This window comes from Triticum urartu, chromosome 2A (assembly GCF_056163025.1).
Source record: "Triticum urartu cultivar PI428250 chromosome 2A, HENAU_Tu73, whole genome shotgun sequence".
In the NCBI taxonomy this organism is placed as follows: Eukaryota; Viridiplantae; Streptophyta; class Magnoliopsida; order Poales; family Poaceae; genus Triticum; species Triticum urartu.
This window is the reverse complement of record NC_141874.1, coordinates 18,969,704-19,041,792: the sequence shown is the minus strand read 5'-3', so window position 1 is coordinate 19,041,792 and position 72,089 is coordinate 18,969,704. Positions and strand designations below refer to the sequence as shown.

At 46.4% G+C, this 72,089-nt stretch overlaps 3 protein-coding genes across 4 annotated transcripts; all 3 read right to left on the bottom strand.

Moving 5' to 3' along the window:
• Positions 1 to 24,352: 24,352 nt before the first annotated feature.
• On the bottom strand, positions 24,353 to 26,858 carry LOC125540678 (uncharacterized). 2 transcript variants are annotated; one of them, XM_048704267.2, is made up of 3 exons: positions 26,433 to 26,858; positions 24,925 to 25,187; positions 24,655 to 24,791 (listed from the first exon to the last, which is right to left on the bottom strand). In XM_048704267.2, exons 1-3 carry the CDS (start codon positions 26,789 to 26,791, stop codon positions 24,757 to 24,759), a joined length of 657 nt encoding a protein of 218 aa, XP_048560224.2. In that variant the 5' UTR covers positions 26,792 to 26,858; the 3' UTR covers positions 24,655 to 24,756. The 2 variants fall into 2 exon arrangements, with proteins under 2 accessions (XP_048560223.2, XP_048560224.2); XM_048704266.2 differs by having other exon boundaries at positions 24,353 to 25,187.
• A 2,755-nt stretch (positions 26,859 to 29,613) lies between these two features.
• On the bottom strand, positions 29,614 to 34,753 carry LOC125535151 (uncharacterized). Its single transcript, XM_048698198.2, has 2 exons — positions 33,988 to 34,753; positions 29,614 to 30,944 (listed from the first exon to the last, which is right to left on the bottom strand). The coding sequence occupies exons 1-2, from the start codon at positions 34,680 to 34,682 to the stop codon at positions 29,876 to 29,878; spliced, it is 1,764 nt and encodes a 587-aa protein (XP_048554155.2). The 5' UTR covers positions 34,683 to 34,753; the 3' UTR covers positions 29,614 to 29,875.
• A 24,575-nt stretch (positions 34,754 to 59,328) lies between these two features.
• LOC147982986 (uncharacterized) lies at positions 59,329 to 61,342 on the bottom strand. Its single transcript, XM_087539406.1, has 2 exons — positions 61,109 to 61,342; positions 59,329 to 60,256 (listed from the first exon to the last, which is right to left on the bottom strand). The coding sequence occupies exons 1-2, from the start codon at positions 61,168 to 61,170 to the stop codon at positions 59,587 to 59,589; spliced, it is 732 nt and encodes a 243-aa protein (XP_087395532.1). The 5' UTR covers positions 61,171 to 61,342; the 3' UTR covers positions 59,329 to 59,586.
• Between the last annotated feature and the right edge of the window lie 10,747 nt (positions 61,343 to 72,089).

Below are 72,089 nucleotides of genomic sequence, written 5' to 3'. Positions count from 1 at the left end.
TCGTATCAGGTGATATTTCCGATCTATGTGTCTGGTCTTGTGGTGATCCCTCGGCTCCTTGGCTTGTGCGATGGCACCAGAATTATCACAATAAAGGTTCAACGGTTTTACCGAGGCTGGGAATATACCAAGATCATCCATAAAGTTCCGGATCCAAACACCTTCCTTTTCATTTTCTATGGTAGAATCGGCCACCGTATCTTGCTTGGAGCTCATCCAGCTCACTGCTCCTCCGTTCATGACATACACGAATCTGGACTGTGATCAACAATCATCTATGTCGGTTTGGAAACTAGCATCGGCGTAACCCCTTACGACAAGCTTTTCCTCACCTCCATAAACTAGGAACATCTCTTTAGTCATTTTCAGGTACTTCAAAATAGTCTTTACCGCTGCCCAGTGACTCTCACCTGGGTTGGCCTGGTATCAACTTGTTAGGCTTATTGCAAAAGCAACATCAGGCCGTGTAAATATCATGGCATACATGATGGATCCAATTGCCGAGGCATACGGAATCCGACTCATCCTGCTTCGCTCATCAGATGTTGAAGGACTCTGAGTCTCGCTTAGCCTTATACCATGTGAGACAGGCAAGAACCCTTTCTTGGCCTCACTCATGTTGAACCGCTTCAACACTTTATCTATGTACGTGCTTTGGCTCAAGCCGAGCAGCCTCCTCGATCTATCTCTATAAATCTTGATGCCTAAAATGTAAACTGCCTCACCAATGTCCTTCATTAAAAACTTGCCATTCAATGATTCCTTGACCGAGTTTAGCATCGAAACATCATTTCCGATCAGTAGTATGTCATCCACATACAAGATCAAAAACACAATCGAGCTCCCACTTAACTGCTTGTATAAACAAGTGTCCTCATCGCTTTTGATGAAACCGAGACCAGTGACGACCTCATCAAAACGAATGTTCCAACTCCGAGATGCTTGCCTCAACCCATAAATGGATCTCTTGAGCTTGCATACTTTACTAGTGCTAGTCGGATCGACAAAACCCTCGGGTTGTATCATATACACATCCTCGGTTAAATTTCCGTGAAGGAAAGCCGTTTTGATATCCATATGCCATATCTCGTAATCGAAATATGCAGCTATAGCTAGTACGATCCTTATCGACTTCAGCTTCGCTACCGGCGAGTAAGTCTCGTCGTAGTCAATTCCTTGAACTTGTCCATAACCTTTAGCGACAAGCCGAGCTTTGTGGATCTGAACATTTCCATCCACATCGGTTTTCTTCTTAAAGACCCATTTGCAGCCAATGGCCTTTACGCCAGGCGGCGGATCAACCAAGTACCAGACTTGATTTTCATCCATGGACTTTAACTCGGATCTCATGGCCTTTAACCATGCCTCGGAATTCGGGCTCACCATCACTTCCGCATACGTGGTCGGCTCATCACTTTCTAGCAACAATACATCACGCACTCTGCACAATCTTTCTGACCTCCGTAGTTCTGGTGCCGCTTCCACTACGGGTTCACTGACTGACTCCGGTATGATCTCATCACCTGCCGAGCCGTCCCCGAGTGGTACTCGAATTTCTTCGAGTCGGACCGTTCTCCCACTGGCCTCTCGACTGAGAAACTCTTTCTCAAGGAAAACCCTGTTCTGAGCAACAAACACTTTGTTTTCTTCCCGGTTGTAGAAGCTATATCCCAAGGTTTCCCTCGGATATCCCATGAATATGCATTTGTCCAACTTGGGTGTAAGCTTGTGTGACATAAGTCGCTTGACAAATGCTTCACAACCCCAAATCTTTAGAAAAGACAAACTGGGAGTCTTCCCGGTCCACATCTCATGTGGTGTCTTATCTACAGATTTTGATGGTACCCTGTTAAGTGTGAAAGCTGTAGTTTCTAGAGCGTATACCCAGAATGACAAGGCACTAGTGCAGAACCGGGCAATAGCACCGGTTCGTAAGGCCCTTTAGTGCCGGTTCGGTAACCGGCACTAAATCCCCCCCCCCTTAGTACCGGTTCAGCACGAACCGGTGCTAAAGGGCAACCACGTGGCACGAGCCAGCTCCGGGGGCGCGTAGGATATTAGTACGGTTGGTAACACCAACCGGTACTAAATGTTTGGGTGTGTTTTGGTTTTATTTTTTATTTTTACTTTAATTTTGTGTTTTCAATTTAATTTAGTGATTGTTTTACATTATAATGAGTTGTTAAATCATTAGGTGAAAGTACCGCAGATTAGTTTGACTGGATGCATGTGGATCCTAGCTAAGTCATCAAGTATATGCCATATCCATATTATATATACTTGATCACCTAATTAAGTGATCGAGGTAATATGGATATGGCATATACTTGATCACTTAGCTAGAATCCATCCAGTTGAAACTAATCTGCAGTTTCTTTCATAAATGATATAATAACTCGTCGTCATCATCATATTAATATAAAAACTCTTGCATCATATATATCATCACCAACAACAGTTTTCATAGCTAGCTAAAAATCATCATATAATAGTCGTCTCATTACCACTACTTCAGCATCATATAGTCATTACCGCTATCTAATCACCACCAACACTAGCTTAAAGAAGAAACATTCACTTGTACCAGAAGCCAAGATATCATCGAGTTCAACATGGTAATGATACTATAAGCGTTCATAACACCACAAAAGCAAATCACTCTTTGAGATTAAGTTCAGGACGAAGAACACGGACATGAGAGGACAAGTACTAAGAGCATGAACTAGCTAATCACTCCTGCTTCTCTCTCTTAGGTAAAATAGCATATAACATGTATAACTTTCCTGATTCGTCATATTGGAGCATGCAGATGAACCTGTCTCCTAATCGTGGGTTGCGCTTCTGATTGCTGCCCCCTAGTACTTCTTTGCGATCGTTCACAATTTTGCTCCAGTCTTTTACTATTAAGCATTCCTCGCTACTAGAAATCCCGAATGCACTAAGGTGCATTGTAGGATATCTTGGCCGTAAGCTAACAATATTCATGGTACCTTTAGTCTCGATCCAATCAGGCACAACATTCATCAGGAGTCCCTGTTGAAGAACATCATATAGTAACATACTTAGCAACGAAGTTTAGCTTAAAAAATAATGTATGCAAAAGATGCACTGAGGAGAAATAGTAGAAATCTTACCATCTTTCCTAAATATATGTGACCGTAGTTCAGTACGAACACTATTGGTCGCACGTTTTGAGTACTAACATTTCTAAGTGCAGGAAAAAAATTTGTATTGACAGCATCAAGATCCTAAAGACATGAAACATAATGACTTGTCTCCTCGCAGTTTAGTTTAGCCCCGGTACAGTGGACGGTCCTGTCTACCAAGCGCCGGACATGTTTGCTTGATTGGAAATAAGATGTCAATATAAATTACTTGTCAACTCTTTTTGAATAAACAATATCGAAGACATAAATATGGTTGAGAAACTTACATAATGGTAGAACTAGAGGCGTCTGCACATCGACCCAGATGTCTCTATTACCTTCAATATCATCTTCCGGACGAATATCAAAGGTGATAACCATATCAGGCTCAAATGCATAAGCCTTGCATAGTGCTTGCCAAGTTTTGCATTCAAAATAGGTGTATGTGTCTGCATTGTATAATTTGACGTTGAAGGTATAACCATGTTCGGTCTTCAAGTAAACTTTTTTTACCTCCATAGTTTTGTTAGGACTGCAACATATCTTATCGAAGACAAAAATTCTTGCATGGCAGGGGATACGCTAGTAGAATAGTGAAAAAAATTAAAATTAAAAGTTGAAGCAAATGAAGCATAAGTCATGCTTAATTATGAAAAAAAAGACTTGTCGTTCTGACTTACTGTATCCACTTCGAAGTTCTCATCCAGCTTGATGCTGAAGCGCCTATCATCAACTAGAAAATTTCTGCCGCACAGGCCGCGCTGGTCTTCGCAGTATTCGCACATAATGAAATCGTGTTCGTCCTCAGACGACATTCCTATGTTCATAGGTGAAACATTAAACACTTATTAGTTCTATTAATTCAACTAATTCAACTAGTTATGTTAATTCAACTAGTTCAACTAATTAATTCAACTAAGCACTTACGAAAAATATACCTAAATAAAGTAGCTCAACTAATTCAACTAACTAGTTCAACTAATTAATTCAACTAATTCAACTAAACTAGTTCTATTAATTTTCTTACTAAAAATAAGGTAGCTAGTTCTCTATAGTAAAATGTTAATTAGATAATCAAATCTCATATAACTAAAAATAAGGTAGCTAGTTCTATATAGTAAAATGTTCATATATAGGTGAAACATTAAACACTTACTAGTTCTATTAATTCAACTAAATAAACTAGTTCTATTAATTTTCTTACTAAAAAATATAAAATAGCTATATATAGTAATATTTTAATTAGATCATCAAACCTCATATATACCTAAATTTTCTTACTAAAAATAAACTAGTACTAATTCAGCTAGCTAGTTCAACTAAGCATTTACTAAAAATAAACTATTTATATTAATTCAACTAGTTCAAATAATCTCATATACCTAATTAATTAATAGCTAGCTAATTCATCTAACAATTGACATTAATATTTAACTTCTCTATCTAATTCATCTAACATTAACATTCTAACATTCTTATCTAGGTAATTCATCTAATTCGATCATCTAATTAACAATTTGACATGCATTAATCTAAAAAACAGAAACATAAAATAAGTAAAAAAAATGTGTGTGTGTGTGTGTGCACGCGCGCGTGCGTGTACGTGCTTGTGTGTGTGCGTGTGTGTGTACGATCGAGGGCGGTGGCATACAGGCGGCGGGGACGATACGGCAGCGACGGGGACGACGGAGAGCGGTGGGGGCGGCGAGGGCGATGGCGAGCGGCGGGGGCGGCGCGAGACGGCGGCGAGCGGCAGGGGCGGCGACGACGATGTACGGCACGCGGCGGGGACGGCGACGACGGGCAACGAGGGCGGCGCGCGATGGGCGACGGCGGCGGCGGCGACGATATCGGGCGATGAAGCAGTTGGATAGAAGACGGGCGGCGCGCGGATGAAAACTGGACTTTTCGTAAGTGCCATATATATAGGAGCGGCCTTTAGTACCGGTTGGAGCCACCAACCGGTACTAAAGGCCAATTTTCGCTAGGCCAAGGGGGGGGAAGCAGACCCCTTTAGTACCGATTCGTGCCACGAACCGGTACTAAAGGCCCACTCATTAGTACCGGTTGGAGCCACCAACCGGTACTAAAGGTGCTGCGCTGCCACCTGCGGTGCACAATATTTAGTCCCACCTCGCCGAGTGAAGGGCAGCCGCACTGGTTTATAAACCCAGCCACAGCTGCTCCTTCGAACTCCTCTATATATCAGGCTTCTGGGCCTAACTATGGTGCGCTACCCTGTGAGCCTGCCGGACCTTCTGGGCCTGAATTTGCACACCCTAGGTCTGGCAGGCCCACTAGGCAGCGCCCCAACAATTTTTTTTATAGTTTTTCTTTTCTGCATTATTTATTTTCTTCTATTTATTTTTGAGTAATTTTTATATAGTTTTTTTCTTTTCTGCATTATTTATTTTCTTTTATTTATTTTTGAGTAATTTTTTTATATAGTTTTTTTCTTTTCTGCTTTATTTATTTTCTTCTATTTATTTCTGAGTAATGTTTTTCTGTTTTTAGTTTCTTTGTGACCCTCTCTACTCTTTTGCACATGCTATGCGGGTGAAATGATGATACCACGGCAAGTTTCAACATTTTCATAGTTCATTTTGTAGTGATTTTCAATTTCACGGTCATTTAGTTCTCTAAACAAATCGGTAAATGACTGAAAAACAGCAAATGATGTCAGAATGTGTTGGAAATTGATGACGCCGCTTTGAATGTTGCGTACTGAGCGCAAAAGAAGTCGGGATTTCAAATAAGTATAAACAACATTGAAGTGCCCGTGTAACAGATGAGTTCCCGTCCGAAACCCTGATACTCCGAAAGACATTGTCCAGTTTGTACACGAACTGCGTCCAGTTTTTGCCGTGATCCTCTCTACTCTTTTGCACATGATATGCGGGTGAAATGATGATACCATGCCAAGTTTCAACATTTTCAGAGTTCATTTTGTAGTGATTTTCAATTTCACGGTCATTTAGCTCTCTAAACAATTCGGTACATGACTGAAAAACAGCAAATGATGTCAGAACGTGTTGAAAATTGACGACGTCGCTTTGAATGCTGCATACTGAACGGAAAAGAAGTCCGGAGTTCAAATAAGTTTAAAAAACATTGAAGTGCCCGTGTAACAGATGAGTTCTCGTCCGAAACCCTGATACTTCGAAAGAGATTGTCCAGTTTGTACACGAAGTGCGTCCAGTTTTTGCCGTAACCCTCTCTACTCTTTTGCACATGCTATGCGGGTGAAATGATGATACCATGCCAAATTTCAACATTTTCACAGTCCATTTTGTAGTGATTTTTAATTTCACGGTCATTTAGCTCTCTAAACAATTCGGTAAATGACTGAAAAACAGCAAATGATGTCAGAACATGTTGGAAATTGATGACGTCACTTTGAATGCTGCATACTGAACACAAGAAGTCCGGAGTTCAAATAAGTATAAAAAACATTAAAGTGCCCGTCTAACAGATGAGTTCTCGTCCGAAATCCTGATACTCCGAAAGAGATTGTCCAGTTTGTACACGAAGTGCGTCCAGTTTTTGCCATGACCCTCTCTACTCTTTCGCACATGCTATGCGGGTGAAATGATGATACCATGAAAAGTTTCAACATTTTCAGAGTTCATTTTGTAGTGATTTTCAATTTCAGGGTCATTTAGCTCTCTAAACAATTCGGTAAATGACTGAAAAACAGCAAATGATGTCAGAACGTGTTGGAAATTGACGACGTCGCTTTGAATGTTGCATACTGAACGCAAAAGAAGTCCGAAGTTCAAATAAGTTTAAAAAACATTGAAGTGCCCGTGTAACAGATGAGTTATCGTCCGAAACCCTGATACTTCGAAAGAGATTGTTGTAGGATCTAGAAGTAGATGTGTCTAGACTCTTGTAGGCGTTGGGACCAAAAAGATCCATGTGAAGTAGCTCGAGTGGCCTCCTTGTGGTCATGATGTTCTTCACGGGATGTCTTCCTCCAACCTGTTTACCTGCTTGACAAGCACTGCAAAGTCTATCCTTATCAAATATGACATCGTTAACTCCAAGGATATGATTTCCTTTAATAAGCTTGTCAAGGTTTCTCATGCCAACGTGACCTAGTCGTCTATGCCACAACCAACCTTTTGAGGATTTAGCAACAAAGCAAGTTTTAGGTTGTGCCTTTTTAGAGAAATCGACAATGTAAAGATCACCTCTACGCATACCCGTAAAGACCATTTTATGATTGTCTCGACGAAATACTTGGCAATCTACCTCAGTAAATAGGACATTCAAACCTAAATCAGCAAGTATAGATACTGAAAGTAAGTTGTAGCCAAGAGATTCAACGAGCATGACATTTTGAATGGAACTATCATGTGAGATGGCCACCTTACCAAGGCCAACCACTTTACCCTTTGAATTATCACCAAAGGTGACATATTTTCGAGGGCCGTTGTTTTCAGCAAGCTCACGAAACATCTCTTCATCTCCGGTCATATGATCAGTACATCCACTATCAAGAACCCATTCCTTTCCTCCTGATTCATATCCCCGAAGATTTGCCATAAGACCAAAATGTCTCATTGCATCATTGAGATCGAAGTCACTATCATCATCATCATAATATTCATCTTCATCATGATCTTGTGGCTCATCATTTCCTAGAGAGGTCAATTCATTAGATAAATGATCAAAGTGGTTACTTTTATGAATTCTTATAGCTTTGAATATGATATCATTAATGATTCCAATATCTCCTTTAGCATGCTTAAGATTGGCAAGTTCAAGAAGACATTTACCAAAACTAGGATCACTAGAGTTCATCTTACTCAAGGCAATAGATTTATGGAGAATTTCATCCAAAGTTTTCAAGGAATGATTGGGAAACCTTTCCTCAAGAAATTTCCATATAGTATAGGCGCAATTTTGAGTAGGCAAACTAGCAATCAAATTTTTGGGTAATCCTCTAATGATGAGCTCAATAGTTCTAAGATTGCGAATCATGTCAATATCTTCATCTAGGGTAGGATGCAAGGGATCAATATGGGGTGCACAAGGGCTAGCAATATACTTGTTCAAATGATATTTATTGAAGATTACAAGCATCTCATTTTTCCACTCATAAAAATACTTTCCATCAAGAATAGGCACTCTATGTCTAAGACTCCCTAGAGTAGACACATCCATCTTCCTCCAATGGTGATTAAACCAAGGCAATGGAGACCAAAGCTCTGATACCACTTGTAGGATCTAGAAGTAGATGTGTCTAGAGGGGGGGGTTAGACACTTAGTGCTAAAGTTGCAATTTTTAAGCTTTTTCGGTTTAAGTGGAGTTTAGGCACAATTTCAACACACACAATACATATCAAGCAAGCATGCAAAGAGTATATGAGCAGCGGAATGTAAAGCATGCAACTTGCAAGAATGTAAATTGAAGGGTTTGGAAAGATCAAACGCAATTGGAGACACGGATGTTTTTCCCGTGGTTCGGATAGGTGGTGCTATCCTACATCCACGTTGATGGAGACTTCAACCCACGAAGGGTAACGGTTGCGCGAGTCCACACAGGGCTCCACCCAAGGGCAATGGTTGCGCGAGTCCACACAGGGCTCCACCCACGAAGGGTCCACGAAGAAGCAACCACCCACAAAGGGTCCACGAAGAAGCAACCTTGTCTATCCCACCATGGCCATCGCCCACGAAGGACTTGCCTCACTAGCGGTAGATCTTCACGAAGTAGGCGATCTCCTTGCCCTTACAAACTCCTTGGTTCAACTCCACAATCTTGTCGGAGGCTCCCAAGTGACACCTAGCCAATCTAGGAGACACCACTCTCCAAGAAGTAACAAATGGTGTGTAGGTAATGAACTCCTTGCTCTTGTGCTTCAAATGATAGTCTCCCCAACACTCAACTCTCTCTCATAGGATTTGGATTTGGTGGAAAGAGGGTTTTTGTGGAAAGCAACTTGGGAAGGCTAGAGATCAAGATTCATATGGTAGGAATGGAATGTCTTGATCTCAACACATGAGTAGGTGGTTCTCTCTCAGAACATATGAGTTGGAATGGTGTGTGTGTTCTGATGGCTCTCTCATCGAATGAGAAGGAGGTGGAGGGGTATATATAGCCTCCACACAAAATCCAACCGTTACACAGTTTTCCAATCTCGGTGGGACCGAATAAATAAACTCGGTCGGACCGAAAATGTAAACCTAGTGACCGTTAGGAATTTCGGTGGGACTGACATGCAACTCGGTAGGACCGATTCGGTTAGGGTTTGGGCATAACGTAATCTCGGTGAGACCGATTACACAAACTCGGTGAGACCGAATTTGGTAATTAGCTAACCAGAGAGTTGGTCAGGCAAACTCGGTGGGACCGATTTGCTCTTTCGGTGAGACCGAGTGGAACTCGGTGAGACCGAAAAGTTACAAAGGGGAAACACTGAGTTTACATTGCAATCTCGGTGGGACCGATTCGCTCTTTCGGTGAGACCGAAAATTTACGAAAGGGAAACAGAGAGTTTGCAACCCCATCTCGGTGAGACCGAGATCCTTATCGGTAGGACCGAATTGCTAGGGTTTGGCAGTGGCTAATGACAAGTGAAACTCGGTGGCGCCGGATAGGAAGAATCGGTAGGACCGAGTTTGGCTTAGGGTTTAGGTCATATGTGGATATGGGAAAGTAGTTGAGGGTTTTGGAGCATATCACTAAGCACATGAAGCAAGAGGCTCATTAAGTAACACCTCATCCCTCCTTAATAGTATTGGCTTTTCCTATGGACTCAATGTGATCTTGGATCACTAAAATGTAAAAGTGAAGAGTCTTGAGCTTGAAGCTTTAGCCAATCCCTTGTCCTTAGCATCTTTAAGGAGTTCCCACAACCTTTAGTCCATGCCACTCCATAGTTGAACTTATCTGAAACATGCTAGATAGAAGTGTTAGTCCAACAAGAGATATGTTGTCATAAATTATCAAAACCACCTAGGGAGCACTTGTGCTTTCAATCTCCCCCTTTTTGGTGATTGATGGCAACATACATCAAAGCTTTAGATAAAGATATAAAGAACAACAAGTAAAGCTTTGGAAGAACATGTAGCAAGCATAGGCTCCCCCTACATGTATGCACTCATGTAAATATGAAATATAGAGGCATGTGAGAGCATAATCATGACAGAGTAGGCAATGTGTTACATGTATCTTGGCCATATGCATCAGAGCAAAAGATTATCAAGGAAAATACCTTCATGCTCATGAGTCCTTCTTGCAAACAGTATGTACATAAGCAAGAACTCCTCATACTCATGATTTTGATGCATATACTTACCTTGTGGTCTCGAGTTGGCTTAGGATGGAATGAATCTGCACAAACAAGGTTAGATAACACAGGTACGTCCACTAGCCAGAGCAAACAAAAGAAACCACAAGAATACCAAGACTGGGATGACATGTAGAGAGTGAGTACAAGGTACCACATTGGATTCAACATGTCCCCAAGAATAAAGATATGCAATGAATTTGGCTGATTTCTTTTCCCTTAGGTGTCTTGCTCCCCCTGAATCTTACATGGGATATTGGGAGAAGATAGGAAACAGAAAATCAGAGCTGAAGGATATGAATAGAACTTAATTCAAATGAGTTTATATGAACATGTATTTCCCCCAAAAAGACATGTGGCATCTCTCCTCTTCATCAAGCATCTGGGATCCTCGAGACTTTCTCTCCCCCTTGAGGTCTCTCTCTCCCCCTTAATACTTCCTCTCTTGTAGGTTTGGTCCTTGAGACTGTTTCTCTCCCTTGATGTGATCTCTCTCTCCTACAAGCTTTGATGTGATCTCTCTCTCTCTCCCCCTTTGACATCAATTTCCAAGAAGGGTTTTCCTGGAATCCGCCGAATAGGTTTGGTCCTTGAGATTCAGCACAAAGCAGAGGATAAAATTGTGATGCTTGTGGAGGACAAGATTCATTGAGTGGAGCTGGATCCGAAGAAATGTAGAACAAGTGGCAAACTGTTTTTCTGATTGCAAAGTCGGTGGCACCGAGTGGCATATTTCGGTGGTACCGAAAAGATTCGGTTGGACCGAAATTTGCAAGTCGGTGAACCCGAGTTTACACAGAGAAAAACACTTGTCACCTCATCTCACTAGGCAAGTAAGATCTCACAAAGATTTGCAATGAATTAGATGAAGGATTTGCAAGGAATTTGATGCAGAAATATGCAGAACAAGAGCAAAAAGGCAAAGAGTGAAAGTTTCTAGATGAAGTTTTTTTTTGTTGTTTGAGAGAGAAGGAAACAAATATGCAAGGAACAAATGCAATAACTCAGAAAAGAACACAAGAGAACTTCACGTAGAATTGGGCGGTGACATAGTCACCTATGTTAGAGTATATTGACTTAGGAGTCGAGTGAGAACACTTGATCATAGGTCATACTCATCGTTTAAGCTCAAAATGGGGTTACCATTTTTCGTTTAAGCATCTTGATGTATTCTCATCTTGTTAAGTTGCTTTGACTCATGTCTTGGAGTAAAGCTTCTCTAAGATGGAATAACATACCTTGGGTGGTGGTGTGGTTCTTGCTCATGTAGTTGAACTTGTGTGGGTGCTCAAGGTTGATGTAGCTCATCAAGAGTTGGGAGCACCATTTGGAGTTTGAGTTCATCTACCTACATGGGTTAGTTCTTTGCAAGGAAGAGCACTTGTGTATCCAAAAATGACAATCATGAAGCTCAACATAGAATTTGTCAAAGGATATGTTTGAATGGTTTTGTGCTTCCTTGTCTTCAACCACCATTGTGTAGAGTCTTGGTGATGTAGAGATTTCTCAAGATGTGAGTGAGTCGCAATCTCATGGAATTAGATTCAACCAAGCACCTACATGGGTTAGACAACATGCAAGGTACAAATATATCCAAGACATAAGATAGTTATCATAAGAGATATATCATGGATTAGTCATAAGCTCATGTCTTGCATGTATCCAATGGAGTTTCTACTCCAAGTTCGAAGCATCAATGATGTTCAATTCTCCTCTCAACCTGCAAAACACTTTCTCATCAAGCGGTTTAGTGAATATATCCGCTAATTGCTTATCGGTGCAAACATGCTTAAGATTGATGTCACCCTTAGCAACATGATCTCGAATGAAATGATGACGAACTTCAATATGCTTAGTTCGAGAATGTTGTACAGGATTATGACCAATTTTGATAGCACTTTCATTGTCACAAAGCAGTGGAACATGTTTCACATAAATCCCATAATCTTTAAGAGTTTGGGTCATCCAAAGTAATTGAGCACAACATGAACCAGCGGCAATGTATTCCGCTTCGGCGGTGGATAAGGATACCGAGTTTTGTTTCTTGGAAGACCAAGACACAAGAGATCTGCCAAGAAATTGACAAGTACCCGAAGTGGACTTTCTATCAACCTTGTCTCCGGCATAATCCGAGTCAGAATAGCCAACAAGATCAAAAGAAGACCTTTTAGGATACCAAATGCCAAAATTTGGTGTATGGATTAAATATCTCACTATCCTTTTCACAGCCTTAAGATGACAATCTTTAGGAGCAGCTTGATATCGTGCACACATGCACACACTTAGCATAATATCGGGACGTGAAGCACATAGGTATAACAATGAACCAATCATAGAGCGATAAACCTTTTGATCAACTGGTTCACCATCTTTGGTTAAATCATTATGTCCACTAGTAGGCATGGGTGTAGACATACCTTTGCATTCTTGCATATTGAACTTCTTGAATAAGTCCTTGGTGTACTTTGTTTGAGAGACAAATGTACCTTCCTTAGTTTGCTTGATTTGCAACCCAAGAAAGAATTTGAGTTCACTCATCATAGACATCTCAAACTTCTCTAACATTAGCTTTCCAAACTTTTCACTAAAGAGAGGGTTAGTTGAACCAAATATGATGTCATCAACATAAATTTGGCATACAAATAGTTCTCCATTAACCCTTTTAGTAAAAAGAGTAGAGTCAATTTTACCAATTTCAAAACCACTTGTAGTAAGGAACTTGGTCAAGCATTTATACCATGCTCTAGGAGCTTGTTTAAGACCATAAAGAGCTTTGTGAAGTTTGTAAACATGATTTGGTTTCTTAGGATTGACAAAGCCGGGAGGTTGTTTGACATAAACTTCCTCCTCTATTTCTCCATTTAGAAAAGCACTCTTAATGTCCATTTGGTACAAGGTGGTATTATGGTGATTAGCATAGGCAAGTAAGATGCGAATGGACTCAAGTCTAGCAACGGGAGCATACGTCTCACCATAGTCCATACCTTCGACTTGTGTGTATCCTTGGGCGACGAGACGTGCTTTGTTGCGGACCACTTATCCATCTTCATCTTGCTTTTTGCGAAACACCCATTTGGTACCAATGATGTTGTGGTTGTTGTCGGGCTTCTCAACCAATGTCCAAACTTGGTTTCTCTCAAAATTATGTAGCTCTTCATGCATAGCGTTTATCCAATCCGGATCTTCCAATGCTTCTTCAACCTTCATTGGTTCAATGCTAGAGATGAATGAATAGTTTTCACAAAAGTTAGCTAAACGAGTTTTTGAGCGAGTGATTCTCCCGGTTTGTATATCATTGAGGATTTGCTCGACGGGATGATCTTTGGCAATTCTTGCTCGAACTCGTGAGAGCTTTTGCTTGGGTCTTTGTTGAACATCTTCTTCATCTTGTTCTTCTTCTTGGCCTTATTCATTGTTGACGTCGTCGTTCTCTTGTCGTGGTGGAGAAGGAGGTTGTTGATGTTCGTCTTGACGTATTTCCTCGTTTTCTTCATCTTGATGTGTCCCACTTGTGGATGCTTCCGTGTCGATTCTTGGTTCACCTTGTCGTGAAGTAGAAGCTTCCACTTGGACGGATGAAGTACTCTCCTTCACCTCCGTTGGACGAATTTTGCCAATGGACAAGTCTCGAATTGCTTCTGAAGGGTCTTTGTCTCCTACATCAATTGGCTATTGCTCTACTTGCGAGCCATTAGATTCATCAAACTTCACATCTTCCGTCTCTTCAACCTTTCGGGTGAAATTGTTGTAGACACGGTAAGTGCGAGAGTTTGATCCATAACCAAGTAGAAAACCTTCATGAGATTTAGGAGCAAACTTTGAACGACGATGCTTATCAAGAATGTAGCACTTTGAGCCGAATACTCGAAAGTATCCAACTTGGGGTTTGTTACCGGTGAGAAGCTCGTATGTCGTCTTGCCGAGTAGCTTGTGAAGATATAAGCGATTTGTTGCATGACAAGCTGTCTCGACCGCTTCTGCCCAAAAGTGCTTTGGCGTCTTGTATTCATCAAGCATCGTTCTTGCCATTTCGATGAGCGTCCGGTTCTTCCTCTCAACAACTCCATTTTGTTGAGGTGTGTACGTGGCCGAGAACTCGTGTGAAATCCCTTCTTCGTCAAGAAAGGTGTCCACATTTGCATTCTTGAACTCCGTTCCGTTGTCACTCCGAACCTTTTTGATCTTCACATCAAACTGATTTTGGGCCTTCCTAGCGAAGTTTCTGAAGATCTTCTGGACCTGCGACTTGTCATTAAGAAAGAACACCCACGTAAATCTTGAAAAATCATCAACTATAACTAGACCAAAAGAATTTCCACCGAGACTCTTGTAGGCGTTGGGACCAAAAAGATCCATGTGAAGTAGCTCGAGTGGCCTCCTTGTGGTCATGATGTTCTTCACGGGATGTCTTCCTCCAACCTGTTTACCTGCTTGACAAGCACTGCAAAGTCTATCCTTATCAAATATGACATCGTTAACTCCAAGGATATGATTTCCTTTAATAAGCTTGTCAAGGTTTCTCATGCCAACGTGACCTAGTCGTCTATGCCACAACCAACCTTTTGAGGATTTAGCAACAAAGCAAGTTTTAGGTTGTGCCTTTTTAGAGAAATCGACAATGTAAAGATCACCTCTACGCATACCCGTAAAGACCATTTTATGATTGTCTCGACGAAATACTTGGCAATCTACCTCAGTAAATAGGACATTCAAACCGAAATCAGCAAGTATAGATACTGAAAGTAAGTTGTAGCCAAGAGATTCAACGAGCATGACATTTTGAATGGAACTATCATGTGAGATGGCCACCTTACCAAGGCCAACCACTTTACCCTTTGAATTATCACCAAAGGTGACATATTTTCGAGGGTCGTTGTTTTCAGCAAGCTCACGAAACATCTCTTCATCTCCGGTCATATGATCAGTACATCCACTATCAAGAACCCATTCCTTTCCTCCTGATTCATATCCCCGAAGATTTGCCATAAGACCAAAATGTCTCATTGCATCATTGAGATCGAAGTCACTATCATCATCATCATAATATTCATGTTCATCATGATCTTGTGGCTCATCATTTCCTAGAGAGGTCAATTCATTAGATAAATGATCAAAGTGGTTACTTTTATGAATTCTTATAGCTTTGAATATGATATCATTAATGATTCCAACATCTCCTTTAGCATGCTTAAGATTGGCAAGTTCAAGAAGACATTTACCAAAACTAGGATCACTAGAGTTCATCTTACTCAAGGCAATAGATTTATGGAGAATTTCATCCAAAGTTTTCAAGGAATGATTGGGAAACCTTTCCTCAAGAAATTTCCATATAGTATAGGCGCAATTTTGAGTAGGCAAACTAGCAATCAAATTTTTGGGTAATCCTCTAATGATGAGCTCAATAGTTCTAAGATTGTGAATCATGTCAATATCTTCATCTAGGGTAGGATGCAAGGGATCAATATGGGGTGCACAAGGGCTAGCAATATACTTGTTCAAATGATATTGATTGAAGATTACAAGCATCTCATTTTTCCACTCATAAAAATACTTTCCATCAAGAATAGGCACTCTATGTCTAAGACTCCCTAGAGTAGACACATCCATCTTCCTCCAATGGTGATTAAACCAAGGCAATGGAGACCAAAGCTCTGATACCACTTGTAGGATCTAGAAGTAGATGTGTCTAGAGGGGGGGGTTAGACACTTAGTGCTAAAGTTGCAATTTTTAAGCTTTTTCGGTTTAAGTGGAGTTTAGGCACAATTTCAACACACACAATACATATCAAGCAAGCATGCAAAGAGTATATGAGCAGCGGAATGTAAAGCATGCAACTTGCAAGAATGTAAATTGAAGGGTTTGGAAAGATCAAACGCAATTGGAGACACGGATGTTTTCCCCGTGGTTCGGATAGGTGGTGTTATCCTACATCCACGTTGATGGAGACTTCAACCCACGAAGGGTAACGGTTGCGCGAGTCCACACAGGGCTCCACCCAAGGGCAATGGTTGCGCGAGTCCACACAGGGCTCCACCCACGAAGGGTCCACGAAGAAGCAACCACCCACAAAGGGTCCACGAAGAAGCAACCTTGTTTATCCCACCATGGCCATCGCCCACGAAGGACTTGCCTCACTAGCGGTAGATCTTCACGAAGTAGGCGATCTCCTTGCCCTTACAAACTCCTTGGTTCAACTCCACAATCTTGTCGGAGGCTCCCAAGTGACACCTAGCCAATCTAGGAGACACCACTCTCCAAGAAGTAACAAATGGTGTGTAGGTAATGAACTCCTTGCTCTTGTGCTTCAAATGATAGTCTCCCCAACACTCAACTCTCTCTCATAGGATTTGGATTTGGTGGAAAGAGGGTTTTTGTGGAAAGCAACTTGGGAAGGCTAGAGATCAAGATTCATATGGTAGGAATGGAATGTCTTGATCTCAACACATGAGTAGGTGGTTCTCTCTCAGAACATATGAGTTGGAATGGTGTGTGTGTTCTGATGGCTCTCTCATCGAATGAGAAGGAGGTGGAGGGGTATATATAGCCTCCACACAAAATCCAACCGTTACACAGTTTTCCAATCTCGGTGGGACCGAATAAATAAACTCGGTCGGACCGAAAATGTAAACCTAGTGACCGTTAGGAATTTCGGTGGGACTGACATGCAACTCGGTAGGACCGATTCGGTTAGGGTTTGGGCATAACGTAATCTCGGTGAGACCGATTACACAAACTCGGTGAGACCGAATTTGGTAATTAGCTAACCAGAGAGTTGGTCAGGCAAACTCGGTGGGACCGATTTGCTCTTTCGGTGAGACCGAGTGGAACTCGGTGAGACCGAAAAGTTACAAAGGGGAAACACTGAGTTTACATTGCAATCTCGGTGGGACCGATTCGCTCTTTCGGTGATACCGAAAAGTTACGAAAGGGAAACAGAGAGTTTGCAACCCCATCTCGGTGAGACCGAGATCCTTATCGGTAGGACCGAATTGCTAGGGTTTGGCAGTGGCTAATGACAAGTGAAACTCGGTGGCGCCGGAGAGGAAGAATCGGTAGGACCGAGTTTGGCTTAGGGTTTAGGTCATATGTGGATATGGGAAAGTAGTTGAGGGTTTTGGAGCATATCACTAAGCACATGAAGCAAGAGGCTCATTAAGCAACACCTCATCCCTCCTTAATAGTATTGGCTTTTCCTATGGACTCAATGTGATCTTGGATCACTAAAATGTAAAAGTGAAGAGTCTTGAGCTTGAAGCTTTAGCCAATCCCTTGTCCTTAGCATCTTGAAGGAGTTCCCACAACCTTTAGTCCATGCCACTCCATTGTTGAACTTATCTGAAACATGCTAGATAGAAGTGTTAGTCCAACAAGAGATATGTTGTCATCAATTATCAAAACCACCTAGGGAGCACTTGTGCTTTCAATTGTCCAGTTTGTACACGAAGTGCGTCCAGTTTTTGCCGTGACCCTCTCTACTCTTTTGCACATGCTATGCGGGTGAAATGATGATACCATGCCAAATTTCAACATTTTCACAGTTCATTTTGTAGTGATTTTTAATTTCACGGTCATTTAGCTCTCTAAACAATTCGGTAAATGACTGAAAAATAGCAAATGATGTCAGAACATGTTAGAAATTGATGACGTCGCTTTGAATGCTGCATACTGAACACAAGAAGTCCGGAGTTCAAATAAGTTATTAAAAATAAAAAAGAGGTGCAGTGCTGGTTAATTTGCTTCAAGCTTTTAGGAATAGTGTAGACTGCACTGCACATAGCTCAGTGCAATCTATGCTATTCCGAAAGGCTTGAAGCTAAGCAACGTGCAGGTGAGCATTGTGCCTCTTCGTCATTGTCTCTGCACTCACGGCTTATAAACCACTCATACTGCCTCTCTCTTGATGAGGTGGGACTAAAAATCAGCTTACTAAGAAACTCTAGTACCGGTTCATGCCATGAACCGGTACTAAAGGTCTTTGTGGGGGCCCCAGCCTGACCACAGCCTGACACAGCCTCATTAGTACCGGTTCATGGCATGAACCGGTACTAAAGGTTGCCCACGAACCGGTACTAATGATGTCCGCCCGCCTAGCCATTGGAACCGGCACTAATGGTCACATTACTGCCGGCTCAAATTCAAACCGACACTAATGTGCTTCACATTTAACCCTTTTTCTACTAGTGAGGCTAAATCTGGTTTGCTCATCATTGACCGAACCATGTCCAACAAGGTATGATTCCTCCGTTCCGATACGCCATTTCTCTGTGGCGTACCCGGAGGTGTGAGCTGAGGTACTATACCTTGTGTTTTCAGATGATCATCAAACTCCTGGCTCGTGTACTCACCTCCACGATCAAATCGTAGAAGTTTTATAGTCTTGCCGAGCTGATTCTCAACCTCGTTCTGAAACTCTTTGAAATTTTCAAAAAAAATCAACTTGTGCCTCATCAAATAGATATATCCATATCTACTCAAGTCATCGGTAAAAGTCACGAAGTACTGATATCCACCTCTAGCGGTTGTGCTCATTGGACCATGCACATCGCTGTGTAGAACTTCCAACAGCTCGGGCGCCCTCTCACAACTTTTGCGAAAGGAGACTTAGTCATCTTGCCGAGCAAGCATGATTCGCATATCTCGAACGACCCAAAGTCGGTCAAAGTTAGGAGTCCATCATCATGGAGCTTCTTCATGCGTTTCAGACTAATGTGTCCAAGCCGGCAATGCCAGAAGTATGTCGGATTTATCTCATTAGACTTATGCCTCTTGACATTCACGTTATAGACCGGTTCATGTTCCAGATTCAATATAAATAACCCATCAATAATGGGTGCATAGTCGTGGAACATACCATTCAAATAAATCGAACAACCATTGTCCTTTAAATTGAATTCATAACTCTGACTCATCAAGCATGAGGCAGAAATAATGTTCCGACTAATTGCAGGAATGTAATAACAATTATTCAATTCCAAAATAAATCCAGAAGGAAGCTGGAGCTGCATCATGCCGACCTCCAACGTAGCAACTCTTTCTTTGTTGCCGATCCTGATGTCAATCTCCCCTTGTGCCACATGGCTAGTTCTTACCAGCCCCTGCATCGAGTTGCAAATGTGAACAACCGATCCGGAATCAAATAACCAAGAGCTACTAGGTATGTCAGCAAGGTAAATGTCTATAACATATGCAACAAGTGTACCTTTGCTTGAAGAAGCATTTTCGGCCTTCTTGCCATGCTCTGCAAGCCACTTGCTACAGTTCCTCTTCCAGTGACCAGTTTCCTTGCAATGATAGCAAATGGTCTTTGAGTCCGGTCCAGACTTCAGCGCAGCGGCGGAGGTTACCATCTCCATGCCCTTTGCCTTAGCCTTTTTCTTGGACCAACTCTTCTTGAACTTAGCCGATTTCTGCACCATCAACACTTGATGCGTGCCTTTCTTAATATCCTGCTCTACCACTTTGAGCGTCCCATGCATTTCAGTGAGCTTCTTATCCATGCCATGCATATGATAGTTCGAGATGAACGTCCCATAGCTGGGCAGAACAGAACCCAGAACTGCATCAGTAGCCAGCTCATCCAAGAACGGGAAGCCCAACCGATCCAAAGCTTGCACATATCCGATCATCTTGATCACATGCGGGCTCAGTGGATCACCTTCCTTCAGCTTATAATCCATCAAGGATCGCCAGACGTTGAACCTTTCGGTCCTAGCCTGCACCTGAAACATGCTCTTGAGACTCTCGATCATATCGAAATCCCCGACGTCTTCGAAATGCTGCTACAAATCGGGCTCCATACAAGCCAGCATGAGGCAGCTGATCTCGTTTGATTCATCAACGAGTTTCTGGTAGGCATTCTTGGTTGTGGTACTAGCATTATCGGCAGGTTCCTCCGGAAGTGGATCCTCTAGAGCATGTTCCTTTTTATCATGCTTGAGAACAATTCTCAAATTTCTATACCAGGTAGTAAAGTTTGTTCCATTCAGTTTATTCTTTTCCAGAATTGATTTCAATGCAAAGTTGGGTTGAGCAGGTGGTGCCATTGATCTACAACAGAAAATATGCAATCACTAAGCAATGTGTTTATGTAGAGTAATTTAAGCCTTAAATATAAATACTCCCACTGAAGTTGGCATCCCTCCGCAAACTCTCAGTGATTCAGGATCCGACTAGCACATGCGACTAGTGAGCTTTAGCATCACTGCTAGACAACATGTCTATCCGGTAAGCAACTCCTTGCTAATCGTATCTCTATACAACTCCTGTCGGTCGGGTAGGTATCTCATACCCCGGCTCCCGACCTCTTTTGCCACAAGGCCTAAAACCGTTTTGATAGCCTTGTCAAGTTAACCTAATGCAGTGCATGTCTGTGTCCAACACGAACCCTTCAGTTCAAGGACACCTAGCAGCACCCCAATTTTATGAGCCCACTACTAGACGTACTTGAAGTGCGAAGGTGCAACATCGGGAATGGTTTACTTGATATTCATGATGGATCTTTCTACCATTCCAACATGCATAGAAACAAAGAAGCATAACAATCACAAGTAAAACATATATTGTGAAATAGTATGGCTCCTTCATGGATGTTCTTCCAGGTCGGCTCCAACTCCGATGACCATCTGGAAACTCCATCTTGTTTGTCACGCCAGGCCACCAAGCCGCCAACCTGATATCTATTATCCAACTACTACAACTAGTAATGAATTTTACATAGTCGTAAGTCGACACGCAGGTCGTTATACAATATAATGACAGCAATTTGGCTCCTGCCGGCTGACAACCATGACACGCAGGCCATGTATAAATTACACACATGCATCACATACACATGAGCCATACTATTCACATTAAACCTGCAAAATAAAGTTACGCATAGAATCGCATTCTACCGGTTTGAGTGATCGTGTACGAGATACAAGGCGCTACGCACACGGCGGTCCTAGATCATAGATCATATCTGAACTCCGATCTCGCCGAATTCTCTGATCTGACCGATCTTATCGATCATTACGAGCCCGATTCAGATTTACGTTCCACTGTTAACCCTGATGGCGGATATCGACCGGTAGGGGTAGGTTGTGTCACGAACCCATCGACTCCGATCATCAGAAAGCATAGCCACAACGATCCAGATGTGCAGTTGATCACATCAACCGTGCACATGGCCGATCTCATCAACGACAACAGATCTCATCTATCGCCTCCACATATCTAATATGCATACGAACTGAATCCAAATCCTATAACCTGGCTCTGATACCACTGTTGGGATCTACGGTAGGGTGCGTCGATTGCAAATTGAAATTTTCCTACGCACAGAACAACCAAGAACATGCTACGGGAGATGGATCACAGTTCGTTACCACTAGACGCGCAGTGCCGTGCAGTGGAAGAAGAGTTGGGGCAGCGCGTCCGCGTGGATCGTCTCCTTCTCGTCCGATCTCCCTCATACAGCCAGTCGTCAGTTCCCACGTACAAGTTCGCTGGAGCGGCGCAAGTGCACCACCTCTAACGGTATCCGCGCGTGCAGGAGGAACGTCGTGCGGCGGACTGCTAGGTCCGATCACACAACCAGCGGCGAGTGGAGGTGTCTATTCGCAACACATGCAAACCCTAGTGACAGTACCGAAGCGATCAACCGCATGAGTTTGCCAGCACCCCACTTTATATAGGTGTCCGTCGCGGGCTCAATACTTGGGTCTCGCACGGACCCTAAAGACAATAAGTCTACTCGGCCACAATCCGAATACAGCTCGGATCACATCCGACCAGTGTCCTCGGATCCGACCTCGTAGGTTCCTTCCCTTAAGCGCACGACCCCTTAGGTTCAAGCCGGCTTGGTCGCAGTTCGGATCACCTCCGGACTACATGGCTGGTAGAGGCCTCTAGCAAGGCGTGCCGACCACCAAGCAGACGATGAAGCTGGTTAGGCGAACCTGTACATCACACTTCCATTCCTTTTGCCACATGATATATGTCGTCGGGCTCAAGGCGAGTCTGTCATCCTTGTGCTAGCCCAACCTCTTTCTCGTTCCAGTGATGCCGACCACAAACCAGATTATCTCATAATCCTTGTCGCATGACCATGCTTATCCTGGTCGGATCACACGAGGGACCCAGAGTATATCTCTCCTTCTTGGAGGGGCAAATCCCATCTTGCTCGACCATGTCTCGCGGCATGGGTCTGGACAAACCCGAAACCTACCTTTGTACCTACCCAGTCACGGAGTAGCGTTTGGTTGGCCCAAAGCAAGTCTGTTACCATCCTGAGTACATGCGCCTGCTCAGGTCTTAATTAGGACACAGAACGTATGTTGTACTAGAGACTCACAGATGACATATTGCTGCGTCTCATAGTTGGGTCTGTCCGACTCGAACCTTATCTCAACTCGGATCCGACTACGTCAAATCCGACCAGATCCTTCCGAGTCCATATTATCCGGTTAGCATCCAATGCCCCATGGCTAGTGAGACCAAGCCATCGACCGTGTCATATACTAGTCTAGTTGGTTGTGCATCCACACAGCCCTTTCGACCAGGGACCTTTTAGGACGTTCATCATACAATGCATAGTCCCACAAACAAGTCACGTACTTGCTGATACACATCATTGATAATGTTCGAGGACTATCTTTATTCATAAACACGTAGGAAATATCATCATACATGATTGCCTCTAGGGCATATCTCCAACACTGGTCGCCTCCACCGTCAAGGCGTGGCTCTGCCAACGTTTGTGGCGGATGGCGCGGCTGTTGGCGCGGGAGGAGCGTGACGACACAGCGGCGTCCACGGCAGCCACGGTGCACATGCCATTGTTCTCCTCCGCATGCTGGCGTGTAGCCACTGGCAACTCCTCTGTGAGCTGACTTGGAGCAACGAGGACTTGCTGCATCAAGCACCGCTAGGAGCAGCGGCTTGCTCCTTTGCTTGCGTGCCTGCAGCCTCGCCCATTGTACTGATGGGTTTGGGCGTTGAGGAAGGTGGAGCAGATAGTTATCTAGCTTGTATCCGGCGGGCTCGACGAGCCACCTAGCGGACTTTTATACCAGAGAACTCATCTTCCTGCTCCGCTGGATGCCATGGAGATTATGGAGAAAATGGTGCAAGGAGATGGAAGCGGAGTGTAATGTGATTTTTGTCCGATGTTTGGGCTCGTTTAAATAGCGGGTGGACGCGAGGAGCCAACCGGCGTTGTGTTTAATGCCGGGCGGCTCGCGAACGGACATGTGACCGGAGTAGGTTTCTCGGCACACGCACGGGTTTAATGGAGAAAGGCGAACAGTCTGTAGGTGTTATAATACAGGCCCATATTGGATGACACAACACGTCCGGACCACATGATCTGGACGGTTTGACGGTCGGCGTTGGAGATACTCTAAATCATCAAGTCCTTTTAGTTTTTGTTGGTGAAGTAGTTCTTTTTATGGATACGTCTAAATGATGTTGAAATCTAGTTTTTGGCTTGGATGACGTGTTAGCTATAAGCCATTTAGTTTTTTAACAAGTGGTCTTTGTTGACATGTTTTGTCTAGTTTTTTGGTGTTCGTTCGGTATTTTCCCTCTTTTGAATGAAGACATTTTTTTGTCTTTGTAACAAACAGGGCAACAAATTCGACTATGCGCATCTTTGATCGGGGATAATAAAAGTTTTCATATGTCACAAAAAAAATCCGTTCCAAGAGACATAACTATACATGCTCAAATACAACTAAACTAACAATCATTGATAAGACATTTTTATCTTATGCATTCCACATTGTCATCCAGAGAAAAGAACAAAACATTATACAATGGTTTATCTCTTTAATGCTATCTCTAACAATTAATGGTTAGATGCTTGTAAACTTATGGAGTGATTAGAGTTAAAGTAGAACATATGTGACTAAAAGAATACACCCTCATTCAATGAAAAAGATGACTTATTTTTCTTGCTAAGAGATCAAGAGAACATCAGCATACGTATGATAAATGTATCGGTCCTCTAAAAATCAAGTGTCCTCTCTGCCCCAGTAGCTAGTTGTTCATCCTTCGAACAACTCTCTTATCACCCTTTCCAATTCCTCCACAGTGTACTTCTTTTGTTTCTTCTTTCCTGCCATTACTCGTTTTAACCACCGAAGGATCTCTGAAAGTCGGCTTCGATTTGCATCAAGTGCAAATAAGGAAGCCTCGTACAGTGGAACAATCAAACCCACAATCTCCTGCCGCAATTCATACTTGAGCTCCGCTGTAACCTTCCATGTCATCTGGCGATTACAGATAATAAGGAAGTCGGCGGTAAACATATCCGGACGGTGTGAGTTGTTCAGAGGAACCCAACACTCTTCAAAGTAGCTCCTCCTGTATTGATGGATCATGGAAATGAGCCTACTCACCAATTCTACATTTGAAAAGGATGCCCCAGGACAGAGCATCAATTGCCAAACATTATATGTGTTATTCAATAGGAATATGTACTTTCGACTCTTTTCACCTGGGCATATCCATTCCGCGTCTTCCTCAAGCTTGGATACCCAACAATCAAACACTTCAGTGTAAGGTTCGATGGTGTAATCCCCGGTGGCAAATATTGACTGCACCCTATCTGTGTTACCACAGAAAATAGCCAAAGCTTGTATAAGAAGACCATTTGCTGGATGAATGGTGGATTCATGGCAGTTGCAGCTATGGATGTTCAGAAGTATTCCACCCAAAGCATTCAACATATTGTTAACAATTCCAGAAACCTCACTAGATCTGTTCAAAAAATCTTGTTACAAACTATTTAAAATAATTTGAATCACATAATTTAGGGGTCAATCTAAGAAAAAATCTACATTATTTGCATAGAGAGCTAGAGATAAGTAAATAGTTAGCAGACTGCAAACAGTTATGCAGGTGAGTATTTCTCATATTTTAGGTGTATTTCATCATTTGCCCTTTTCTCACTGTAATAAGTCATCCTATATTCAATGTGCCAATTGATTATATGCATCAAGTCTAACATGTATCAGAAGTTCTCCTTCTCACCATTTCAGCCAACAAGAAAGGAAGAACCTGCTCTAGTTTCGTTTCTCCTCCAACTGTAATTGTCAATTCTTCATCCACATGGCTCATGCCATGTGCCCCTCTTGGAACCACTACCCTTATATAATAAAGTTCTCGAATTTTCTCTCTCTTTGCGGTGAGGAAAAAGGTCCAGTTCATCCTCTACAGTTTAGAGTCTAATTTTGATTTGACAATTGACTTAAAAGGAATTCACCTTCATTCTAAATTTTCAGCTGATCGATAACAAATAAATAACAATTACACACGACTACCAACCAAAAATACAAGTAATGAATTTTGTAACTGATGTGCATGACTAACAACTGTAGTACTCCCTCCGTTCACTTTTGTAAGTCGTTTTAAACAACTTAAAATAGGTTGTTTTGCACATTGTCTAAAATGTCTCCAAGGTCTTATAAAAGTGAACAGAGGGAGTACTAGAATAGTAGACCCATGTGATATCGCAAAAAAGAAAAATAGTAAACCCACATGAATAAAACAGTACACCCAAAACAGAGTGTAATGCTTACGATGAGAATATTAATACCAAACATACATTAGAAAATAAATACACGATGCATATTGTAGGCTTGGAGGGAATGATACTATTCTACACAGGAAAACAAATTGGGAATTCAATCATAGCACATGATCAGACGGATAAAAAATTCGATCGAAACTGAATTAATAGTCAGTTGACTGAAAATTAGCAATTCTGGGAAACAAAAGTTAAACGTCCAGCGCACTTAATTTAAGGTTGATATAAGTTGTCGGCCCTCGTATACTTAAATTGATCAATCAAATCTCTCCCCTCGTCCTCCCCCCACCTCTCAATCCTTTGTCCCGTCTCCGCTCCACCACCCCTTGTTGGTAGGCACGGAAGTAACATACAGTAGTAGGAGTACTGAATAGCAGAGAATCAGAGTAAGTAGAAAAGATTGGGGTAGTACGTACCTGCTGTCGATGGCAGCATTGATGAAGACCACTGTCCGTTCAAGCACCCGGCTTGCTTTGTCTTCGCCGTCGCTGCTGCCGCCGTCCGACAGGTAGGCCTCGGCTTGGGACGGCGCCAGAGCCTCTGGGATGGAGGCGGCGATCTCGTCGACCTCCTCTGCAATCACCGGGTTCTGATCGGCACCCCCATCTGGCAACTGCTCGAAAAGGGGCCGACGGAACCAGAGGGCGAGTAGGATGGCCACGGACGCAGCGACGAGGCCTATGCAAATCGGCGGCGAGACACAGGAAGGAGGACGCGGCGCATGATTGGGGCTGCAACTCAAGTCGAGGTACTGCGGGCAGCGAACATCAGGCATGGTTCGCCGTCGCCCGTCGGCGTGGGCTTCTTTGGAGGGAGGGGTAGCGGGATTTGTTGGTGTTGGAAGTGGCGCCGGCCGTCGCAGTGGGTTTTATAGCTCGTCCGTCTTGGCATTTTCCTTCCGTCGCTGCTCAGCTGCTGTCGACGTCGACGAAAGGGAAAGGCGTAGCGATTATTCGCGGGTGTGTGCGCCGTCCGGTGCCAGTGGGATACTTCCTGGAAGTTTCCTCCATTCTCCTTCCGGCCGGCCTCGGGACTTAAATTTTTGTTTTCTCCATGGAAGAGATACCGCGCACGCATGTACCATCTACTAGTCCGTACTGACGTACACCGGTCCATCCCTTTCATATCAGAGAGTCAGATTGGTAGGAAGGCGCCTGATGACAGCAATGTGTTCCTGCGTACCTCAGCTGGCTGTCTTTTTCTTTCTTTTCTTCATTTGCGGGAACACGAACGGGCTATTATTCCTCTACCGGACCACGATGACAATAATTTTAGCCAGGTCCAAACTAAGGTGCTAAAAGCCTAAAATATGCCCACCACTAAATCACACAGGGCCCAGTAATGTGCTACTTCCCCCGCAATTTTTATTTAGTAATGTGCTACTTGGCGCTCAACTACGAGAAAGTAAAAAGCCCGCCTTGCATATTCCATGTTTGCACAAATCCCCCTCTGTGATGCCCCCTCTCAATATTACTCCAAACAGGAGATTTTGTGTGTGTGTGTGTGTGTGTGTGTGTGTGTGTGTGTGTGTGTGTGTGTGTGTGTGTGTGTGATGGAAATAGGGTGTTTTATTCCACACTCATAGAATTACAATCCTTAGCAACAAGTTCAGAAATAAAAAAGAGGAGATTTCTTTCTTTGTTTCTGCTGCGGATTTCTGTAAACAACCAGCATCGAGACAACATATGCCAGACCGGCGACGGCGAGCTATCCCCCGGTGGCAGGGGTGGAGCTACATGTACTACTGGGGGTGCCGCTGCCCCCACAGCCATAGCTTAATTAGAGAAGGATTTTTTTTATGAAGGCTTAAATTTAGTAGACTGCTTTCATTTAGGTCAGCGTTGTTCTGATTGGCATTATTCCCTCAGATCGGACAACTCAGATTCACCTCAAGCTCCTTCCGACGAATGGAGGCGGAAAGGTTCCAATTTTGTGTGCAAAAAGTTGTTGCGTGAATTCCGGGATCCATCAACAGTGCCGTTGCAAAGGACATGCCAGCCGCACACCATCTGAACGAGAACTGTGGATACACACGACCACGTACGGTCTCACTAGAACAAAGAGGAAACCTAACCAACACAAATACATGCGGAGCGAATCAAATGAAAACAACCACGGAGGAGACATGCCTCATTCGGCGTCGTCTCGCGAACGAATCAAGTAACAGCGACGAACGGCCGTGGCACTCTCCCGGCTGATGCTTTGATCTAATTTTTTTTTCCTCTATGATGTCGTTTGAACCGGCTCTTTTGGGGTTCAAAGTTAAGAAGAAGAAAAGAGGAGTGGTTTTGTGCAAACATGAAGCAAACCAGGCGGGCGTTTCTTTGCAAAAACGTTATGTAGTTCGTCCACGTTGCATCCAACGGTTCATATTGGACTTTCCATGTTTGCATTGAAGGTTGGTTTCTAGCGGATACTTTCTCCTCAACTACACTAGTTCAACTCCAACAGGCTACCCGGAGCCAAATTATACCGGCGTCCGGCTACTTGCATCGATTCCAAGGATCACGATGCTGGCTAATGGCTGGGAGCACCGGAGCAGGATGTCCACTACACTGCCTGCGATGACACATAGATGGACAACGATTCTCTCACTGTCGAGTAGGATTTCGAAGTCCTGGTGGTTTTTCATGTTGTGACAGTCCTTGCTGGTTGCTGTAATATGTTGGTTTGGAGTCTTTGGATTTTGATGATGATAGTAGGTTTTTGCCGCATAGTAAGTGCTATGCTAGCGTACACTTACACTTGACGTTCATCTCGCCGACCGGTTTGTGACCGGCAACAGACTTCCAGATCTCTTTCAGGAGGTCGGATTCGGTGTTCTTGCCATAGGCGTGCACCCATATGCGGCGGTCAAACTTGCCTCTGGCGTCTTGAAACGCCCGGCGAGCAAGCTCCGTCTTCCCCATCCCGGCATGGCGACGATGGCGATTACCTGCTTCACCTTGCTGTCCACTTTGTTACCATCCGGCTGCTTCTGTAACATGGAGACCAGGTGAGCATACTCCTCCTGGTATCCGAAGAAGCTCCCCTTGTCCCTCACCGGGTTCGGGCCCGTTTCTGCTCGTCAATATGGAGCTCCTCAGTACTTGATGGAGTCGTATAAGATCTTTTTTCGCCTCCTCTAGATTGTCGAGCACTTTCTTGAGCTGATCCGACAACCAATTTGTCTTGGATTTCATGCCATGGCTCTTCTTCTTCGTTGTCGTTGTCTTCTTCTTCTTCTTAACCACGGAGGCTGCCTTGATCTGCAGCTCGAACAGGTCGAAAACCTCCTCGGCGTCGTGGATGTCATCCATGAGCCGCCACAGCCGGTCGACCCTGATTGGTTCATTGACAAAGGCCGGGCTGCTTGGGTCGAGGGAAGATTTGATGCCATCAAGATCAGTTTGTGTGGTGTTCATGGTGCGAGGGTTTATAGACGGCGATTGAAAGTGAGCTTCAGGCTAGTACCATCCACAGTTTCGCCAGAATTAGCAGCATGCATGCTCCTCAGCCGGCGGGCCGGCTTGCGTTGACGATCAGTTTATGATTTTCTAAATAATAAATACAGTAGATAAAAGCAAGAGAAACAATGACCGAACCAGATATCCTCCGACAGCGAGCAAAGCGTGCATATATTTCTAGTTACGACTATACATGGAACAGAACAATTCCGTGGGTTTCTCAGAGAAACTTCCTCTATATATAGCACTACATACACGTAATGAATAGCTATACACCAGACCAATCGTAGGCTGAATCCTGCTAATACAACAAGCAGGACCATCACCTGAAAATACCAACAGACAAAATGGTCTCCAAATGCTAAAATATGATAAATACACCGACCCTGTACGAGTTTCGTGCCCTATAGATGCTATCTTTTAAAGAGTCCCCTGATCACCTCTTCCAGTTGTGGAGCAGGATAGATCGGCTTCTCAGATCTGGCTCGGCACACCCTCTTCAACCAAGAACTTGGAGTTCCCTGCAGAGCCTTCAAGAAGATTACATATTTTGGAACAATCAAATCCACTATCCGTTCACGCAGTCTTTCCTTGAGACTAGTTTGAACTTTCCAAGTCATCTGGCTGTCACAGATGGTAAAGAACTCTTTGGTAAATTTATCCAAGGAAGAACCGCGTGGCTTCTTCAGAGAATCACCATCCAAATATCTCACAAGCGGAAACCAATATTCCTCAAGGTAGCTCACGATGTTCTGGTCCATCAGTGATACTAGATTACTCGCTACACTGGGAGGGAGTAATCCTGAGTGGCAATTCTTTTGCAAAACATAATTTGTGTTATTCAAGAAGAATATGCACCTTTGTCCCTTTTCTTGGAAAATTACTTCTGCACATTCCTTGAGCTTAGATACCAAACAATCAAACATGTCAGAGCATGGGCCAGTGTTGTAATCTCCAGATTCAAGTATTGACTGGACCATCTCTCTGTTACGACCAAAAAACTCCAGGACTTGTATGAGAATAAAAGTTGCTGGATGAATAACAGATTCTTTGCTGCTACGGATGTCATTTGAAGTGCTCTGCATTACACCTTTGAAAGCATTCACCATCTTATTAATAATGCCAGCAACCTCACCAGATCCACTGAAAGGCAGGTCTTGTATATTGAATAAGACATCAACAAGTGTGTCAAAAATAGTCAGCTGTTGCGAAATGTGGACATCAGACCATTCTGCATCACCGAATGAACATGCAGCCTTGAGGATCAGCTCTAAAGATTGCTTGGCTACCTCTGCAAAGCGTTCTTCAGCCGATTCCTGATTCTGCTCATGTAATTGCCGCTTACTTAAACAAACAAGTTTGGTAGTAATTTTGAGCATCATGACCCAAGTCCTTGTTGTTTCATCGGTCAACTCACGAGGACCTGCAAAGCTTTCTGCCCTTGCTGTGAGGATCAATGGGTTCCCATTTACATCAGACAGTCTGTAATATGGACAAGATTCAAACTTTAGAATGTACTACAAAATGCATACATACAAGGTTTCAGGAAGTTTCACATAAATCAGAAAGCACCGAAGACACTATCATCCTCAGAAAGAACATCAATTCAACTACACAATGCAGAAACCTCATAATGTAAAGACAAACACAACATGATTGATTAGCTTCAATGTACAGTTATACACTGAAATTCAGAATTATATGTTTCATAATATACCTGGTTCAAGTGGACATGGAACCAGGTAAAGACAAACACAAAATGCACAGAGACAAGTGGCTTAATGCAGAACCTTTGCTTAAAAATTACAACTCTGTCTGTTGGCTTGAAATGCCTCAATTTGGACAATTGCCACGCATTTTAATGACTTGTCTGGAGATGTTCTAGATGGCATCATCATGTATATGCATCCTTTTCTTTCTCTTTATTTAGTATGATTGGTGTTGAGAATGAATGTATTATCACCTAGTGAAAGGTTTGAACTAACATTTGGTGTTGAGAATGAATGTATTATCACCTAGTGAAAGGTTTGAAGTAACATTGTTTTGCTATTTAATCTTCTTTGCATATCTGTTAATTTTAACTTCCAAGAAACCATGTAAAGATTATGGGCCAGTTAAACTAATTTAAACCACCTACTTTACTATTCAGCACGAAATAAAAATGTGCAAAACCTATTGGATTTGCTTGGTAGTTAACTAACTGGAAACAGACAATGCTAGGAGAATGGGGCATAATAAGCCATAAGAAAAGCAATATTCCTCAAGAACCAGTATCGTATCTGTTCGATATGGACCATTCTATACTCAAATCCGATCTATTGTGCAACCTTCCCTTCGAAACCCACCCCACACGAATACTTCTACCCCTTATATAATGTTTTAGCTTGCCAGACTTTTAGTCTTTTGTTTTCCCCCATCCTCGTTTTTGGGTGCTCTGCCCCCTCCCCTGGGGCAAAGTGTTCTGTTCTCTGCCTTTTAATGGAATGACGAGTTCAGGTGGTCTGTTGACGCGTCAAAATATGTCTACCACAGAACTTCCAAGTAGTACCGTGTGTTGTACTAGCATCGAGTCAAAACCTCTAAGCCACTTGAGATGGAAAGAGTTGGCAGGGAAAAGGTAAGATTGTCAGCAAGAAGGCTGTTAGTTTGCACCGGAGCAGGGAATCGTAAGGCAGTTTAACCTTGAGAGATACAGTACATATTTTCTTTTTCTTTTTGAGAAACAGTGCAGGCGTAGACGCTCACATACACTCACCCCTATGAACGCATGCAGGCCAGTCGCACACCATACCCTCATGAGCACCTCCGAGAGACTGAGCCGGCAAATTTTGAGATTGATGAAGACACCACGAGCACCTCACTGTTGACGGGAACGTCGCCTCCCACTGAAAGAATATTCAACCTTTATGAGACAGGCGTAAAACCCGGGGTTTTGATCCCTGGTGGGCTTGGGGTTAAACCACCCTCTTAACCATCCAACCACATGTTGACTCTCCTTGAGAGATACATATTGCTACACAAATAGAGCTTTGTGTACATAATAACAAGCAAAAGCTCTGCGAGGTACACAGGTAACTTGTGAACTGTGATGAGAGTGAGGTCTTATTTACAGCCTCAACAACACAGATTCAAAGAATTTTGTTCATAGAGAGCAGGCAGGAGGACTGCCCATATTTGAATTGGGTAAGAAGATAAAGATACCAAAAAGAATTATGTGTTGAAGAGCAGCAATAGGCAACCACCCTATGATAAAAGATACATTACACAACTACGCATGGCATGGTCATAAGACTGAGCATTTTATCATAGTCTATGGCTCCTGCATCCTCCAAAGAATCCCTTCTTAAGAGACGACAAAGATAACGTCCTTGGCCATTCTCCCTTCGCTACTCTACATGTGATTGTAATTTTCTTTCGAAAGCGTCTAGGAGACTACAATCACGATGTTGGAGCTATTTTGGCATTCTAAACTGCTTCATGGCTAATGACCTAGAGATTTGTCACTAAAATTGTTCCAACCTAACTTCCACATAAAGAAGAGAAAGGGAGTTGGCTTGGGGTCTAAGAAAAAATTAACAGTACACGGTGATCGGAGGAGTCGGTATCCCTTTAACTTCAAATTGCTCAAACCCAGATGAACAAAGGAGCACACTATGTGATTGCCTGAAACTGGTCACCATATGAGGAATGATCTGCATCTACACACAGGGAGGATAGTTTCGCAAGAAAAACTAAACATTATTCTGCAAGCATCAACAGGAAACAGGTGCATTTAAGACTTCATTCATTTTCCATAGTTGATAGCACAGAGGAGGATGGTTAGGGAGGTGTCAATTGAAATAAGGCCATGGCTGCACGGCCTGCTGCGTCCCCCAAGCGAGCAAATGCTGGACATAGCAGTTTACCCTGCTTTGTACATCAACATTTGCAAGACAGGGTATCTAAATGTTGGTCAAGTGCAACCTCTTGCACATTAGGAAATGAACATTTTAGTAGTTGGACAGATTGTGGCTCTGGTGTTGTAATCGGTTCAGAAGAATTGATTGTAATCGCCTAATCGGTTCAGAACATCTAACTAGCTGCCCCATGCCCGCTTGTTTGAAGACACATAAAAACACCACACACGCACACACACACACACACGCACACACACACACACACACACGCACACACACACACACACACACACGCACGCACGCACACACGCGCACACACACACACACACAGAGAGGGAGAGAGAGAGAGCTGACAGACAAACAAAACAGACACGTCCAGAAAGTGAAAGGGACCCCTGTTCATGGAAAAGGAAAGGCCGAGGAAGAAAACTGTAAACCTCGACCCAAAAGCGCTACCGTTCGAATTGAGCACCGCGATGATACAGCGGACAGGATCACGAACTGATTGACAAGTTACATGGGTACTTACGGACTAAAATCTACTATAACCAACCAAACATTGATGAGCACGCACGGTGTAAAATCAAACACAGACGCGGCAAGCAGAAACGATTGGTGGTGCCACGTACCTGTACAATCCCGGCGCACCAGTCAGCTCAGCCAGAGACGCAGCCGAGCCGGAGAGGAACAGACCGGCATCCCCTCCTCCCAGCGACTCGATGAGTGGATACCAGAGGTGTTGGTCATCAGCGCAGCCGCGCTCCTCGTCGTCGTCGTCGCTGGAGTCGGAGTCGGACGCGTCGGCCCGGCGCTGCGCGAGAGAGGGGATCGAGAGGGCCCCGCCGACGATGGCGAGGCGAAGGGCGGCCGTGAGCGCCGCCACCTGCGCGGGATCGAGCTCCACGGGGCTCGGAACGCGGCGGGGCGAAATGGCCGCCTGATCGGCCCCGTCCACCGGGATGCGCAGGTAGGTCCTGACGGCGGCGAGCAGGCTCCTGGAGAAGCGGACGAGCAGAGCGAGGGTGACGCAGAGCGCGCCGCGGAGGGACCGAGGCCTCAGCGCCTGGATCTGGGTGGAGAAGAGGACGTAGTCCGACATGCTTCTCGCCGCCGACGAGATGGATAAGATGAACAAAGTTTCTGATCTGGGGATTGGAATGGATTGGAGACGGAGTTGCGGGGCTTGAAAAGGACGGCCGTGGCGGGGCCTCTCAATCTCTTTCCTCTCCGCATCTCTCACTCCCTTTTCACCGAATCTCACGTTGGACTGCCGTCTGCCGGTCGTGGGGATCGGATCAGGGTGCCGCCGCAAAGCCGTCACCATCAAGTTCGTAACGAATTGTTTCTTCTGGAGGACCTCTTTCTTCTGTGGTACTCGGGGGGACCCGACTTCTCTATGTATGTAGAAATTTCTCTTGAATTTTAAATCACAAAAAATTGATTAGCTGTTTTTTTCGTTTCAGTAATAAATTACCAGTCCTGTGATGCTGACGTCACGCGATCCAATAGTCAAACCCAGTTTGACGTCACGCAACTGTCAGCGCGTGGGAAGCAAACCAACACAGCTGGCTTCCAACTTGAGTGTCGTTTCTTTTTCTTTTCAAAAAGAAAAGGTGGCGTTTCTTTTTTGAGTGTCGTCTCTTTCTTTTTCTTTTTTTTGAGGGTAGTCGTTTCTTTCTTTCCAAAAGGTGGCGTTTCCCCCCTTGAGGTAGCGTGGCATTTTTCCCCACAAGCCACGTTAATTTATAATCATTTGTGTACAAATTGCTAGTCACTGGCTCCAGCTCATCTGCTGTGCTTGAGCGGATGACTTCTTCCTTTCGGCAAATCACCGATCAAGCTCTCTGGAAGATCACTTCTGACAGATGGAGATTGGGGTGTCGTGTTGTTATCTGATGAAACAGGCTTTCGCCTCATTTATACATATATAAAAATCACACGGTCAGACGATACAAAGTGTTGAAATTTTTTTCTTACAAAGCTGATAAAAAAGACAAGATAGCACAAGGACAATGCCGCCAACAGTGCACCAGGGGCACACCACGAGACGTCGCCAACTCGCTGCAAGCAAGAAACCGACAACAATCAAAAGGCACCACGACCAACAACAAAACAAAGAACACGCCTCCTCGATGAAACCATCGGATTTGCGTCAAGTTCTCCACCAACCTGCCGCGGGAGAGCACCATCTGCCTTCTCCTGTCGCTCTGGGTCGAGAAGCACCATGCAGGCACTAGCGGAGCGTCCGGCAGGCTAAGGTGGTGTTTGGTTCTCTAGTCTTAGGACTTTTTCTAGTCCCAACTAAAAAGTCCCTAGTCCCTAAAAAGTCCCTAGTCTCTTCCTAGAGGTTATTAAATGACCATGTTGCCCCTAGTATATAGAAAAATAACAATCAAACAACACCATGGGGTGGCGGGCCAATGGGTGCATGGAGGGGCATTGTTGGAAAAGTTCCAAAAAGTCCCAAAAAGACTCTCCTTGAGACTCTTCTTCATTTAGTCTCAAATGCCTAGTTTAGTCCCTAAAAAGTCCCTCCCGTTTGGTAAAAAAGTCTTTAAGAAGGACTTTTTCTAGTCCCTACACAAAAAAGTCCCTAAAAATAAACACCCCCTAAACTGGGCCACGACCCCCTCTTGAAAAGTGCAAATAAGTTATATACTAATGCATAATCAACACGCTAGCCAATCTTGTCAGATAATCAGTAGTCTCGGGTCTCTACGGCTTCTCAGCGATTGGTAATGCTGATCTCCTCGTATTTAATGACTTAGAGGGTGTTTGTTTCCAGGGACTTATTGGTCTAGGGACTTAAATAAGTCCCTATAAGTCCCATCTAAACCAAACAGGAGGGACTTATAGGGACTTGAAGTGGGCATTTGGGACTTATGAAATAAGACTCTCAAGGAGGGACTTATAGTTGTAATATGGTCTTATAGAGACTTATAAGTCCCAGGAATCAAACAGGTAGGGACTTTTTAGGGACTTGTGACTTATAAGTTGGGACTAAAAAAAGTCCTAGGACTTATGAACCAAATAGGGCCTTAGTAGTGCTTGGTTCAGCACATTGTTTTGCCCCCCCCCCCCCCGGTCTTTTGGTCACGCTCCGCCACTGCCTGCAGGTGAGAAGAAGGGCACAGGAGGAATCATACGAGACCACTGTCGCCCAAAACTGAGGATGCTTCGAGAGAAGAACCACGCCAACCCAAAGAAGTTGTTGGGGCTAGGACCTGCACTCATCAACGACGCCCCCAAGAGGGAAACGAGACCAGCGCGCCGTCATCGAGTCTAACAGGGCATATGTCGTAGGGTAAAATCTGACAGTAAGAGATGGTTGAAAATGTTGAGTAAATAGGCAATTTTTCGACAAATTTAATACATAGATAAATCACTAGCATGGCATTGACAGAATTAACAACATGCCGATATTGAATCACGCAAGCACATGCGACGCTAATGGCAGATACATCTACGTATAACGCTAGCACAACTATAACATAAAACAGTACGAGCGCCATAAACGAGTTATACCCTTCAGTAGGCCATGCAGAGGCCGCCGCGGCGGTGGCGACAGCAGTGGTGTCCTCGGCAGCCTTCTTGTCGGCCTCGAGCTTCTCAGCGGCGGCACGTTCGGTGTCGGTGGACATGGTGATGATGAGGGCGACGCGGACGTAGAAGAAGTAGACGAACAGCGAGCAGTCGCGTAGTCGCTTCCAAAAAACCTATTCACCCCTCTCCCGTACAGGATCCGGAGAGGCGGGGTTTCGGAGACCTGCTCTCTGATCGACTATGTACGCGGCGGACGGGATGGAGTCACCGGCGATAGCAGCAGCAAAGGAACGACAGTGGGCGTGCGCGTGGAGCAGTTGTGATCTGATCGTGCTGGCTAGGGTTAGGAGACTGAGGGAGTCCTGGACTAAGGGGTCCTCGGGTGTCCGGCCTGTTAGTCATGGGCCGGACTGATGGGTTGTGAAGATACGAAGACCGAAGACTGCACCCGTGTCCGGATAGGACTTTCCTTGGCGTGGAAGGCAAGCTTGGCGGCCAAATATGCAGATTGCTTTCTTTGTAACCGACCTTGTGTAACCCTAGATCCTTCCCGTGTCTATATAAACCGGAGGGCTAGGTCCATAGATAGGCCGAATATTCATTACCATAGCCATACGAGCTAGACCTCTAGGGTTTAGCCATTAAGATCTCGAGGTAGATCAACTCTTGTAATACTCGTATTCATCAATATCAATCAAGCGGGACGTAGGGTATTACCTCCATAGAGAGGGCCCGAACCTGGGTAAACATCGTGTCCCATGTCTCCTGTTACCATCGACCTTAGACGCACAGTTCGAGACCTTCTCTCCGATCGACCGTGTACGCGGCGGATGGGATGGAGTCACCGGCGGCAGCAGCAGCAAAGGAACAGCGGTGGGCGTGCACGTGGAGCAGTTGTGATCTGATCGTGGCAGCTAGGGTTAGGAGACACCGCACACTTATATAGGCGCAGCTCTGTGGAGAGACGTGGGCTCGACCCACGTCCGAGTCCGTGACAGCACACGATCCGACGTCTCAGATCGTGGCCCAGTGATACATCTCCAACGTATCTACTTTTCCAAACACTTTTGCCCTTGTTTTGGACTCTAACTTGCATGATTTGAATGGAACTAACCCCGACTGACGCTGTTTTCAGCAGAACTACCATGGTGTTATTTATGTGTAGGAGCAAACGTTCTCGGAATGACCTGAAACTTCACGGAGACACTTTTCAAAAAATAAGAAAAATATATGCCAAAGATGAAGGCCAGGGGGCCACCACCTTGCCACGAGGGTGGGGGGCGCGCCTGCCCCCCTAGGGCGCGCCCCCCTACCTCGTGGGCCCCCTGTTGCCTCTCCGACTCCAACTCCACCTCCATATATTGAGTTTCAGGGAGAAAAAAAATCAGGGAGAAGAAATCATCGCGTTTTACGATACGGAGCCGCCGCCAAGCCCTAAAACCTCTCGGGAGGGCTGATCTGGAGTCCGTTCGGGGCTCCGGAGAGGGGAATCCGTCGCCATCGTCATCATCAACCATCCTCCATCACCAATTTCATGATGCTTACCGCCGTGCGTGAGTAGTTCCATCGTAGGCTTGCTGGACGGTGATGGGTTGGATGGGATCTATCATGTAATCGAGTTAGTTTTGTTAGGGTTTGATCCCTAGTGTCCACTATGTTCTGAGATTGATGTTGCTACAACTTTGCTATGCTTAATGCTTGTCACTAGGGCCCGAGTGCCATTGTCGGTGTCAAAACCGGCGGATCTCGGGTAGTGGGTCCCGAACTGTGCGCCTAGGCCGGATGGTAACAGGAGGCAGGGAACACGATGTTTTACCCAGGTTCGGGCCCTCTTGATGGAGGTAAAACCCTACGTCCTGCTTGATTAATATTGATGATATGGGTAGTACAAGAGTAGATCTACCACGAGATCAAGGAGGCTAAACCCTAGAAGCTAGCCTATGGTATGATTGTTGTATATGGAGTTGATTTCCTACGGACTACAACCCTCCGGTTTATATAGACATCGGATAGGGTTAGGGTTACGTAGAGTCGGTTACAATGGTAGGAGATCTTGAATATCCACATCACCAAGCTTGCCTTCCACGCCAAGGAAAGTCCCATCCGGACACGGGACGAAGTCTTCAATCTTGTATCTTCATAGTCCTGGAGTCCGGCTGAAGGTATAGTCCGGCTACCCGAACACCCCCTAATCCAGGACTCCCTCAGTAGCCCCCGAACCAGGCTTCAATGACGACGAGTCCGGCGCGCAGATTGTTCGGCATTGCAAGGCGGGTTCTTCTCCAAATCTTGTGTACCTGTAGGAATAATGTCCGATTTTTGTAATGTAGTGCTCCTCGGCTTCCACGCCCAATAATGGTCGTCTTCCACGTGTCAAACGAATGCGAAAATCCGGGGCGTTTTTACACCCACACCCCTAGCCGTATAAATGAGCCGCCTATTTAACGGGATGGGGATTTAGGTCCAAACCACATCTTCTCCTTTCCGCGAGTTATCATCAGAGCGCTTCCAGCAAAGGTCCATTTCAACATGACTAGCCGTCGCAGCTCCTCCCCTCGCCCCTCCGGTCCCAAACCCGGGGACTGGGAGAGTTGCACCATCCCGCATAGCGAGTTAGTGTCGCTTCAGGCCAAGGGATTTCTCCCTCAGGCATACATGGTCCAGGTCCGAGCCGGTCTCGCCACCTACAATGGCGGAAAACAAGCGGAGAGCACCCCCAATCCTTCTAAAGGAGAGCGGGTGTGCCTCGTCCCCTATCTAATAAGGGGACTGGGATTTCTAATTCATCCATTTCTCCGCGGGCTTCTGGAGTTCTACGGCCTCCAGCTGCACAATCTCACGCCCGCCTCCGTATTGCATATTGCGGGTTTCGTCGCCCTTTCCGAGCTATTTTTAGGCGTTGAGGCTCATTTCGCGTTGTGGAAGAGGTTATTCTGCCTGGTGCCCCGTTCTCAAGAGGGGTCTATATACCAAGTGGGCGGAGTATGGTGCATCGCCGGGACCGGATACCTATCCGGAACCCCAAAGAAGGCGTCCGAGGACTGGCCTTCGGAATGGTTTTACATAGATGATGTCCCGCTTCCGGACCCTATCCGGGTCGGTCTCCCTGAGTTCAACAGTGCTCCATTGAAGAAACGCTTGAGCTGGCGTCCGCGGAGCTCTCAGAGAGAAAGCGACAGAGACGTCCTTTACCTGATGGGCCGGATAAGACTGTTGGCTCATTCCGGACTAACCATGATTGGAGTCATGGCCGCATGCATTATGCGGGGGGTGCAGCCGCTTCAATATAGAGGCCACCCCATGTGGGATTTCAACGGGGAGGATGACGCCACACGTTACGGTCGTAAGGGGCCGGCCTCAGCCACCGCCTTAGTAAAGATCTTATCCTCTTTGTACAAGGGAGAAAATGAGGAATTCCTCCGCATCAACCCGCGGGCCGGATTCAGTATGTACGATCCTCCAAGTTGGGTAAGTGAACAATTGCGCTTGCCCGTTTGTTTTATACTCCCATGGTTAGATAGGTAGTCTAACGACTTCAATGCAGGAACTGCGACAGGAGGTAAAGGATATAAACAACCGCCCTCCACAGCCCGAGGACCCAGAACGGTCCCTCAATCTGGACTCCGAAGAGGATTCGGACATATCGGTGGAGCTTATCGACGGGGTGTTCCACCAGCTAAGGAAGGACAATACCTTGGTAGCCATTACGGCGGATTACCCAAGGTTAATCCCGGCCTCCCAGGTGACAGAAACCGGGGTCTTATTCCCTTGAAAGAGGTTCCACCCTCACGTAGCCCGGTGTTTCTGACGACAGCCGTGTTTTGCAGGGAAGATTTCCGAGGCAGGAGGCCGAACCTGCGGCGGCTAGCCAGCGAGGGGCCGCAGGGCCCCGTGGGGCAAAAAGGAATGTAGTCCGAACTGAGATGCCAGCGCAAAGGTATAGTGCACCCTTTGTTTCCCTGGAGTTATTCTTTCAGGGCATATTAACGTTCGTGCTATCTTCAGAACGAAGAGACCTCGCCGGACTACATCCGGAGAGGTTGCCAATCGCGCCTCCACCAGCCAGGCTCCAACGTCTGGCCAGGAAGCGGAGGCGAGCACAAGGCGCGCACCGGACGCTCCTCCGACAAAGGATGCAGACAGGCTGTCTGCCACAAATTCTGAAGTAGAGAGTGCCATGAACCACAGGCGTCGCCGGACAATTCTACGCGACGCTTGTTTCTCCCAAGAGGCTTTAGATGCCTTTAATTCGGGAGATGCGTACCTCCGTTCCGCTCAAAATGGTTTAGCCAGAGCCACGGAGCAGTATGTAAAAGACATACGGGTATGAAAATTTTGGTTAAACATATATATGCCAGTAGCCCCCGAGACTTGAAGCAGTTAGAGCAACTGATTTAAGGATCATTTAATATGCAGGTTCTTACAGAGAAGAATACCATACTGTCCCAGGAGCTGGAAAAGTGCACGGCCCAACTAGAGGCCGCACTAGCCGCAGCAGGGGAGCCCAAAGAGACCCCCTCAGGTAAGATACACTTCGAAAGATTAGTATTGTGCGGTGTGGGTGCAAATCTGACAAATCATATTGCAGATGGCCCCATCCACCGGGATGCGCAGGTAGGTCCTGACGGCGGCGAGCAGGCTCCTGGACAAGCGGACGAGCAGAGCGAGGGTGACGCAGAGCGCGCCGCTGAGGGACCGAGGCCTCAGCGCCTGGATCTGGGTGGAGAAGAGGACGTAGTCCGACATGCTTCTCGCCGCCGACGAGATGGATAAGATGAACAAAGTTTCTGATCTGGGGATTGGAATGGATTGGAGACGGAGTTGCGGGGCTTGAAAAGGACGGCCGTGGCGGGGCCTCTCAATCTCTTTCCTCTCCGCATCTCTCACTCCCTTTTCACCGAAACTCGAGGTGGCTGGCGGCCGAGTCAAACGTTGGACTGCCGTCTGCCGGTCGTGGGGATCGGATCAGGGTGCTGCCGCAAAGCCGTCACCATCAAGTTCGTAACGAATTGTTTCTTCTGGAGGACCTCTTTCTTCTGTGGTACTCGGGGGGACCCGACTTCTCTATGTATGTAGAAATTTCTCTTGAATTTTAAATCACAAAAAATTGATTAGCTGTTTTTTTTCGTTTCAGTAATAAATTACCAGTCCTGTGATGCTGACGTCACGCGATCCAATAGTCAAACCCAGTTTGACGTCACGCAACTGTCAGCGCGTGGGAAGCAAACCAACACAGCTGGCTTCCAACTTGAGTGTCGTTTCTTTTTCTTTTCAAAAAGAAAAGGTGGCGTTTCTTTTTTGAGTGTCGTCTCTTTCTTTTTCTTTTTTTGAGGGTAGTCGTTTCTTTCTTTTCAAAAGGTGGCGTTTCCCCCCTTCAGGTAGCGTGGCATTTTTCCCCACAAGCCACGTTAATTTATAATCATTTGTGTACAAATTGCTAGTCACTGGCTCCAGCTCATCTGCTGTGCTTGAGCGGATGACTTCTTCCTTTCGGCAAATCACCGATCAAGCTCTCTGGAAGATCACTTCTGACAGATGGAGATTGGGGTGTCGTGTTGTTATCTGATGAAACAGGCTTTCGCCTCATTTATACATATATAAAAATCACACGGTCAGACGATACAAAGTGTTGAATTTTTTTTCTTACAAAGCTGATAAAAAAGACAAGATAGCACAAGGACAATGCCGCCAACAGTGCACCAGGGGCACACCACGAGACGTCGCCAACTCGCTGCAAGCAAGAAACCGACAACAATCAAAAGGCACCACGACCAACAACAAAACAAAGAACACGCCTCCTCGATGAAACCATCGTATTTGCGTCAAGTTCTCCACCAACCTGCCACGGGAGAGCACCCTCTGCCTTCTCCTGTCGCTCTTGGTCGAGAAGCACCATGCAGGCACTAGCGGAGCGTCCGGCAGGCTAAGGTGGTGTTTGGTTCTCTAGTCTTAGGACTTTTTCTAGTCCCAACTAAAAAGTCCCTAGTCTCTTCCTAGAGGTTATTAAATGACCATGTTGCCCCTAGTATATAGAAAAATAACAATCAAAAAACACCATGGGGTGGCGGGCCAATGGGTGCATGGAGGGGCATTGTTGGAAAAGTTCTAAAAAGTCCCAAAAAGACTCTCCTTGAGACTCTTCTTCATTTAGTCCAAAATGCCTAGTTTAGTCCCTAAAAAGTCCCTCCCGTTTGGTAAAAAAGTCTTTAAGAAGGACTTTTTCTAGTCCCTACACAAAAAAGTCCCTAAAAATAAACACCCCCTAAACTGGGCCACGACCCCCTCTTGAAAAGTGCAAATAAGTTATATACTAATGCATAATCAACACGCTAGCCAATCTTGTCAGATAATCAGTAGTCTCGGGTCTCTACGGCTTCTCAGCGATTGGTAATGCTGATCTCCTCGTATTTAATGACTTAGAGGGTGTTTGTTTCCAGGGACTTATTGGTCTAGGGACTTAAATAAGTCCCTATAAGTCCCATCTAAACCAAACAGGAGGGACTTATAGGGACTTGAAGTGGGCATTTGGGACTTATGAAATAAGACTCTCAAGGAGGGACTTATAGTTGTAATATGGTCTTATAGAGACTTATAAGTCCCAGGAATCAAACAGGTAGGGACTTTTTAGGGACTTGTGACTTATAAGTTGGGACTAAAAAAAGTCCTAGGACTTATGAACCAAATAGGGCCTTAGTAGTGCTTGGTTCAGCACATTGTTTTGCCCCCCCCCCCGGTCTTTTGGTCACGCTCCGCCACTGCCTGCAGGTGAGAAGAAGGGCACAGGAGGAATCATACGAGACCACTGTCGCCCAAAACTGAGGATGCTTCGAGAGAAGAACCACGCCAACCCAAAGAAGTTGTTGGGGCTAGGACCTGCACTCATCAACGACGCCCCCAAGAGGGAAACGAGACCAGCGCGCCGTCATCGAGTCTAACAGGGCATATGTCGTAGGGTAAAATCTGACAGTAAGAGATGGTTGAAAATGTTGAGTAAATAGGCAATTTTTCGACAAATTTAATACATAGATAAATCACTAGCATGGCATTGACAGAATTAACAACATGCCGATATTGAATCACGCAAGCACATGCGACGCTAATGGCAGATACATCTACGTATAACGCTAGCACAACTATAACATAAAACAGTACGAGCGCCATAAACGAGTTATACCCTTCAGTAGGCCATGCAGAGGCCGCCGCGGCGGTGGCGACAGCAGTGGTGTCCTCGGCAGCCTTCTTGTCGGCCTCGAGCTTCTCAGCGGCGGCACGTTCGGTGTCGGTGGACATGGTGATGATGAGGGCGACGCGGACGTAGAAGAAGTAGACGAACAGCGAGCAGTCGCGTAGTCGCTTCCAAAAAACCTATTCACCCCTCTCCCGTACAGGATCCGGAGAGGCGGGGTTTCGGAGACCTGCTCTCTGATCGACTGTGTACGCGGCGGACGGGATGGAGTCACTGGCGACAGCAGCAGCAAAGGAACGACAGTGGGCGTGCGCGTGGAGCAGTTGTGATCTGATCGTGGTGGCTAGGGTTAGGAGACTGAGGGAGTCCTGGACTAAGGGGTCCTCGGGTGTCCGGCATGTTAGTCATGGGCCGGACTGATGGGTTGTGAAGATACGAAGACCGAAGACTGCACCCGTGTCCGGATAGGACTTTCCTTGGCGTGGAAGGCAAGCTTGGCGGCCAAATATGTAGATTGCTTTCTTTGTAACCGACCTTGTGTAACCCTAGATCCTTCCCGTGTCTATATAAATCGGAGGGCTAGGTCCATAGATAGGCCGAATATTCATTACCATAGCCATACGAGCTAGACCTCTAGGGTTTAGCCATTAAGATCTCGAGGTAGATCAACTCTTGTAATACTCGTATTCATCAATATCAATCAAGCGGGACGTAGGGTATTACCTCCATAGAGAGGGCCCGAACCTGGGTAAACATCGTGTCCCATGTCTCCTGTTACCATCGACCTTAGACGCACAGTTCGAGACCTTCTCTCCGATCGACCGTGTACGCGGCGGATGGGATGGAGTCACCGGCGGCAGCAGCAGCAAAGGAACAGCGGTGGGCGTGCACGTGGAGCAGTTGTGATCTGATCGTGGCGGCTAGGGTTAGGAGACACCGCACACTTATATAGGCGCAGCTCTGTGGAGAGACGTGGGCTCGACCCACGTCCGAGTCCGTGACAGCACACGATCCGACGTCTCAGATCGTGGCCCAGTGATACATCTCCAACGTATCTACTTTTCCAAACACTTTTGCCCTTGTTTTGGACTCTAACTTGCATGATTTGAATGGAACTAACCCCGACTGACGCTGTTTTCAGCAGAACTACCATGGTGTTATTTATGTGTAGGAGCAAACGTTCTCGGAATGACCTGAAACTTCACGGAGACACTTTTCAAAAAATAAGAAAAATATATGCCAAAGATGAAGGCCAGGGGGCCACCACCTTGCCACGAGGGTGGGGGGCGCGCCTGCCCCCCTAGGGCGCGCCCCCCTACCTCGTGGGCCCCCTGTTGCCTCTCCGACTCCAACTCCACCTCCATATATTGAGTTTCAGGGAGAAAAAAAATCAGGGAGAAGAAATCATCGCGTTTTACGATACGGAGCCGCCGCCAAGCCCTAAAACCTCTCGGGAGGGCTGATCTGGAGTCCGTTCGGGGCTCCGGAGAGGGGAATCCGTCGCCATCGTCATCATCAACCATCCTCCATCACCAATTTCATGATGCTTACCGCCGTGCGTGAGTAGTTCCATCGTAGGCTTGCTGGACGGTGATGGGTTGGATGGGATCTATCATGTAATCGAGTTAGTTTTGTTAGGGTTTGATCCCTAGTGTCCACTATGTTCTGAGATTGATGTTGCTACAACTTTGCTATGCTTAATGCTTGTCACTAGGGCCCGAGTGCCATTGTCGGTGTCAAAACCGGCGGATCTCGGGTAGTGGGTCCCGAACTGTGCGCCTAGGCCGGATGGTAACAGGAGGCAGGGAACACGATGTTTTACCCAGGTTCGGGCCCTCTTGATGGAGGTAAAACCCTACGTCCTGCTTGATTAATATTGATGATATGGGTAGTACAAGAGTAGATCTACCACGAGATCAAGGAGGCTAAACCCTAGAAGCTAGCCTATGGTATGATTGTTGTATATGGAGTTGATTTCCTACGGACTACAACCCTCCGGTTTATATAGACATCGGATAGGGTTAGGGTTACGTAGAGTCGGTTACAATGGTAGGAGATCTTGAATATCCACATCACCAAGCTTGCCTTCCACGCCAAGGAAAGTCCCATCCGGACACGGGACGAAGTCTTCAATCTTGTATCTTCATAGTCCTGGAGTCCGGCTGAAGGTATAGTCCGGCTACCCGAACACCCCCTAATCCAGGACTCCCTCAGTAGCCCCCGAACCAGGCTTCAATGACGACGAGTCCGGCGCGCAGATTGTTCGGCATTGCAAGGCGGGTTCTTCTCCAAATCTTGTGTACCTGTAGGAATAGTGTCCGATTTTTGTAATGTAGTGCTCCTCGGCTTCCACGCCCAATAATGGTCGTCTTCCACGTGTCAAACGAATGCGAAAATCCGGGGCGTTTTTACACCCACACCCCTAGCCGTATAAACGAGCCGCCTATTTAACGGGATGGGGATTTAGGTCCAAACCACATCTTCTCCTTTCCGCGAGTTATCATCAGAGCGCTTCCAGCAAAGGTCCATTTCAACATGACCAGCCGTCGCAGCTCCTCCCCTCGCCCCTCCGGTCCCAAACCCGGGGACTGGGAGAGTTGCACCATCCCGCATAGCGAGTTAGTGTCGCTTCAGGCCAAGGGATTTCTCCCTCAGGCATACATGGTCCAGGTCCGAGCCAGTCTCGCCACCTACAATGGCGGAAAACAAGCGGAGAGCACTCCCAATCCTTCTAAAGGAGAGCGGGTGTGCCTCGTCCCCTATCTAATAAGGGGACTGGGATTTCTAATTCATCCATTTCTCCGCGGGCTTCTGGAGTTCTACGGCCTCCAGCTGCACAATCTCACGCCCGCCTCCGTATTGAATATTGCGGGTTTCGTCGCCCTTTGCGAGCTATTTTTAGGCGTTGAGGCTCATTTCGCGTTGTGGAAGAGGTTATTCTGCCTGGTGCCCCGTTCTCAAGAGGGGTCTATATACCAAGTGGGCGGAGTATGGCGCATCGCCGGGACCGGATACCTATCCGAAACCCCAAAGAAGGCGTCCGAGGACTGGCCTTCGGAATGGTTTTACATAGATGATGTCCCGCTTCCGGACCCTATCCGGGTCGGTCTCCCTGAGTTCAACAGTGCTCCATTGAAGAAACGCTTGAGCTGGCGTCCGCGGAGCTCTCAGAGAGAAAGCGACAGAGACGTCCTTTACCTGATGGGCCGGATAAGACTGTTGGCTCATTCCGGACTAACCATGATTGGAGTCATGGCCGCATGCATTATGCGGGGGGTGCAGCCGCTTCAATATAGAGGCCACCCCATGTGGGATTTCAACGGGGAGGATGACGCCACACGTTACGGTCGTAAGGGGCCGGCCTCAGCCGCCGCCTTAGTAAAGATCTTATCCTCTTTGTACAAGGGAGAAAAGGAGGAATTCCTCCGCGTCAACCCGCGGGCCGGATTCAGTATGTACGATCCTCCAAGTTGGGTAAGTGAACAATTGCGCTTGCCCGTTTGTTTTATACTCCCATGGTTAGATAGGTAGTCTAACGACTTCAATGCAGGAACTGCGACAGGAGGTAAAGGATATAAACAACCGCCCTCCACAGCCCGAGGACCCAGAACGGTCCCTCAATCCGGACTCCGAAGAGGATCCGGACATATCGGTGGAGCTTATTGACGGGGTGTTCCACCAGCTAAGCAAGGACAATACCTTGGTAGCCATTATGGCGGATTACCCAAGGTTAATCCCGGCCTCCCAGGTGACAGAAACCGGGGTCTTATTCCCTTGAAAGAGGTTCCACCCTCACGTAGCCCGGTGTTTCTGACGACAGCCGTGTTTTGCAGGGGAGATTTCCGAGGCAGGAGGCCGAACCTGCGGCGGCTAGCCAGCGAGGGGCCGCAGGGCCCCGTGGGGCAAAAAGGAATGTAGTCCGGACTGAGATGCCGGCGCAAAGGTATAGTGCACCCTTTGTTTCCCTAGATTTATTCTTTCAGGGCATATTAACGTTCGTGCTATCTTCAGAACAAAGAGACCTCGCCGGACTACATCCGGAGAGGTTGCCAATCGCGCCTCCACCAGCCAGGCTCCAACGTCTGGCCAGGAAGCGGAGGCGAGCACAAGGCGCGCACCAGATGCTCCTCCGACAAAGGATGCAGATAGGCTGTCTGCCACAAATTCTGAAGTAGAGAGTGCCATGAACCACAGGCGTCGCCGGACAATTCTACGCGACGCTTGTTTCTCCCAAGAGGCTTTAGATGCCTTTAATTCGGGAGATGCGTACCTCCGTGCCGCTCAAAATGGTTTAGCCAGAGCCATGGAGCAGTATGTAAAAGACATACGGGTAAGAAAATTTTGGTTAAACATATATATGCCAGTAGCCCCCGAGACTTGAAGCAGTTAGAGCAACTGATTTAAGGATCATTTAATATGCAGGTTCTTACAGAGAAGAATACCGTACTGTCCCAGGAGCTGGAAAAGTGCAAGGCCCAACTAGAGGCCGCACTAGCCGCAGCAGGGGAGCCCAAAGAGACCCCCTCAGGTAAGATACACTTCGAAAGATTAGTATTGTGCGGTGTGGGTGCAAATCTAACAAATCATATTGCAGATGGCGCCGGACTCGATCCGGACAAGCAACAACTCTTACGCCGACTAAAGGCCGGTGAGAGTATGTTGACAAAGGTGAGGCGAGAGAAGAATGATCTTCAGGATGCCAACACCAAGCTGGACGTCGAACTTAAAGATGTTCATGGCCAGCTGTCGGACTCCACGAAGGAGAATCAGCGGCTTCGACGCGGCATTTTTAGTAAGTGCTTGAACGAGCTTTGAAAAAAGAGTTCCGCGAGGAAGTCGACTAACAGAGTAATGTCTGTAGGTATGCTCACAGGTCGTCCTGCAGAGGAGATGCCCGGTTCTACGGGTGACCTTCTTCCCGAACTCTTGCAACTTCACAAGCGAATTCGGCAGGCGATGCGGGGTATTGCCCAAGCCTTATGGCCTGCCCACTCCGTGCCCGAGGGCCTTGGAGAGCTTGCGGAGAAGCTGAAGGGAGCTCGGCGGCGCTTCCGGTTGTGGAAGATATCGGCATGCCGACAAGGCGCTAGGGAGGCCTGGGCCATGGTGAAGACCCGTTTTACGAAGTCTGACCCAAACCACATGGCCGAGGTCGGACCAGTGGGGCCTGACGGGAAGGAGATCCCTGTAAGCTTAGTATACGGCCAAGTAGAGTTGGCCGCGAAGTATTCCCAGCAGGACTGTAAATTAGACAGCCTGTTAGATGGTATAGAAGAGGAATACAATCAGTCAGAATGACTGTGTAATTTTGAATTGACATGTGTAATGCCTTCTAGCCGGATTGTAGATCGTTTGTCATTGCCGACCTTTTCGCTTCAACCTCGGGACCTGACGGTCCGGAGTGTGTCCGAATACCCTAGCGGTTATATAAGAACCGGGGTATGCGTGGAGACCAGGCGTAGGGGTCATCAGTGCTTTATCAGACAAGTGCCCAACTAGTTATGTTATATTACATGGTTAGTAAGAAACATCTTCCAGAGAGAATAGTTCCGTTAAGGGTTCCTTTCGCTGGGAGGCATGCCCTAAGGTGCATGTCCGGACTGCGTGAAGAGACGTAGAAAAAAAGCATCTGGGGGCGCATAAAATGAGTAAAAAGATCATCTTTTATTTCACCGACCGAATATTCCCTTAAGAACGCTAGCTTTCGGCTTCACCAGTTTGAGGTACACATCCGGCTGACCCGGCAGTAACAATTGCAGAGGTGCTCCCTTTACCGCCTAGCCGAACAATCGGGAACGTAGGGGTAAGCACAGGAGCCAGGCAACCCAGCTTGGCCAAAACTTAAGTCATATCGATGCATATAATGGTGAAGAAAAAAGGTACATGCGGAAGTTTGACGCATGTGTTGGGCGTGAAGCCCGTATAAATAAGCTTCTGTTAAAGAAGCCCCCAGGTTTAATGAGCGCGAGTGGCACGTCACTAGATGAGCCTTTAAGGGCTATGAAAGAAAAAAAATGGGAAGGAGAGAAATGTAAGACAGAAAAATACAAAAAGGGATGGACAGAGGAAGGAGACGAACACAGAGTCCGGCGCTAGGCATAGAATCTTCAGAGACGGGTGGCGTTCCACGGGTTCGGCTCGAGTCGGTTGTTCGACGCATCTCGCAGGTGGTACGCCCCACCAGTCAGGACTTGGTCGATTATGAATGGACCTTCCCACTTGGGCTTGAGTTTGTCCTTTTTCTTATCCGGCAGGCGTAGAACTAGTTCGCCAACATTGTAATTTTTGGCCCGTACTTCTCTGCTTTGATATCTTCGGTCCTGCTGTTGATAAAATGCGGAATGGGCTTTTGCCACATCGCGCTCCTCCTCCAAGGCGTCCAAGTTGTCCTGCCGATCGAGCTCGGCTTCTCTTTCTTCGTACATGCGCACTCTAGGTGAGTCATGAATTATGTCGCAGGGCAGAACTGCTTCTGCGCCGTATACCATAAAAAATGGTGTGTACCCGGTGGTGCGATTTGGCGTGGTCCGCAGCCCCCATAGCACGGAGTCGAGCTCCTCTACCCAGTGCGTGTTAGATTCCTTGAGGGACAGCACCAGTCTGGGTTTAATGCCGCTCATGATAAGACCATTTGCACGTTCGACCTGGCCGTTGGTTTGTGGGTGATAGACGGAAGCATAATCGAGCTTGATGCCCATGTTTTTGCACCAGAGTTTTACCTCGTCGGTGGTAAAGTTTGTACCGTTGTCGGTTATGATGCTGTGGGGGACGCCATAACGGTGTACAACCCCGGATATGAAGTCTATCACAGGTCCGGATTCGGCCGTTTTAACAGGCTTGGCTTCTATCCATTTGGTGAACTTATCCACCATGACCGGTAAGTATTTTTTCCTATGGGTTCTACCTTTAAGGGGTCCGACCATGTCAAGCCCCCAGACCGCAAAAGGCCAGGTGATGGGTATAGTTTGGAGTGCGGTGGGTGGCATATGGCTTTGGTTGGCAAAAAGTTGGCAACCAGCGCATCGTTGGACTAAGTCCTGAGCGTCTGCTCGGGCCGTCGGCCAGTAAAAGCCTGTACGGAAAGCCTTGCTAACAAGGGACCGAGCAGCGGCATGGTGACCACCGAGTCCGGCATGAATTTCAGCCAGGAGGTTCCGCCCTTCCTCTTCGGAGATGCACCTTTGAAGGACTCCGGTAGTGCTTTTCTTATAAAGTTCTCCCTCATGGACTCTGTAGGCCTTAGATCGCCGCACTATGCAGCGGGCCTCGTTTTGGTCCTCCGGGAGTTCCTGCCTAGTAAGGTAGGCTAGGAATGGTTCTGTCCATGGGGCGATAACCGTCATTATTACGTGGGCTGAAGGTGTAATTTCGTTGGCAGAGCCTCCGATTGTGTCAGATTGTTCGGCGTCGAGTGGTGCAGCTGGGTTCGGGCTGTTATGTGCGGGTTCCCCCTCCCATGCTATGGATGGCTTGAAAAATCTTTCCAGAAAGACGTTGGGGGGGGACTGCATCGCGTTTTTCTCCGATGCGTGCTAGGACGTCCGCCGCTTGATTGTTTTCTCGGGCTATATGGTGAAACTCCAGCCCTTCGAACCGAGCTGACATTTTTAGGACTGCGTCGCGGTAAGCTGCCATTTTTGGGTCCTTGGCGTCGAAGTCTCCATTTATTTGGGATATCGCGAGGTTTGAATCCCCACGTACCTCTAGGCCCTGGATACCCATGGATACTGCTATCCGGAGGCCATGTAGGAGGGCCTCATATTCGGCTGCATTGTTGGAATCCGTGTACATGACCTGGAGCACATATTGGACTGTGTCTCCTGTGGGGGATGTCAGGACGATGCCAGCCCCCAGTCTGGCCAACATTTTGGAGCCGCGAAATGCATAATCCAGTTTGAATATGTGCCGTACTCTTTAGGGAGCTCGGCCTCCGTCCATTCTGCGACGAAGTCGGCCAAAACTTGCAATTTAATAGCTCGCCGTGGCTTATAGGTTATATCGAACGGGAGAAGCTCGATGGCCCATTTTGCAATCCGGCCGATTGCATCGCGATTGTTGATAATATCGTGTAGTGGCACTTCCGAGGCTACTGTTATGGAACACTCTTGAAAGTAGTGTCGTAGCTTCCGGGATGCCATGAATACCGCGTATGCAATCTTTTGATAATGCGGGTACCGTGATTTGCATGGAGTGAGGACAGTGGACACGTAGTAGACCGGCCTTTGAAGGGGGAATTTGTGTCCGTCCGTTTCCCGCTCGACAACGAGCACTGCGCTGACAACTTGGTTTGTTGCTGCAATGTACAATAACATTGGTTCGCCGGTGATTGGCGCGGCCAGGACTGGGTTTGTTGCCAATATGGCTTTTATTTCATCAAGTCTGGCCGTGGCGGCATCCGTCCACTCGAAGTGTTCGGTGCGCCGAAGGAGGCGATAAAGGGGTAGTGCCTTTTCTCCCAAGCGGGAGATGAAGCGGCTTAAAGCCGCCACGCACCCGGTTAATTTTTGTATTTGCTTAAGGTCCTTTGGGACATCCAATTGTGATAAAGCTCGGATCTTGGCTGGGTTTGCTTCAATTCCTCTACTGGATACAATGAAGCCTAAGAGCTTTCCGGCTGGAACGCCGAAGACGCATTTTTCTGGGTTGAGCTTGATGTCATATTTTCGGAGGTTATCGAATGTAAGCCTCAAGTCGTTTACTAGGGATTCAACATGTCTTGATTTGACGACCACATCGTCCACATATGCCTCCACTGTTTTGCCGATCTGGTTTGCCAGACATGTCTGGATCATGCGCTGATATGTTTGCCAGACTTACGGCGTTAAGGATTCCCTTGTCCGTGTAATTATTGCAGAAAATTGAGATTGCGTCTTCCTCGCGGCAATCCTTTATCCTGTTCATAACCAGGAGGAATCTGGCCCAGTAATGATGTACTGTTTCCTCGGGCCTCTGCCTGATTTGGGAGAGATCGCTTATGATTGGGTGGGCGGGTGTCGTTGAATCTGAAACCTCACCCAATCCAAGATTCGGAGGCCGAAGAGTTTCCGAACTCTGAAGTTCGGATTCTTGGATGTTGTCCAATGAATCTGGCCCATTGCCTGATCCTAAGCTCAGGTCTTGAGTTACATCTCCCCCTCCGCGGGTATCCGTCTTGGAGGGGTCGGGAATTCGGACGTAGCTAGTCCTTAAAATAGATGAAGGGTCGCCGCACTGCGTCTCTACCACGGCAACGTGGTGGGTGACTTGGGGAGAGTTAATTTCTCTTAGATCGGGTTTAAGCCCAACCTGGTCGTAATCCGTAGCGACCCCTAGGGCGGCGATGCGATCCAAGAGCTCATTTATGGAAGAGAGCTCCATTGGATCTAGCTGCTCGATGAGCTCCGAGCTGACGTGTAGGTTGCTTTTGATGACCCGAGAGGTCACCGTCGGCGCAACAGCCGAACAGGCGGTCATGAGGAAACCACCCAGCCGGAGGGTTTGGCCGACAGCCAAGGCTCCCTTAGCAACGGCGCCGTCTTTAAAGACGGGAGGAGACATCCTTCCTGATTGTGACGGCACAGAGGAACTCTCAATGAAAGCACCAATGTCGGTGTCAAAACCGGCGGATCTCGGGTAGTGGGTCCCGAACTGTGCGCCTAGGCCGGATGGTAACAGGAGGCAGGGAACACGATGTTTTACCCAGGTTCGGGCCCTCTTGATGGAGGTAAAACCCTACGTCCTGCTTGATTAATATTGATGATATGGGTAGTACAAGAGTAGATCTACCACGAGATCAAGGAGGCTAAACCCTAGAAGCTAGCCTATGGTATGATTGTTGTATATGGAGTTGATTTCCTACGGACTACAACCCTCCAGTTTATATAGACACCGGATAGGGTTAGGGTTACATAGAGTCGGTTACAATGGTAGGAGATCTTGAATATCCGCATCACCAAGCTTGCCTTCCACGCCAAGGAAAGTCCCATCCGGACACGGGACGAAGTCTTCAATCTTGTATCTTCATAGTCCTGGAGTCCGGCTGAAGGTATAGTCCGGCTACCCGAACACCCCCTAATCCCGGACTCCCTCAGCCATGATTTCAGATCTGAACCTATTATGTTTTCATCAATATATGAGTGTTCTTGATCCTATCTTGCAAGTCTATAGTCACCTATTATGTGTTATGATCCGTTAACCCTGAAGTGACAATAATCAGGATACTTACCAGTGATGACCGTAGTTTGAGGAGTTCATGTATTCACTATGTGTTAATGCTTTGTTCCGGTTGAGAGGATTATGTCCGCAAAAAGTGGATTGAATGAAGCTTTCACGAGCCTGCTAAGAGGCTTCGAGGTATGTAATGTAATATTTTTGATTGTGCTCTATACGTAAAATGCACCTTTGTATAGATAGTAGCCCCTGAGACTCTGGTTGACGTCCCAAGGGAGGCAATCAGAGGATCGAAAAAGATATGCTCAAGAAATAATCTAATTAATTGGAACACATGCTGTTACATCCAAGGAGGGGGCGCAGCCCCTCCTCCTAGTCCAATTCGGACTAGGCCTTGGGGGGGCGCCCAACCTCTCTTCTCTCTTTCCCCTAAAGCCCAATAAGGCCCATATACTCCCCGGCGAATTCCCGTAACTCTCCGGTACTCCGAAAAATACCCGAATCACTCGGAACCTTTCCGAAGTCCGAATATAGTCGTCCAATATATCGATCTTTACGTCTCGACCATTTCGAGACTCCTCGTCATGTCCCCGATCTCATCCGGGACTCCGAACTCCTTCGGTACATCAAAACTCATAAACTCATAATATAACTATCATCGAAACCTTAAGCGTGCGGACCCTACGGGTTCGAGAACAATGTAGACATGACCGAGACACGTCTCCGGTCAATAACCAATAGCGGAACCTGGATGCTCATATTGGCTCCCACATATTCTACGAAGATCTTTATCGATCAGATCGCATAACAACATACGTTGTTCCCTTTGTCATCGGTATGATACTTGCCCGAGATTCGATCGTCGGTATCTCAATACCTAGTTCAATCTCATTACCAACAAGTCTCTTTAATCGTTTCGTAATACATCATTCCGCAACTAACTCATTAGTTGCAATGCTTGCAAGGCTTATAGTGATGTGCATTACCGAGTGGGCCCAGAGATACCTCTTCGACAATCGAAGTGACAAATCCTAATCTCGAAATACGCCAACCCAACAAGTACCTTCGGAGACACCTATAGAGCACCTTTATAATCACCCAGTTACGTTGTGACGTTTGGTGGCACACAAAGTGTTCCTCCGGTAAACGAGAGTTGCATAATCTCATAGTCATAGGAGCATGTATAAGTCATGAAGAAAGCAATAGCAACAAACTAAACGATCAAGTGCTATGCTAACGGAATGGGTCAGGTCAATCACATCATTTTCCTAATGATGTGATCCCGTTAATCAAATGACAACTCATGTCTATGGTTAGGAAACATAACCATCTTTGATCAACGAGCTAGTCAAGTAGAGGCATACTAGTGACACTCTGTTTGTCTATGTATTCACACATGTATTATGTTTCCGGTTAATACAATTCTAGCATGAATAATAAACATTTATCATGATATAAGGAAATAAATAATAACTTTATTACTGCCTCTAGGGCATATTTCCTTCAGTATGACCACACAATATCTCTGATCCCTGGTGCCACACCAGTATGCATTAGACAATATGGAGTTGCACCTGCTTTAAAGGATGAAATGGAGAGACAAGTTCAAGAGATGTTAGCATCTGGAATAATCACACACGGTAATGGTGCATTTTCTTCACCAATGTTGTTAGTGCAGAAGAAGGACAAAACCTGGAGACCAGTGTTTGATTACAGACATTTGAATGCCATTACTGTCAAAAGTAAATTCCCAATTCCAGTTATTGATGAATTGTTGGATGAGTTAGTTGGTTCTTGTTGGTTTTCTAAGTTGGATCTTCGGTCTTGATATCATCAAATCAGACTTGCACCTGGTGAAGAACATAAAACTGCCTTTCAAACACACAGTGACCACTTTGAGTTTTTGGTACTCTCTCAAGGGTTGACTGGTGGGCCTAATACATTTCAGTTTGCTATGAATGATACCTTATCTCCTTGTCTTAGAAAAAATGTTGTAGTTTTCTTTGATGACATCTTGATATTCAGTGCTACTTATCCTTTACATCTACAACACTTAGCACAGGTTCTGAAACTGCTGTTGCAACATCTGTGGCAGGTCAAACTTTCCAAATGTAAGTTTTCTCAGACTCAAATTGGTTATTTGGGGGCATATCATCAGTGGGCAAGGGGTTGCTACAGATCCTTCTAAGATTAGAAGCATTCAGGATTGGCCAGTCCCTGTTTCAGCTAAAGAAGTGAGAGGGTTTTGGGGCTTGGCTGGTTATTACAGGAAGTTCATCTCCCATTATGGCATTATTAGTAAATCTCTTACTAATTTGCTCAAGAAAGGAGTGCCCTTCCATTGGACAGACTAAGAGCAAGTGGCCTTCAGTACTCTCAAACAAGCTTTAATTACAGCTCCGGTTCTAGCTCTCCCTGATTTCTATAAGAAATTCATTTGTGGAGACTGATGCTTGTGATGTGGGTATTGTGGCTGTTCTAATGCAGGATGGCCACCCGTTGGCATATGTTAGTAAAGCTTTGGGGCCCAAGAATCATATTTTATCAGTCTATGAAAAGGAATATTTGGCTATTCTTCTTGCTGTAGAGCATTGGCGCCAGTACCTACAACTGTCAGAATTTGTTATCGAAACTGGTCAACACAGTTTAGCCATATCAGTTGTGGAGGAGGTGAACGAGGAGGAAGAGGCTCAGTTGTTCCCTGGGGAAGAGCTGAAGCACTTGCTGGAGATTCTACTATGGGCTATGGACGAAGCGGACTCGAAGATCTCGGCGCAGTAGAGGAACTGGACGGCTTTCAAGTCGCTAACTACCACATCGCTCGCTCCGGTGGAGGTGGTCATGGCGCTTCCGTCACCGGGCATGAGGCTTGCGCCCATAGTGATCGAATATGAAGTTTTGGCGTTTCGACTGGGGATGACGCTTGTGTGTGGAGCTACACGCGGCGGCAGATCAGCAATGCCTCTACATCGTTCCCCTCACTTCACACTAATGGTACGCCGCTCGATACTCCTCACTCGGGGAAGAAATTAGGGTCCAATCCTACTCGTAACCTTTTTTGGTTGCCAGCTGGAGAGGATTCTAACGACGGCTTTGGTGAGGGGGTTGTCGACGGCTCGGATTTTGGTAATTCTTCCTCTACTTCTCGTTATCGTCGTTCTGTTGCACATCTGGGTGCTAAAACTAAGTAAAAAATTCTAATAGACAACACCATCACATCAGAAAGGTTAATTGGCAATCTAAAAAAGACATTGATAATTATGTGTCTAGTTTGTTTCTAAAAAAAGTAGCCTAAACATAATAACGATGAAGATGACAGGATGGCTTTACCATCTAATTTGCCCTATTTTCCCTTTAATGGATTCCCCTGCTTGGGGGAAAATATCATAGTGCTTATGTTGATAAAGCTCTGATTAAAATGAAACCGTATATTCCTAGAGCTAGTGATCTGTGTAGGATTCCTGGGATTTTAGAGGATATTGGGGGAGATGATAATGTTGAAATTCACAAAAGTAAAGTGAATTATGTTGGATGCTCTTATCAGTGTGATATTAAGAGGTGTCTAGATGCTAAGATTCCTAAATATTTCTGTTTAGAGGAACATTTTGGGTGTTTCTCTGACGAAACTGAATTGACAATCTGTGGTAAAAGCGAAAGAAAAATTTGGGGATCATGGGCTGTTTTTGCCGATAGGTTTAGGACTTGGTGGGCTCCTAGGGAGTGGAGATAGGCTGAATGAGGCCCACTATACTTCGCAAGAGTGCAGGGATGCGGGGAAATGGCACTTATATACCCCACCCCCATCTCTGACCTAGTTCATTTAGACCTTCCCCCTCCACTTACCTTTTGAGAGGAAATGGTGGCTGCTAGGGTTGACAGTGTTTGCGAAGGAGGACATGAAGGGTTCGGGGTGATCTTATGGCTAGAAGACAAGGGAACTGGCAGGCAAGGCCAGCTAGAGGATGGCAAGGTGGTAGATCCAATAAATTTCAAAACAAATATGGTGTTTCACTTGGTGACAAAGTCAGATCCGGCTGATCTCAGGTAGGCGTCCCGAGCTTAATGTTTCGACATGATGGTAACATGGGCACGGGTTTTTACTAGGTTCAGGCTCTCCTAAGAGATAAAACTCATGCTCCGGTGCTCTCCTAAGCAAGACTCCGTCATCGAGGTCGTCAATAATAGAGAAGAGGTGTTGCTTTTGTGTTTACCCATCCAAATAGGTATTGCCTTATTGCTCTTATTTTAAAGTTTCATCTTGGAATAGATGTACCACCAACACCAGTAGCCGAGCCTGTTCCACACATTCTTGATTATGTCTGTAAAGCCTTTCCCGCTGCAACCATCCCAATTCAAACTTGAAAGGGCAGCGAGCGGGTGTATTTGTAGAGTTAGAATCAAGAATAATGGTCACATATAATCCGATAGTGCCTCGATACGCCCTAGGGTCCATACGGTTATCGAAGGAAATTTTAGCTCCCAGTCGGTATCCAGGAATACCTATCAAGCTTCTCATATGTGGGCACAGAATGGTCATTAGTCCAAGTGAATTGTTGCCCCAACATACTTCCTTTTCGAAGATAAATTGTCAATCACATTACTGAATAGAAAAGGCCAGCGGGTGTTGACATTTAACCCAATATCCTTGTTTGCACACAGATATCACATCTTTCATGTGATCCAGCCACTTCGGAAGAATAGAAAATAGGAGCGGACAGAGCTGAGCAGAGTACTAGGAGGCGTTTATTTATCTAAGTTTTCTTCCCCGTTTAGGATAAGAAGAACATCAGGTGAGGTGTGCATATGGTGTCAACATTGCGAGACTTCCGTTGTCTTGTGAGATTAATTTAACTTGATGAGGTATGACTAATAAAACAAACATTTGGTGGAAATACTGTGCTGCCAAGAAGCAACATCTGTAAAGCATCCCGGAGGAGAGAAGAAAATTCATACTTCCATGAGAGAGAATGTGAGGAGAATGCGTGCTCATTTTCCTTTATAGGGTATATCTCAAAACTTGCCCAATGAACCATACATGACAACAAAAACAAAACTGTCAATTTCCATTGCATACATATTTTTAGTCTACACGTCATGGCTTGGTACCAACTCTACCTTCTATCTCCAACAAGGTGGCTTGCCGACTCTGGTCTCCAAAACAATAGCAGAATTTCATCTGTATTACCACTCACTATTGGCGTCTATATATACGCGACTAATATAACATTACAAAACGAAACAAACCCTTTCCCCGAGACAAAGATATACACGGGCACACGTGCAACTAGCAAGATCATGGTAAGAAGTTACTTTATTTCAGATTACTCTACTCTTCCACTAGCTTAGCCGTTCACCCTTCAAATAATCCTCCTATCTCCACTTCCAGTTCCCCACCGGTATACTTCTTCTGTTTCTTGTTCCCCACCATTGGCCCATTCAACGAATTAGACACACCTGAATGTCGGCTTCCCTTTCCCCGCAGTGCAGATAAGGACACCTCATACGACGGAACAATCAGATCCACGATCTCCCGCCGCAGTTGGTACCTGAGCTCAGCTGTAACCTTCCACGTCATCTGACACTTAGATGTAGCAAGAAATTGGGCAGTAAACTCCTCCACGTTTAAACGGTTCAGAGGAGCCCAACACTCGTCCAGGTAGCTCTTCTTGTACCCCTCCATCATTGAACTGAGCCTACTCGCCAGTTCGTCACCCACAAAAGATGCCCTTTGATGCCGCACCATTTGACGAACATTAGATGTGTTATTCAGCAAGAATATGTATTTTCCACCATGTTCACCTTGGCGTACCAATTCTGCATCTTTCTCGAGCCTGGATACCCACCAATCAACCACGTGAGAGTAAGGGTAAATGCTGTTGCTGCCACAGAAAATAGCCAAGGCTTGTATGAGAACCACATTTGCTGGGTGAACGGTTGATTCGTCGCTGCTACGGATGTCCACGACTATTTCGCCCTGATCATCCATCATCTTGCTAAGAATACCGGCGACCTCAGTAGATCTGTCCAAAAGCAGGTAGGTCGCACTGTTAGGAACCATAACAGATAATTGAAATCGCATAATTGTACTATTGATTGTGGCCGGGGAATGATCTTTTCACCCTTATTATCAGATTTTGCTCCAAATTAGTACAGTACTAAGTAGTTCGCCGATCTCACGGCGGCCGCAGCTACTGACACGGGCGGTACAGCGAGGCGAGCACGCGCGGAGCGGTGGCCAAGTTGCTCGGCGCAGCCAGCTGCGACATGCGGAGCTGCGGCCGCCGCAGACGTGTACCTATGGCATGCTGACCCGGCATGCCGTGGCCGCCGTGGACACGCACCCATGGCATGCCGTGGCCGTCGCGGACGCGCACCTATGGCATGCTGACCCGGCATGCCGTGGCCGCCATGGACACGCACCCATGGCATGCCGTCGCGGTCGCAGACGCGGCCCTATGGCATGCCGCGGCCGTCGCGGACGCGCACCTATGGCATGCCGCGGCTGTCGCGGTCCCAGACGCGCCCCTATGGCATGCCGCGGCCGTCGCGGACGCGCACCTATGGCATGCCACGCGAGCTACCGGGCATGTCGTGGTCGTCGCGGACCTATGGCATGCCGGGCGAGGAGCGACCCGGCATGCCGGGGCCGTCGTGGACGGGCACATATGGCCTGCTGGGCGAGCGGTGTGCTGGGCGGCACCGCAAGGCGCGCGGCGGGCCGGCAACCGAAGAGTTAAGCAACGCAGCGGCGTAAGGGGCGACGCTCCCTCGATGCCGCGACTGGGCTGGCGCAGGCCGAGTGCCGGCCGCGTGGGCGAAAGCACGGTACCGAGCTGAAACGGAAGGAGGACTGGTGATCAATGCATTTATACCTGGCGATGGTAGCAGCCGTGGCGGTGGCGGCAGCATCAAGCGATCCACGAAATTTGTCCATTGGTTCAGCTCCGCCGGCTCACGTCGCCGTCGTCGCTGCTTGAGCCGTTCCCGTCGGGCGTCGGGGTGGCAGCGCGCGAGCGAGAGGGACGGTGGCGGCGGGCTTGGAAACTGGCTGGAAGAATTTCCTTGGTGGGATTTGTGCCGCGCGCGCTCTGTTTTATAGTAGTAGGAGGTAGCTGAATCAGACGCGAGGAGCCAGAATGACAAAACAATGATACGGATAGTTGGTATAGTTGATTAAACTGTGTGAGTTAGGCTAAGGCTGTTCAGATGAAAATGTACGTAGTTATTTATCCCTGAGCTTGGAATGAATCACTCGATCGGGTGCATGTGCGTCACCGTTCGTCCGATCCCCCTTAACAGACATACTGCCGTTAGTAGAATATATATAAATATAATACCCTGTCGCTAATGATGGATTTGGGTCGAGAATTTGTTCACGGATATTTTTCCGCTAAATAATGCTACTACTACTGTTAACGATGCTGACTCGCGCGTTGGAGGCGAGCAAGGGTGGCGCCGGACGGACGGGTTCATCAGGTCAACAGCAGCAGCAGCTTGCATTGCAACCCAAACCCTGCATCGACGACGAACGGCCAGGCTGCTCGGTGCCGCTCCGCGGTTAAGCCGGACCGTGTGTTTGGTTTGCGTCGTCAGCTAGCCTTTGCTCTCTCGCGTAATTTTAGGTGCGCTTCACCGCTTCACAGCGCGCTTCGCCCGCGCACGCGCAACTGCACTGCGCTCGGTTCACTGAAATGAAAATGAAAAATTGGCGCCGCCATCTCCGCGAAGCAGCTTATCGGATCTTTCTTTTATTCTATACCAATATAAAAAGACTCAAAGAGGCAGATACAAACCATCACGACCGTCAAATCATATTATCTAGCGGTTGAAATCGCTTCAATGTTGAGCACCAAACACGTTTAATGCTTTAATTACCCACCACTGCCATTGGTTATAAACACATTTTGACTCAACGTTATCCTATAAAATCTGTCATGTAATTAATATCCTACCATTTCCGCGAAAAAGTAATTGATATCTTACCAAATACCAACGTGCAACAGATATATCTTACCTAGTATAACGTGCAACTAATATCCTACCTAATATAAACGTGCAATGCACGTACATTATTACTAGTACACCAAAAAAGGAACAGATTCGTCAGGAACCAAAAGGAAAACGAATTCACCTAATAATAAAAAAAAAGGAAAAAGATGCATCGCCGGCGAGGCGCACAAATGCCAGCGTGCGATTCGTATCGCAGCACAGGTCGTGTTACGACGGGCAGCAACAACGAGCCAAAGCGTCCGCCGTCGGCGCTTCCATGTTTGGACGGGTCCGGGGATGGATGCGACGTGGGGCCCAGGTGTGGTTGCCGGGGCGAGCAGAGGCTGTGAAGCCGACGGGCGCATTGAGTCAGAATCTCAGTCTAGTCACCGTACAAGCAGCCAAAGCACGGCCGCAGCCGGCCTGGCTAATTTAACTATCACCACTCCTCCGTCAGCACTATGATGCTACGTACCACGTACCATGACATAATTGGTTGGCGACGCTGAGCAACACTTTCCTTGTCAATACGTACATTTTTTTTTTGAAATGCAATACGTACATTTGTTGATGACGAAGCAGGCAACCGAGCGTGCGCGCGTTCATTCTATCCGCAGCAGCGTTGGCGCCGCGTGCGCGCCATACGGCCCGGCCTTCTAGATGGAGCGCGCAGGCTAGGTCAACCCGTGCTGCTTCTGTCTATTGGAAATGAGTCGGACGTATGCATGTGGCGCTGTGATATGGGCTTCGGATACTCCTCCTTTGGGACGATTAGATCAATTGCTGGTTGGAAGCTACTCTGCTACTCGGAATATCTAATGATTTTCTTAATAATAAAGGATGAATTTTATTTACTCGGAATGAGGCATCAAGTGTACGATCGTAATGAGCACACACACCCGGCTTGTGCACAGCTAGAATGTACACAAACCAACACTAATACACCCACATAAACACGTCGAGAAAAAGCAAAGTCATCAAAGACCAAAACTACGCTGAAGTGAGAAAAAGGAAAAAAAAATCCCATATCGATCAAAACTCAGCAACATACCGAGCAATGTCTTGCTTCATATTAGACCATCAGAATCTCTGACGGATGTCTTGGTACATCTTTGTACTACCAGGATGGATAGATAGAGGCGTATCATGAGCTTCTTTCATAACCTCCTGTGTCATATCATGGTTTTCCTCTCAACATGGCACCACTAGGCGGCCCTTGAAGTACAAGATGCCATCATCAGCAATAGTGAAGAACGAGGGTCTTCCTTCAGCGAGGTAGCGCTTAATCTTGTGGACTTGAGAGTCATAATTCTGTAGCGTTTTGATGCTGTCCACGAGATCAGATTTAGCAACCAGGGTATTGAGAGAACCCTGGGTAATTACGTGGAGGTTCATCTTGCGGCACTCGGGGGGAGGGGGAGCGAATGCACCCGGAGGAACTATATGGAGGTTCACCTTTCTGAATTCTTCAACAAGCGAGGGCTCAACCATGTGAACCTGGAGGTGGTTGCAGTAAGACTTGCGGCTCAAGGCATCAACCATTACATTAGCCTTGCCTGGGGTATAGGATATACCCACGTCAAAGTCTGCAACAGTCTCCATCCATCTCTGCTGTCGGAGGTTCAGGCCTGGCTGAGTAAACAGATACTTCAGACTTTGGTGGTCGGTGAAGATCTCGCAATGATTACCAAGAAGGTAATGTCGCCACTGCTTTAGTGCATGAATGACAGCAAGCAAGCTCGAGGTCGTGAACTAGGTAGTTTTCTTCGTGAGGGCGCAGTTGACGAGTGATAAGTCAGAGGCCTAACGATCTTGGAGAAGTTCTCGACGAATCGACGGCAATAGCTGGCAAGACCGAGAAAACTTCGGACTTGCTTGACATTCTGCGGAGGAGTCCAATCGAGAATAGCCTGAACTCGTTCAGGTTTGACGGCAATACCATCCTTGGAGATGACGTGCCCAAGATAGGTTACTTCAGGGAACCAGAATTCACACTTGGAAACTTAGCATAGAGTTGACGCTCCCGTAGCTTTTCCAGCACAAGACGAAGATGTTCAGCATGTTCTTCCTTGTTCTTGGAAAATACAAGGATATCATCCAGATAAACCACGACAAACTTGTCGAGGTAATCCATGAATATATAGTTCATCAGACGAGAGAAGGTGGCGGGAGCATTCGTTAAGCCGAATGACATGACGGTGTACTCGTATGACCCATACCGAGTCACGAAGGCGGTCTTTGGGATATCATCTTCACGAACACGAATCTGGTGGTAACCCAACCTCAAGTCGAGTTTGGAGAACACTGATGAGCCAGCCAGTTGATCATAAAGATTATTGATCCGAGGAAGAGGATATTTGTTCTGGATAGTGGCTTGGTTAATAGGTCGATAATCTTGGACCAATCGGTCTGTCCCATCCTTCTTCTTAACAAAGAGAGAAGGTGCTTCCCAAGGAGAGAAACTAGGGCGAATGAAACCTTTGCTAAGAGATTTGTCAATTTCCTCCTTAAGCTCAATGCATTCATGTGGCGGCATCTTGTAGGGTCGTTTGGCTATAGGGGTGGTGCCTGGTTTCAAGTCGATAATGAATTCGACAGCCTTAGCAGGGGGAATCCCTGGAAGTTCTTCCGGGAAGACGTCTTGGAATTCACGAACGATGGGAATGTTTTCAATGCCCTCGAGTCATGCAGCGTTCAACGCATTCAAGGCATAAAGCCGTGCCTTGGCGTTCTGAACTAGATGAGCCTGGTAAGCAATTATTTCATCAGAAGGGTGTAGCAGATGGACGGTCTTAGTGGCGCAAACTATAGAAGCAGTATGCGCTTTCAACTTCCCAGAATGAGGTCGATGCTACAGAACTTCAGTACGATGGGAGAGACGAGGAATTCCAGTCCTTCGATTTCAATGAGGACGTCGTTGCAAATCATGGAGGTCCCACATTGGCCTGCGGGAGTGTGTACTAATAGCGAAGTGTTCATGTCATCGCTTTTAATGCCATGCATGAATGCAAAATCCTCTGACATGAATGAATGTGATGCACCTGTATCAAATAAAACAGATGTTGGTACTGAATTTATAAGGAGTGTACCCATCACAGTAGCAGGCTGGTCTTGAGCTTCATTGAGATCAACGTGGTTGGCATGAACACGACCATAAGACCTGGCATTGTTGTTGCGAGGCTGGTTGTTTCCACGGCCAGCTGCGGAAAGGGCCAGTTGATTCTGATTCTGATTGTAGTCTCTGGCATGGTGACCTGGCTGACCACACTTGTAGCAGAGACCATTATTAGGAGTGGGAACAGGAGCTCGGGGTGGTGGAGCTGGAAGTCTTGGCTACCTAGTTGGTGGGGGAGGCAGACGCAGTGCAACATAGGACTGCCTTGGAGCAGGTGCAGTTGGCTGGTACATGCTGTTGGGAATCCATATCCTACGCTTCTGCGAGGATGGGCCCGAAGATGAGCCCGTGTCACGGTTGCGCCTGTGAGAGCTCTGGTGTTCCTGCAGACCAGTTTCGACATTGATGGCCTTGTTCACCAAGGTGGCGAAATCAGCAAAGTCACCCACTAGAAGTGCGAGCTTGATGTCAGCTTGAAGGCCATCACGGAACTTCTCCTGTCTGCGTGCATCAGTTGCAATGTCTTCTTCAGCATAGCGGGACAAGTCCAGAAACTCCCGCTGATAAATTTTCACAGTTTTGTTGCCCTGAGTGAGGTTGCGGAACTCGCGCTTCTTCCGGTACATGACCCCCTGAGGAATGAAGCGGGCACGGAAAGCAGCTTGGAAGTCTGGCCAGGTGATGATTGTTCCAACCGGCAGGGTACGCCTGTGGCTGTCCCACCATTGAGCAGCGGGTCCTTTCAGGAAAAGGAAGCAAAGGTGACATAGCTGGCAGGGGCTACATCAGCAGACTCCATCTCGTAGGTGATGTCACGGAGCCAGTCATCAGCATCCACAGGCTGAGTTGAGCTGTGATACACAGTTGGGTTGAGGTGCATGAAATCCTGCAGAGTCACTTGAGCTGGCTCCTGGTTCATATTGGGGCGAGGAAACTGAGCCATCATATTTTCCATGAATTGGTGATTCAACTCGAACTGTTGGATCATACCAGCCATGTACTCAGGCGGTGGTGGGGCATGGCCACCACGACCACGACCACCTGGTCGAACCATCCTGCTAATATATAACAGGGGTAGTTCAGCATTGAGAAATTTGCAAAGACAAGCATCATTCATGATGAGGCATACATAATGAAAGGAACATGATAGATACTACATAGTAGTTGGCATATCTTACAAAAGAGATCATGCATAGAGTTCGGTACACAGAGTTCAGTACATAGGCTAAGAACATCATAGACGGCATGCAGGCTCGCGATGAATGCATCTAACGCTAACAAGCAAGCCTACATCAGTCCCAGGAGGAACTGTCGAGGTAGGTGTAGCCTGACAGCTGGTAGTGACGCGAAGGGAAGTCCTCCACGTGAGCATCCTGGGGTCCGCGGATACTCTGGTGCGGAACCCGACGCGCAGGTGGCAGAAGAGGACCAAGTGCGGGAGAGTAGCCTCCCACATCTAGCCATCCGACGCCCTGGGGCATCACGGTCCTGGCAGGGTAGATCACAGAACGCGACAGATCACCAGATCGGACAGAGAGGTGCAACAGCATCAGAGCACGGTACAAGTGCTGACGGGTGGTGTACAACTCGTGGCGAAGAGCTCGGTTAGCTCTATCCAGCCCATCAGCATGCAGAACCAGGTTCTGATGGTAGAAGGGCTCTCGGGTGACAGCTGAGTAGGTAGCAGTGTAGTATCCCTCCGCACCAACATCGGATGCGATAGCAATGTGCCTGAAAGAGGAGGTGTCCAAGTCCCGATACTCTCCACGAAGACATGTCAAAGCAGCATAAGCAGCATCGTGGACCGCCATGTCGATAGTCACTCCAACACCATGAGCAGTGTGCAGCACAGTAGTGGAGTCATACTCCCGAGAGTAGAGGTGGACGATGGCACGGTACTGCCCCTGGTTGAAGTCCTGGTACTCCTCGTAGACGGTGTACTCAGGGTGCCAGCGATAACCCAGATAGGTCATCATCTCAACCAACACAGCAGGTGATCCCGAGGCACCGATGGCCGTTGTGTGGCGCACGACCTGTCTCGTGGGTTCCATCTGAAAATAAAGATGTTTTCAAAGGATTCAAATGACAATGTGGATAATGTTCAAATACTACTCTAAAGAATAACTAGGGCTTATCCAACTTTGGGGTGAATGTGGTCACGGGATCCTAATGTTAGAGTTAGTAAAAACGTTTAACCCGAGTAGAAGAGAGTTCAGAGTCTCAGAGTAAGGATCGAGGAGTAAAAGATCCTAATACCACCCAAATGACGACGTGGGCCCGTAAGGCACACAGCCATGTTAGTAAAAAGTTTTGTAATGTCTAGACTCGAGGAGTGTGGAAGGGGGATTCCTACAGGCAGTCGGCTCTGATACCAACTTGTGACGCCCCTGATTCAATCGTACACTAATCATACACGCAAACATGTACGATCAAGATTAGGGACTCATGGGAAGATATCACAACACAACTCTACAAATAAAATAAGTCATACAAGCATCATATTACAAGCCAGGGGCCTCGAGAGCTCGAATACAAGAGCTCGATCATAGACGAGTTAGCGGAAGCAACAATATTTGAGTACAGACATAAGTTAAACAAGTTTGCCTTAAGAAGGATAGCACAAACTGGGTTACAGATCGAAAGAGGCGCATGCCTCCTGCCTGGGATCCTCCTAAACTACTCCTGGTCGTCGTCAGCGGGCTGCACGTAGTAGTAGGCACCTCCAGTGTAGTAGGAGTCGTCGTCGACGGTGGCGTCTGGCTCCTGGGCTCCATCATCTGGTCGCAGCAATCGGGTATATGAAGGGGGAAAAGGGGGGACAAAGCAACCGTAAGTACTCATCCAAAGTACTCGCAGGCAAGGAGCTACACTACAAATGTATGCATTGGTATCAAATGGAATAAGGGTATCATATGTGGACTGAACTGCAGAAAGCCAGAATAAGAGGGGGGTAGCTAGTCCTATCGAAGACTACGCTTCTGCCCACAGCATGTAGAAGAGAGTAGAAGGTAAGTTCACCGAGTAGCGTCGTGTAGAATAATCCTACCCGACGATCCTCTCCTCATCGCCCTGTTAGAGAGCGATCACTGGGTTGTATCTGGCACTTGGAAGGGTGTGTTTTATTAAGTAACCAGTTATAGTTGTCATAAGGTCAAGGTACAACTCCAAGTCGTCCTGTTACCGAAGATCACGGCTATTCTAATAGTTTAACTTCCCTGCAGGGGTGCACCACATTTCCCAACACGCTCGATCCCCTTTGTCCGGACACACTTGTCTGGGTCATGCCCGGCCTCGGAAGATCAACACGTCGCAGCCCTACCTAGGCACAACAGAGAGGTCAACACGCCGGTCTAAATCCTATGGCGCAGGGGTCTGGGCCCATCGCCCATTGCACACCTGTACGTTGCGAGGGTGGCCGGAAGCAGACCTAGCCCCCTTAATACAAGAGCAGGCTTACGGTCCAATCCGGCGTGCGCCGCTCAGTCGCTGACGTCACGAAGGCTTCGGCTGATACCACGACGTCGAGTGCCCATAACTGTTCCCCGTAGTTGGTTAGTGCGTATAGGCCAGTGGCCAGACTCAGATCAAATATCCTGATCTCGTTAAGCGTGTTATTTTGAAGTAACCGCGAACGCCGACCAGGGCCAGGCCCACCTCTCACCTAGGTGGTCTCCGCCTGCCCTGTTGCTCCGCCTCAAAGTAACAGTCGGGGGCCGTCGGGAACTCAGGCCCACCACTACCTGGGTGGAACCACCTGTCCCTTCAGCCCCCAACATTGGAATCAATTGCGGGTACTCAACGAGCCGACCCGACTTTAGTCACAACATGTATAGTATTATGTATAGTATATACCCGCGATCAACACCCGACGTGATCACGGCCCGATAATATAGCATGGCAGACTGACAAGAATGTAGGGCCACTGATGGTAAACTAGCATCCTATACTAAGCATGTAGGATTGTAGGTAAGGTATCAACAGTTGTAGCACCAATGATAGGCTATGCATAAGGATAGGATTAACGGAAAGCAGTAACATGCTACATTACTCTAATGCAAGCAGTATAGAGAAGAGTAGGCAATATCTGGTGATCAAGGGGGGGTTTCCTGGTTGCTCTGGCAAGAGAGAGGGGTCGTCAACACCATAGTCGTACTGGGTAGCAACGGCGTCGGCATCGTAGTCTATCGGAGAGAAGAGGGGGAAGAAACAATAAATAGTAAGCAAACAGATTCATAGCGATGCATGACATGACAAGTATCGATGCTAGCGGTGCCCTAACGCGGTATGAGGTGGTACCGGTGAAGGGGGGAATCATCCAGGAAAATATCTTCGGTGTTTCGCGTTTTCGGACAGATGAACCGGAGGGAGAAAGTTGCGTGTTCGCTATGCTAGGGATGCGTGGCGGACGAATGGGCTGCGTATCCGGATTCGTCTCGTCGTTCTGAGCAACTTTTATCTACAAAGTTTTTCCATCCGAGCTACGGTTTATTTTATATTAATTTCAAAAGGTTTAAATCATTTTTAGGATTTATTTAATTATTTAAATCAACATTATCCAGAATAGTGTTTCCTGACGTCATCATGACGTCAACAGTTGACTTGGTCAACCTGACAGGTGGGTCCCATCTGTCAGTGATCCATTTTAATTAAACACATTAATTAACCTAATCAGGATTAATTAGGGGGGTGGGCCCCACTGTCATTGACTGATTAATTAATTAACTAATAGTTTAATTATTTTAGTTAATTAATTAGTTTAATTAATAAAAATTAATTAAATTAATTAATTCTTTAATTATTTATTTATTAATTAATTAGTATTTTTATTTATTTTTTGAATTTCTTTAAAAAAATCGTTTTCGTTCTAGGGCGTGGGCCCCGTTTGTCATAAGCCCTGATAACCCACAAGTATAGGGGATCGCAACAGTTTTCGATAAGTAAGAGTGTCGAACCCAACGAGGAGCTAAAGGCAGAACAAATATTCCCTCAAGTTCTATCGACCACCGATACAACTCTACGCACACTTGATGTTCGCTTTACCTAGAACAAGTATGGAACTAGAAGTATTTTATAGGTGTTGTTGGATAGGTTTGCAAGGTAATAAAGAGCATGTAAATAAAAAGTAGAGGTTGTTTAGATAAATACACAACTAAGTTAGTTTTAGTAGAGAGCTTGTTGTTACGAGAAAGTTATTTGTCCCTAAGCAATCGGTAACTAGACCGGTAATCATTATTGCAATTTATATGAGGGAGAGGCATAAGCTAACATACTTTCTCTACTTGGATCATATGCACTTATGATTGGAACTCTAGCAAGCATCCGCAACTACTAAAGATCATTAAGGTAAAACCCAACCATAGCATTAAAGCATCAAGTCCTCTTTATCCCATACGCAACAACCCCCTTACTCGGGTTTGTGTTTCAGTCACTCACGCAACCCACTATAAGCGAATCATGAACGTATTGCAACAACCTACAGCGAGGATCCCTCATGCTTGCGCGACATGGAGAGCACCATAGGACAACACCAATAATAAAACATGCAACTCAAACCAATCTTGATCATCAAATAGCCCATAGGACAAAACGGATGTACTCAAACATCATATGATAGCCATACATCATTGGGAAATAATATATAGCGTTGAGCACCATGTTTAAGTAGAGATTACATCGGGTAAGAGAGAGGTTACACCACTGCATAGAGGGGGGAAGAGTTGGTGATGATGGCGGTGAAGTTGTTGGTGAAGATTGCGGTGATGATGATGGCCCCCGGTGGCACTCCGGTGCCACCGAAAGCGAGGGGGAGAGAGCCCCCCTTCTTCTTCTTCCTTGACCTCCTCCCTAGATGGGAGAAGGGTTTCCCCTCTAGTCCATGGCCTCCATGGTGTGAGAGGGGCGAGAGCCCCTCCGAGATTGGATCTGTCTCTCTTTGTTTCTGCGTTCTCAGATTCTACCCTTTCACCGTTTCTTATATTCCCGGAGATCTGTAACTCCGATTGGGCTAAAATTTTAACACAATCTCTATCCGGATATTAGCTTTCTTGCGGCGAAAGAAGGGCATCAACCGCCTTACGGGGTGGCCACGAGGGTCAGGGGCGCGCCCCCCTGCCTCATGGGCCCCTCGAGCATCGTCTCGCGTGGATTTTTCTTCCCAAAAATCATATATAATCCAGAAAAAATCTCCGTCAGTTTTTATTCCGTTTGGACTCCGTTTGATATGGATATTCTGTGAAACAAAAAACATGCAACAAACAGAAACTGGCACTGGGCACTGGATCAATATGTTAGTCCCAGAAATAGTATAAAAAGTTGCCAAAAGTATATGAAAGTTGTAGAATATTGGCATGGAACAATCAAAAATTATCGATACGGCGGAGACGTATCAACATCCCCAAGCTTAATTCCTACTCGTCCTCGAGTAGGTAAATGATAAAAAAAAGATAATTTTTGATGTGGAATGCTACCTAGCATAATCTTGATCACATATCTAATCATGGCATGAATATTAAGAGACGAGTGATTCAAAGCAATAGTCTATCATTTGACATAAAAACAATAATACTTCAAGCCTACTAATAAAGCAATCATGTCTTTTCAAAATAACATGGCCAAAGAAAGTTATCCCTACAAAATCATATAGTCTGGCTATGCTCCATCTTCACCACACAAAATATTCACATCATGTACAACCACGATGACAAGCCAAGCAATTGTTTCATACTTTTGACGTTATCAAACCTTTTCAA

What these genes read in the sequence shown, in the direction of transcription:
- LOC125540678 (XM_048704266.2), bottom strand. Translation starts at nt 26,791, where the DNA reads ATGCCTGATGTTCGCTGCCCGCAGTACCTCGACTTGAGTTGCAGCCCC. An exon ending in AATGCTGCCATCGACAGCAG is followed by an intron (nt 25,188 to 26,432) that starts GTACGTACTACC and finishes TTTTTTGAACAG; the next exon opens with ATCTAGTGAGGTTTCTGGAA.
- LOC125535151 (XM_048698198.2), bottom strand. Translation starts at nt 34,682, where the DNA reads ATGGTGACGGCTTTGCGGCGGCACCCTGATCCGATCCCCACGACCGGC. An exon ending in GGTGCGCCGGGATTGTACAG is followed by an intron (nt 30,945 to 33,987) that starts GTACGTGGCACC and finishes TCCATATTACAG; the next exon opens with ACTGTCTGATGTAAATGGGA.
- LOC147982986 (XM_087539406.1), bottom strand. Translation starts at nt 61,170, where the DNA reads ATGGACAAATTTCGTGGATCGCTTGATGCTGCCGCCACCGCCACGGCT. An exon ending in ACGGCTGCTACCATCGCCAG is followed by an intron (nt 60,257 to 61,108) that starts GTATAAATGCAT and finishes GCTTTTGGACAG; the next exon opens with ATCTACTGAGGTCGCCGGTA.